This window comes from Seriola aureovittata, chromosome 14 (genome assembly GCF_021018895.1).
Source record: "Seriola aureovittata isolate HTS-2021-v1 ecotype China chromosome 14, ASM2101889v1, whole genome shotgun sequence".
Classification (NCBI taxonomy): Eukaryota; Metazoa; Chordata; class Actinopteri; order Carangiformes; family Carangidae; genus Seriola; species Seriola aureovittata.
Window position 1 is genome coordinate 2630355 of NC_079377.1, and position 64256 is coordinate 2694610.

General features: G+C 41.7%; 4 protein-coding genes and 1 long non-coding RNA gene across 9 annotated transcripts in view; 3 read left to right on the plus strand and 2 right to left on the minus strand.

The window, feature by feature from the left end:
* The first annotated feature begins 4381 nt into the window (after positions 1 to 4381).
* On the plus strand, positions 4382 to 6062 carry sdhaf4 (succinate dehydrogenase complex assembly factor 4). The gene is made up of 3 exons (XM_056395667.1): positions 4382 to 4562; positions 4721 to 4834; positions 5522 to 6062. Exons 1-3 carry the CDS (start codon positions 4481 to 4483, stop codon positions 5629 to 5631), a joined length of 306 nt encoding a protein of 101 aa, XP_056251642.1. The 5' UTR covers positions 4382 to 4480; the 3' UTR covers positions 5632 to 6062.
* An 855-nt stretch (positions 6063 to 6917) lies between these two features.
* cep68 (centrosomal protein 68) lies at positions 6918 to 20643 on the plus strand. 4 transcript variants are annotated; one of them, XM_056396208.1, is made up of 10 exons: positions 6918 to 7184; positions 9326 to 9526; positions 10973 to 11052; positions 11226 to 11521; positions 13135 to 14181; positions 15655 to 15850; positions 15998 to 16185; positions 16302 to 16424; positions 18029 to 18125; positions 18240 to 20643. In XM_056396208.1, exons 4-10 carry the CDS (start codon positions 11258 to 11260, stop codon positions 18422 to 18424), a joined length of 2100 nt encoding a protein of 699 aa, XP_056252183.1. In that variant the 5' UTR covers positions 6918 to 7184; positions 9326 to 9526; positions 10973 to 11052; positions 11226 to 11257; the 3' UTR covers positions 18425 to 20643. The 4 variants fall into 4 exon arrangements, with proteins under 4 accessions (XP_056252183.1, XP_056252182.1, XP_056252185.1 ...); XM_056396207.1 differs by lacking the exon at positions 9326 to 9526; XM_056396210.1 differs by lacking the exon at positions 9326 to 9526 and having other exon boundaries at positions 16001 to 16185.
* Positions 20644 to 24482: 3839 nt separating this feature from the next.
* Positions 24483 to 34854, minus strand: LOC130181599 (ras-related protein ORAB-1-like). Its single transcript, XM_056395917.1, has 6 exons — positions 34454 to 34854; positions 30668 to 30740; positions 30189 to 30284; positions 29447 to 29542; positions 27993 to 28124; positions 24483 to 25703 (listed from the first exon to the last, which is right to left on the minus strand). The coding sequence occupies exons 1-6, from the start codon at positions 34465 to 34467 to the stop codon at positions 25503 to 25505; spliced, it is 612 nt and encodes a 203-aa protein (XP_056251892.1). The 5' UTR covers positions 34468 to 34854; the 3' UTR covers positions 24483 to 25502.
* Positions 34855 to 38445: 3591 nt separating this feature from the next.
* Positions 38446 to 41627, minus strand: LOC130181573 (uncharacterized). Of its 2 annotated transcripts, XR_008829599.1 has the most exons (6): positions 41568 to 41627; positions 40742 to 40871; positions 40505 to 40618; positions 40090 to 40403; positions 39890 to 39982; positions 38446 to 39779 (listed from the first exon to the last, which is right to left on the minus strand). It is a non-coding gene; the product is annotated as an uncharacterized LOC130181573 (long non-coding RNA). The 2 variants fall into 2 exon arrangements; XR_008829600.1 differs by lacking the exon at positions 41568 to 41627 and having other exon boundaries at positions 40486 to 40618; positions 40742 to 41185.
* Positions 41628 to 57785: 16158 nt separating this feature from the next.
* hells (helicase, lymphoid specific) overlaps positions 57786 to 64256 on the plus strand; it is an 11803-nt gene continuing 5332 nt past the window's right edge. The window contains exons 1-14 of the mRNA XM_056396363.1: positions 57786 to 58216; positions 58719 to 58816; positions 59034 to 59152; positions 60050 to 60172; positions 60283 to 60324; positions 60409 to 60442; positions 60533 to 60591; positions 60680 to 60721; positions 60836 to 61063; positions 61685 to 61867; positions 62058 to 62201; positions 62976 to 63172; positions 63913 to 64006; positions 64222 to 64256. The exon at positions 64222 to 64256 is cut by the window's right edge and continues 127 nt beyond it. Of these exons, the coding sequence (XP_056252338.1) occupies positions 58209 to 58216; positions 58719 to 58816; positions 59034 to 59152; positions 60050 to 60172; positions 60283 to 60324; positions 60409 to 60442; positions 60533 to 60591; positions 60680 to 60721; positions 60836 to 61063; positions 61685 to 61867; positions 62058 to 62201; positions 62976 to 63172; positions 63913 to 64006; positions 64222 to 64256 (1406 nt within the window). The 5' untranslated portion in view covers positions 57786 to 58208. The remainder of the gene's footprint in view (positions 58217 to 58718; positions 58817 to 59033; positions 59153 to 60049; positions 60173 to 60282; positions 60325 to 60408; positions 60443 to 60532; positions 60592 to 60679; positions 60722 to 60835; positions 61064 to 61684; positions 61868 to 62057; positions 62202 to 62975; positions 63173 to 63912; positions 64007 to 64221) is intronic.

Here is a 64256-nt window from a genome sequence, read left to right on the forward strand (position 1 = left end):
AGCTGATAATTCCCGTTAGGGAGAGTCCTTTCACATTCGTATTAGATAAAACTGATCAGACGGGATCAGTACTGATTCCAGCTGCTTTAGCCTGATCCTGAGAGTTTTGTTTTTTTCACTATTTTTATTATTTGAGCTGATTTTGGGAACACTCAGAAAATGTTCCTAAATGAAATAGTGATCAGCACATGGACCTAATAGGTAAAGAAGAGGTGACAGGTTTTAATGGAGGCACAGCAGCTAGTTTTTCATGGTTAAAACTACAAAGTTAAATGTGATAAACATAAAAAAAAAAGGAACTAAATCACAGTCATCAAAAGTCAAAGTCAAAAATGAATGAAACACAAATTGAATCAATTAATTTAACAAAGGAAAAACAAGACAATACATGAAATAAAATATTAGTGAGAAAAAAATAGACAATGAATTATAAGAAGAGATCTTTTGGGGATAATATGTTAAAAGTAAAGATGGAGAAATCCACCAGCATGTTATTTACTCCTCCCACTGTTTGGCCTTTTGCGTGGGTGTAGAAAGGTGGTGTCATGAGGGGCTGAACATGATGCTGGATGTTTGGGCTCATTTGTACAAAATGCTCCTGCAGTCCGTGTGTGTATGTTGTGTATCCACATCACAGGCCGTTTACTCACATTTTTGTTTCAACTGATCATCCCGTTTATCAGCTCTCTCAGTATATTCCCAGATATGGGTCTAGGCTACATGAAGAGATTTTTTAAATCAAGATATTAGTTTTGAATGTATTTTTGCATTTTTTTTATCCAAGAATTTTTGGGTGTGTATTGGAGTTGGCAGTGCATGCTGAGCCAGCTGTTTGGTAGTGTGTGTGTGTGTGTGTGTGTGTGTGTGTGTGTGCGTGTGTGTGTGTGTGTGTGTGTGTGTGTGTGTGTGTGTGTGTGTGTGTGTGTGTGTGTGTGTGCGTGCGTGTGTGTGCGTGTGTGTGTGTGTGTGTGTGTGTGTGTGTGTGTGTGTGTGTGTGTGTGTGTGTGATGTGATATTCTCCAGGACTGCTTTCTAAAAGCTTGAAGAGGAATGTAAAGGAGAATTTCATCATCCACTCAGAAATATCAGCACTGAGCCGCTGGAGCTGAGCTGCAATGAAACCTCCTGGAATTCCTCCCACACACACACACACACACACACACACACATACACACACACACACACACCATTTTACCCTGGGGAGGAAGCATGGTCACTGGAGCTGATAAAGGTAAAGCAAGTTGAGAAACACACTCACCAGCACAGAGTTTTTCTCTTCTTCTTAGTAGTTCAATCAGACCAGTGAACCATAAATATTGTCCTCTGTCCACATACTTTTGTCTACATTTTCTTGATCTTTTCTTGGCACTTTCAGTTGAATAAAGAGAAATGTTAGTGCGTCTCCGGTACCAATGTTGTGTCAGCAGTTTGTGCACAAAGCAGCTCCATAAAGAAATGCTTCTCTCACTTTGGTTTGGAAGAACTGGACTGGTCCTCACAGATCCCGGACCTCAACCCATCAGGGTTGGACCTCACTGATGCTCTGCTGTCTGAATGGGAGCAAATCCCTGCAGCAGGTTCAACATGGAGGCCGTGGAGTAACCCAGCGCATCAATTACTTATATTTAACACATATTACTGTCTGTGTCCACGTGACCATTTATCATACAGTACATGCACATACTGTCACATATGACACCAGATCCCTCTGGCTGCTGTGGAGTGTTAAAGTTCATTCTTGACCTTGGTCAACTTACCAGATATTTCCAGAGCTTTCGACCACATCTTGTGCTTTTCATCCGTTGCTCATTTAACAGATACACTGAAAAATCAGAGATACAAAGAGTAATTTCAGATCTCAGTTTGTGACACTCAGTTTGGCATTTCTGCTTTATTTCTACAGCGACAGTAGAGACGGACAGGAAAGTCAGGGGGGAGAGAGAAAGGGAATGACACGCAGCAAAGGGTTCAGGCCGGACCCGAACCCTGGCCGCTGCAGCAAGGACCCAGCCAGTACATGGCACCAGCTCCAGATCAACCACCAGGCTTGCCCTTGTGTTTGTCTTTCTGAGGCACCGTGCCTCTCTTCTTGTTGTACTGAAAGTGTCACCTCAGAGCCAAGAGCTGTTCAGGGCCCTGGTGTGTATGTACACTGAGAAACCAAAAGAATGATGGTGTTTACTGTCAGACAAAATAATCTGAACTCAAAGCTGCATTGACCAGACATTTTTAGGCTTTCATCTGCGTATTCCTCATTTTCAGTGCTCACTTTGTCATGGAAGAGCTAAAGTCAGCTGCAGCTCTGAACTCTCTAAGTGCTCCACTCATCTCTTCTTCATTTACACAGGAGCAAAGCAAAACCACGTTACTGAAGCAGCTCGGTCTTTAATTTTCAATAAATCAACATGCACTGCCTCAACATGCTCCATAAAATAAATTCCCTGTTAATTAGGACTGGTGTCTGTAGCATAGTAGCAGAGTTAATGTGATGTGCTCTCTGGGGCTACGAGAAGCTCCACACTGTGGAGGATTCATTCCAGCACAGGTTTGTAGGAGGTGATGCTGCCAAACTGATGCAGCTGAAAATGCACCAGTGGAGTTCATGTACAGTCAGAGCTGTAGCTGCCACTGAAGGACAGACAGGTCGTGGACTTGGCTTTAAATTTAGGTGGATAAAAGAGGGACAACATTTCTGTCTGTGTACAGTTATAAATGATGATATACAATACATTATTGTACCCAATGCACACAATACAATATTTCCAAACCTTGGAAACCTTCCAAAGTCAGACTAGCTGTTGCCTCTGCTTCCAGTATTAATGCTAAGCTAGGCTAACCACATCCTGACCATAGACTGTAAATAAAAATGGGTGTAACCTCTGTGACATCACTCATAGGTTTCTGAAGAGCAGTTTTGAAGTTCAGAGTGAGCTGTTCCACCGTCGACATCTTGCCAGTGTCTGACTCCGCCCCTAACTCTCAGCTAATCCAAAAATGGGCAAAGAGGTGGGGCCTCTTTCTCTCAGAGAGGCCACGCCCTACATTGTACATAACTTTACACTTTAATAAAATGTAAACATGTGAGTTATATAAACAGTTGTCATTAAGAAGGAAAGTAGCTACAGAGACCATAACTGTTTTTGTACCAGGCTGTAAACATGTTTGTTTCTGCTGTAAAGTTGGACATTTTAACATGGGAGTCTACGGGGATTGACTCACTGTTGGAGCTAGTGGTCATTAGTGGAACTGCAGTTTATGGAAGTTCCATTGTTGCTTAATTTTTCAGCCAATGGAGTTGGACGCTTAGCCATGACTTTAACTCTATACCTACACACCCAGACATGACATGATATCATCTGAACTATATCAATAAGATTTTCAGTCACTGTTAAGGAGAGGTGTGATAAATCATGCTAAAGATAAAGTAGTAAGTTTTTGTAACCAAACCAGACCAACAATAAACACCTCATTATTTTTAAGTTTCAGTGCAAAGAAGGTTGTTCTTTATAAAGTGAAGTCATTGCAGTTGCTGCAGCAAAACTGTCAAACTCCTCTACACTCACCCCCTGTACACCTGCTTATTCATGCAATTATCCAATCAGCCAATCATGTGGCAGCAGTTCAGTGCATCAAATCCTGCAGATACAGGTGAGGAGCTTCAGTTCATGTTCATTTTAACATTCCTGGATTTTCTCTAGAGTTTTTACTCAGAATGAAGCCAAAACAAAAAGCACCCGGTGAGCAGCAGCTCTGTGTTGAGAGGTCATGGAAGAATGGACGGACTGGTTGGAGCTGACAGAAAGCCTGAGTCTGAGTGACCGTAAGAACACCTTTGGGATGTGGTAGAACAGGAGATTGGCAGCGTGAATGTGAAGCTGACAAATCTGCAGAAATGATGTGATGCATCACGTCAACATAGAGCAGAGTCTCAGAGGAAAGTTTCTATCATTTGGTGGATCCATGGCACGAAGAACTGAGGCTGTTTGAGAGCAGAAGTAGGAACTAACCCTTTTATATCAGTTCTACATCATTATTTACATAACAAATAGTTAACAGTAGAAGTAGATGACCAGAACATGTCGAGCTTCTACACATGAGTATATATAGTTATGAAGAAAGTACATGAACATAACAATAATGAACATAATAATAATGATAATAGTAATAATAAAATATAATAAAAAATATATATTTTTAGATTAAATAAAAATGTATTATTCTTATTCTTATTATTCTTATTATTCTTATTATTATTCTTATTATTATTGTAGTGGTGGTACAGAGCAAAGCTGATTTGCAGTACTGTGTCTCCCTCTAGTGGCGTGTAATAGACATTGCACTAGCGCGTTACGCTATATTTTCCGTCGCAGGGTGATGACGCAAACTGCGTAAATGAAGCTCGACAAACAACAACAGCATCCTTGTGTAAGTGTCCGAGCAGTGCAGACTTAAAGTGTTCGTGTGTGTTTGAGCTGCAGACATGTCTGTTCTGCGGAGCATCTGTGCTTCAGCCAGAAGACACGTCGTCTCTCCGGGTCTAACGCTGGACCGAGTCTTCACAGGTTAGCTAACCGAATCTCGGCCACTGCTCCTGGGCTTCATGTCTTCATGTCTAAAGCCTAATGCTGTTGCTCTTGTTTTTTTCTACTCATGTTTAAGACCGTAGCTTGTGTTAAATGAGGCTGGAGGTCTCTCATGTCCCTCTGTCTGTCTTCCTCAGGGTCTTCACGAGCAGCTAGCGGAGCGGCGAAGGACAAGCAGCCGCTGAAGAAAGCTAAAACCCCGCAGGGTCGGTTTGACAACCCCGAGGAGAAGAGCAGAGATGTTCTTGAAAGTGAGCATGTTGCAGCAGGAGACTGTGTCTTTGTTTGTTTGGTCTGGTTGTGGCTGTAGAACTTATATAGACAAAATACAATTAATTATTATATATAATTAATTATATTTTGTTAAAACTTAACGTCAGACTAAGACCTCCCAAGGTCTACTTATTAGTATTTACCATAACCTTCAACCACATCTCACAGTTTTTCATTTTCTCAGTTATGTGACAGCATTGAACTTCAAGTTGCTATCAGCGTAGGAAGGCTTTGCCAATGTGGTTGAAATCTCAGGAAGAAGCTAGCAAGTGGACATTGAGTACAGAAATGATTGTGAAGGCTTAGTGTTAGAGTTGAATGCATTAGTTTCAGCTTGGAGCTAATAAACTGGACACTGTGTGTTTTAAAGCCATGGTTCTCAAAGTGGGGTCTGGGGACACCCAGGGGTCCTTGAGGGGTCCAAGAAAAAAGGGGAATGATTTATTTTCACCATATTTCAGAATGTATTTTGGTCCTGGGTTTAAAAAACTTTTTGTAATAAAACAAAAGAGGAAGAAAAGCAAAAATCATATCAGATGAAGGTCTGTGGTCTAATTGGTGTCAGTTGAGAGTCCTTTATGGGGTAAAAGTTTGAGAACCACTGGTTTAAAGAAGGTAAGCCATCTGAACTGAAGCACCATTTTTCAAATTTAATATTTTCCCAGAGTTCCCTGATGACGTGAACCCTGTAACCAAGGAGAAGGGGGGCCCTCGTGGACCGGAACCCACCCGCTATGGAGACTGGGAGAGAAAGGGCCGCTGTGTCGACTTCTAGCTCATTACACGTAAATCTGTTTTGTCACACCTGCATTCTGTAGAGGAAGATGGGTGTTTCTGACTGTGAATGTATCAATATAAACATACATGTTGGACAAAGAAACTAGTTTTACTTGTACATGTCCTGGCTGTTAATATTTTGCATTTTGCTAAACAAAAGCAAACAGAATATCATCAAAAATCTGATGTGAGGTAACTTGATGCCCAAATGGTTAGGGCACACACCACATGGGCTTAAATGCCCTGAGCAAGGAGTCCACAGTTTGACTCCTGGCTGGCTGGACCATTCCTCTTACTCTCTCCCTGCATTTCCTGTCTGTCTCCATTGTCACAAAAAAATAACTTAAAAAATCTGATGTGTGAAGCTCTAAGATATGTTTTGCACATTAATGTTGTTGTGAAAGATCAATAAAAAGAAAAGTGATTCAATGCACAAGTCCTCTATGTTGATTTGTTTATTTTGATCATGTATCAGATAAATCCGTCAGACAGAAAACTGTAGCTCAAAACATCTGTCCATGCAGGCTCACCAAATTCATTGATGAAGTAAAGAAATAAGTTGGGATGAGTAATTTTTGAACAGCAGAATAATGTGAGCCTGTTTTCCCTTTGTGGTAATGGTCAACCTGGAAAACCTTAACAGAAGTCAGGTGAATCCAGTAAGGTGCTTTCAGTTGTACCAACCAGGATGGGTGTTAGCAGCCTGGTGAAGATTACCTATGGTTTGTAATGGATCATATGTGCTTCCTGTTTGTGTTTCCAAAGACAAACAAGCTAAACTGCTATTGAGAGGTTCCACTCCTCAGTAGATTGGTTGTAACAGTTTTTTTTTTGTTTTTTTTTACTGAATTAAATTACTCTGTTATCATCGTCATCATCAACATCATTGAAGTAGCAGGGGCAGCGCTGCTAGTGTCTGATCAATGATAGAAATGGATGTAGTTATTAGTTTTGCCGCTAAAGGGGAGTAAAGCGCCACATCAGATCGCTCCTCCTGCTGAACACTCAATTCAATTGATGGCTGTGTTGCCTTCAAAGCCGTCAGCAAATATAGGAATTGTGACTCTTTCCACTCTAAGAAAGTAAAAATAGAACTGTGAATGTTTGTGTGAATAATCACTTTTGTGTCTTTTAAATGCAGTTACGTCACAAACACACAGTGCATGTCACACACACAGTATATAGAAACAGTAGGTATGTGTTCATATGATCGGAGCAGAACGTCCGGATCTGAGGAGCAGCAAGTGAAGGCAGCACGGTTAGAGGAAGGAGGCTGAGGCGACACGAAGCTGCTACAACAACGGGACTCTATGAGCACAGCTCCGGCTCTGTGTCTGGTCAAGACCCACATATCTGTCCTTTGTCTGGTTGTTTCTGAGGCGGGCTTGTAACGGCTGCCTCAGCTGGTGGACAAACACTCAGAGTGGGCGCTGGGAGAGTCAGTGACCCGGAATGTGAGGTTTTAGGAGAAGGAAGCGGTGGATCATACTGATGCGGAATTTACGAGAAGATCTCGAAGAGGAGAGTCAGGCCTACGTCGTCTTCTATTAGGTTTGTACACATTTAACTAAGAGATGTTTTAAACGAGTTTAATACGTGTTACACAATTTCCATAGTAAAATCACAAAACCAGGGTCATACTACTGCTTCAACTTTCACTTTTGTCTAGGTTTCAGGCTTTGCTGAGTCTCTGACCTGTTTGAGTAGATGTTTTTATTGTGTAGTTTGTAACATCAAAGTAAAATTAGCTTTAACACGCTGTGGTGGGGACTGACCTTACATGGACAGCTCTGTACACCACACACTCTCTCTCCGTGTAGGTCACCTGTGTTTGTTGCCATGGCGACTTCCACTGTCCCGGTGCTTCAGGGTTGGACAAACTGCGTTTGAGCATCAGCTCTGGCTATTGACTGGATTTAAACAACTGTAAATGTACTATGACTAACGCACATGTAGTTTACATATGCAACAGCAGACTGGGAGTGCAAAAAATTCTGGCGGGGATTGGCAAAGACATTTTCCAGTCTGACAACAAGTCAGTTTGTTTCTGCTGGTATTTTCTGGTTACGTGTCAGGGGTGTAAGATTCTCCAAATCCATGGTCTGGTTTATTTTTTGTTTGTTTGTTTTGTTGTCTTGAATGTAAACTGGGGGTTTTCATCTCGGCGTTATTATCCATCTTGAGCTAATTAAATATCAAACTAGCCTAACTTTTCTAACTTTTACCCGTGGATACTACAGCCGTGAATAGTCGCCTGATCATGATTGGACCAAAATAGTCACATGAGACACGCAGTAGGCGCCAACAAAATAGTAATGTGTAATACTTACAAAGTATACAGCTTGGCCTACCTTTAATTAGATTTACATGTGTTATAGTGTTGATTGTGTTATGAAAGAATTGTTTTGTTACATTAGCAACATAATGAGAGCTCAACAGGAGCATCAGGGCAGATTTTTCTGTTTTGTTTTTTGGCGTTATCCTCTTCCGGTAGGGCTGTCTTCTTCTTTGTCTTCTGACTTGTTGCTGCTGTTTGTGGAGTCTGTGTGTGTTGACTAAAGTGGAAATAACCAGTTAGTGTATTTCTCTGGAGATGTTGAAGTGAAGAGCTTAACATATTTAATGGTGACTGCTGTGATCACTGCAGCCATTACTGTGGCTAATGTTTACGATCTGCTGCTGAACCACATGATCGATCAGTCAGTGCAGGCTTGAAAGAGTGGGGTGTTCTGCAGTGGATCATATTCATCATCAGAGAGTCAATCAGTTAATCAATTAGTTCAGTTAATCTCGGGCTCTTTGTTCTGTTGTAGCCTTTTTGATTGACAATTACCTCTTGAGTCTAGCACCACCCTCTCTAGGCCATCACCAAGGAAACGAGGCACACCATCACAATGGAGGATAGTCTGAGAGCTCCTCCAAAACCTGAAAATAATGCGATATGTGGTGATCCTGTGTTTACTGGGACATTATTGTGATGTTCTGCAGTACACAATGTTCATCCCTGTATAAATGAACTCATGTAAGGCTACTTCATTTGTTAAGTCACAATCACTGTAAAGTTGCATCTGACAAGAGAAATTAGATATTTGACTGTTTAACCTTCAGTATCTTGTCAGTTTGGTGACATCACACACTCCAAATGCATCAGTTTCCTCTTGTTGCAGTGTGCTGTGGGTGGTGTGTTGAGGTGCCTAATAGAGATGTAAAGCAGAGTGAAGGGGAAGCAGAACAAAGCACACTGCAGCCTGCTTTGTTACACACTGAAGACAGCAGTGTCAGTCCATACTGAAGGCAGAGCTCAGGGTGTTCAAACCTTTCGGTCTGTTTTGACACACACTCAGCTGTGTGACATGTCGTCAACCTCCTCTAAAGTCAGAGTGTTTCTGACTGACCGCCAAAAGTCTAAAAACATCTTCTCAGTTGAGTATAGTCACGATCACTTTGATAAGTTGGTAATAATGACATTCACACTGGTTGTTAAAATTTCTAAAGTTGTTTTTCAGTGAAACTCCATAATTAAAATGGTATGTTTATAACTGTTTATATAGAATACAGAGTTCAAGTACTGTGTGGAGAGATCTGTACCAGGAGAGAAAATGTATCAAATAGGAAAATGTATCAATACTGAAACTCCAGTATCTATGTATTATATATATATATATTGTGTCAAATTATTTTATTTCACACAGTTTGACCGCCATGTTTGCACTCTGTTGGACAGCCTGAGCCAGCTGCTTCTCTACAAGCAGTGACAGTGCACAGTGGTGCGTGAGCAGTCCACATGATGTGTCCAGGGCTCTGAGCTGACCCACCGGACAGACGCTGTTCTGTCTCGTTGGTGCGGTGAACACAGGCAGGTCTGAGCATGCAGTCTTAATGAGATCAGTCAGGTGAGGAGCATCGTATCATTACACTGCCTGGACCCACCTGCATGCTTATCAGGCCCGCTGCTTAGTGATCCCACAACACAAGGAGAGACCTTCCCCTTCACTATGCAACTGAAGATGCGTATGTGCCACTTAGATATGTGTGAAGAAGAGATTGCATCATTGATTTAATTTTTCAGTATTTCTGTGTGTCACTTGAATTCCTAGTAATTAAAGTGCTAATTGTAGCTTTAAACATTTTGTCTGTTTGTGCTACACTCGTTCATATTGTTTTAACAGTCGATGAAATGATATGTTTAGTGTTGCTCGTGGGGATGAATCCACAGAGAATCACCATCAACTCTTCTACATAGTTTTACAGTACAGCCTGACTGAAACTGAAAGACAACACTGATATCTATATTTTTTTGTTTCTTTATGCAAACACTGATACAGGTACTTACTACGCAGCATGTTTTACAGTGGAAAACGCCACTGCTCTCTGGTGGATGAACTCTGTAACACTCTTTCTCATATCTCTATTGACATTTACTGTTACTGATCGGCCACATTGTACACTGATACCATAACATGAAGTTGTTTTTACATCACATTTACTGTTTGGTTCAGCAAACAACAGTGGAGCAGTGTTGAAGCTAAAGTGACAGATATTTCCCTCAGGAGCTGGTAGAGACCAAAAACAGAGCTAAAAGAGAGGAGGTACTGAGCTTAGATTCATCAGGTGGACACAAACTCTTCTCCAACTGAATCATCATGTTGCTCTGTGCTGAAGAGGTCAAAGGATCAGGCTTCAGGTCATTTTCTTGAGTTAAGTTTCTGGCATGGGCCCGGTTCAGGGTTTGATTATATTTAAAGCTTTCTCTTCATTATTTAATATGAATCTTTCAGGTTTTTTTTACTAATTATTTAGCCTATAAAATGCTAGATATTTGCAAAAAAAAATCCTAGAGCTGTTTTAAAAATCATTTAAACATGAAATCATTTATTTGAATTGTTGGAATTAAATCATTGAGTCCTGGGTCAGGTTTGGGTCTCCAATTCACAGTTTTTGTCGTTGAGTCAGGTTGCTCTTAAAGACATGGGTATGGGTTTTAGACCTGTGAAGAATTCTGTTGAGAACTGTTTGCTGTAAGAAACAGGAAACCTTATACAATGAAAATATGTCAGATGTTGTGTTTTCAGCTGATTCTGCTGCCCCCAAGTGGCCAAAAAATGAATTAATGCAGCTTTAAGGTTACTTTATGTAGAATTTCTTAATTAAAATTTAACATATAATTGTTGCGATAAGAACTTTTTGATTTTAGAAATAAGACAATCACTATGAAAATGTTTTCGGTGTCTGTTGCTTTAGGTCAGAAATGTTCACAGTGTTCTTTTCCTCCTCAGAGTGTCTGTCATTGTGTTACTGTATGTCTTCATGTACTGTCCGTCTTTCCTGTGTCATTACAGGGCTCCTGTGATCCTAAACCCATCAACATGGAGTTTGTAGTTAAGAAGATACTGGGCAGAAAACTCACAGCTCCTCCAAGGTACATGAATTAAGCCAGAAGAATCAAATAATCCGCAGCATGTTTTACAGTGTAAAACTCAGCTCGTCACTGCTGAATCATGAAGATTTCATGATTCAAAACAGGACATCTTAACCTTTTATTAGAAAACAAAGTCTCAATGTATAACACTGAAAGTTGTTGTATTCCTTTAGTTGACAGGCCCCTCCTACATTTCCTCTGTCCAATGGAAGCCAAAGGATGCAGCCAGAGATGGAAGATGCACCTCCCAGAGTTTAAGCACAGCAGAAGATGCTCAAGTCTGACGTCAAAAGACAGTGAAAGAGGCAAAACAGAAACAGAGAGAGACAGAGGACGGTCACACAAAAGTGTTTCTCTGGCGTCCACCTCCAGGTTTATGACAGACAGACAGTATGTGATGAGGAAGCCTTTGTTCTCTGCAGAACAGCATACATCCATCTTAAAGAAGACACAGGAGCACACACAGAAGGTGAGCAGGACAGAGGATATTTATTAGAATTCTAGAGGAAATCATGCTGCAAGTTTCAAATTCTAGTAACTACAGATCACATTTTACACATGTGCTTAATTATGTCAATGTAAATGTGATTTTACTTGTTGGTCTCGCGTATGATTCCCAGTCCCAGACAATCTGACAAACTGGGACCTAATAATGTTTCTATAACCCTTCCAACACTGGTCTGAACTCAGTGTCGTTGCATTAATTAATTAAGACTGAAATATCTAATGTACACTTTTATAATTTCTATTTATATAAAAGAGGAAAACTGTTACAATAACCACCTGTGGCAGAATATAAGAACCGCTGACAGAAACATCGGAATGAGAATGAAATGAAATGAAATGAAGCTCAGCGCTAACCTCAGGTTAAGGCTCCAGTCTGCTGCTACACTCTCATGACGTACTCTACGTACTGCAACACATGTCCAACACAAGCGTTTAATCATGGTGCTGTAGCCGTCAGTGTCATGATACTGTGAGAAAAGTCATGAGATAATGGGAAGAAGTAATAAAACAGGCAGTGAGATTCTCTAATAATTTATGATGCTGATGAGAAAATGTTTTAGTGGATTCACTGTGAGAAGAGTCATCCTCACACTCTCCATGGTCACTAATTAATTCATTTCGAAAGCAAAGTCAGTTTTAAAGTCCATCAGTGATGCCGCCTGAAAGAGAAGTGAGGACACTCTTTCATCCTCAGCAGTGACTGCTCTCCCTCTGTGGAGTTGTAACGAGGGCTGGGTATCCAACCTCAGTACTTTTATGGACCGACTGAATTAGTTTGATGCTATCAAGGATTAAAAAGTGTCCTAGTAAAGGAGTAAATCTCATCAGCATCAGTGAGCCAATCAGCATGCAGCATGCTTGGACCAAGATCTAAGATCTGGTGATTGGCTGTTTATCTACACCAGGGGTTTCCAACTAAATTTTTCCAAGAAACCAGAAATATGTTGCCATGGATACAGTGAGTTAAACTGTGGCTTCATGTGTATTTACATGTTGGAAAATGAAGTGAATGATGTATTTTAACTTCCCGTTTAACTTTCTGTTTCCTGTCACTGATCACTGACTGAGGAGTTTCTTCTTCTCTGGTTTCTCAGCAGATTCATGAAGGTTTATTTGCAGTGGTGTTGTCATGTCTGTGTGTTCAGTTCTGACTGAATCATGACTCAGATTTTTGTCTGATGTTTCAGATGTTTTTGGATATTGATATTTAAGGACTTGTTAAATGATCTTATTGATCTGGTTTGGTTTGGAGTGTTTTGATATGATATGTGAATAAATGTAATATCTATGTAAGTTTCTGTCAGAGTAAAAAAGGTTGCAGACCCCTGATTTACATGAATACGTTTGAGTGTGTAAAGAGATTTGTACTGTAATGTGTATTGTAATTTTCTTTTTAAGACTCAGTATCAAAGTGAAGGTATCAGTATCAGGACTGATATCGAAAGTGTTGGAGTGATACCCAGCTCTATCTGTAACCCTTCTGTTACAGCACCTGACACCTTTACTTTATCAGACAGATAAATCCAGCACTGTTACAGTGTCAGTGTTTAATTCTGTCAGTATTCTGCCTTGTAGGAGGAACTCTCAGGTGTTAACAGAAGAGAACAAACTGATATGAACTTCTCGACCAGACCAGGAGAAGAGCTGACCCCAGAGAGCTTCAGCCGTTCTCTCAGAGATGTCTCACCTCCCTCAGCCTCCAGCGAAGACCTCGGCTCACCCTTGGGTGTCTCAGACCTCAGGCTTTACCACAAAATATCCACTTCTGGATCACCTTTCTCTGCCAGCAGATCAGCTCAGCGGAGCCTCTTCAGCTCCATCCTGGAAGTCCAGAGACTAAACCCTCCTCAGAGACCACGACTGACCTCCACTGTCCTGAATCCTACCTACAGCCCTCGCTCAGGGTACTCGAGGCCAGGCCAGATGGAGGGGAGAGGTAGGGGAGAGACCAGACAATGGTCTTCTGGAGGACACTCAAAAGGAGACTCCATGTCTCCCTATCAGGCAGACTACTGGGCCTGTGCCATCCCTAAAACCTTGCCTCCATCTCCAGACAGGCATTCTGCAGGCTGGGACCCTAACAGGGAGTACCAGGCCTTGCTGGACTACACCTACCCCCTAAGACCAGGACAGGTGGTCAGTGAGTGGGACAGCTCTGAGCTCCAGGGAGACTCTGAGCTCCAGGGAGACTCTCTCCTGCAAACAGACCTGCAGGACTCAGGGATTGAACTGGACCAGCTTTGTAGCTCTACCAGCCTGTCAGGTTTGGACTTTTCTGTGAACGGTACAGGGCAGACCAGAGACAGAAGTCCTCTCTGTGCTGGTGATAGGTCACCTGACCCGCCAGGGTTCACCAGATCCTCAGATGGTCTGCCCTCCAGTACCCCGCTCTCTCTACCAGACCCTGTGGGTTTGTCCTTGAACAGTTTGGATTGCAGTCCGGACAGAGGTGGACTGGATCCTCACATGAGTGGTGATGATCACCGTCATCAGCACCGTGCACCATCCTCCTCCACCTCCACCTGTCTCTTTCCTCGGCCCAGGCGTGTGTGTGGGGAGGTGGACGAAGAGTTCAGGCCTCTTCCAGAGCAGCTGGAGGAGCTGCAGCTGCTGTCCAGACAGGTCAGTGCACCGGACACTCATAGACCACACTGGTGCTTTTGCATTCTGAAACCTATTCACTACAAATCACTCACAATATTGTATGAAACCCAATTACTACTAATCACTCATATGTATTATTACTGATCATTTTCCAATGAGAATGTTTTTAGATTGAATTAGGGCTGAATAATGAATCGAAATATAATTGAAATCATGATATGGTTAAGTGCAATATCCAAATCACAGGAACTGCAATTTTTTGGTAAAGATGAAATGTGTCACAACTTATAAATGAAGCGTTGTGGTGGCACAGAGATGCCCCGGCCTACAAATCATATTGTCCAGACATTAAGGAACATGATTGTTTGGTACAAGCGCCAACAAAATTCACATCATTGTCATTTTTATATTTATTTTTCAGTGAAAATGATATGCAAAAATTTGTGTTCCCATGATAACACCATTGTGGTAATATGATTTTTGTTGCGTATTGTTCAACCCTAGATTGAATTCATTTCACCTGCTGAGAAATTGGTGAAAGCAGCCATTTCTGCACAGTGAACAGTTCATTGCCTTCAATTACATCCTGTTATTGCAGTAACGAGAAGGCACTGCAGGCAAATAGTGCATATTATGTGTAAACGTTCATGTGAATTAAACTTAGGGCCAAAATGTATTATCTTGATACAGTCCAGCTAAAATGTTGCGATATTCAATATTATCTAAGAGGGGTTTATGACATAATTATATTATTGTATTTTATGTTTCAGATATAAGCAATGCTGCCACTAAACAGCAGTTCAAAGTTTTATTTGTCACATGCCAAGGTTCAATGTAGAGTAAACAAAGCAGTGCAAATTGCAAAAAAAAATTATAATGCTAAATATTGCATATGGTGGGAAATAAAAAAAACCTTTGACCACAAAATTTTAATCAGTTCATCTTTGAGTCCAAGTGAAGGTTTGTGCCAAATCTAAACAAATTCCCTAAAGGTGGTCCTGAGATATTTCACATTCAAGAGGCCAAAACACACGGTGACCTTGACCTTTGACCCAGTTCGTCCTTGAGTCCAAGTGAATGTAGGTATTAAAACTAGCCTCACATCCCACAACAAGGAAACTGCGTCATCATCATCATCATCATCATCATCATTACATAGAATAAAACACATAACCGTTTCCAACATTTCCAAACCTGTTGAGGATTACATCTAAGAGAGTAACAGGAAAGACTCTGAAACCTTCATGGTGTCAGTTAAAGATTTCAAAACTCACTGTTTCAAAGATCTGGGTCATGTTTGGATTAAAGAAACAGCGTCTGCAGAGGAAACATTCAGCAGGAGCAGCACAGATCAACAGACAGCTCTTAAACAGAAGACCACTGCACCAAGGTCAAAGATGATGGAGGGACACACAGACAAATGGATCAGTGTTTTTCAGCTTCTTTGTTCTCTACAGCTAAATACTGAAAGTATGTGGTCCCTCTGTGTAGGTGAGGGAGGTGACAGCCAAGCTGAGGCGGCCCGTCACAGCCAGCTGGGAGTCTCTGGAGCCCAGAGCCACCTCCATCCTCTCCTCCATCACCCTGCCTGAGAAACAGGAGGCCGAAGACGAGGAGGGAAGCAGTCAAGACGCAGCTGAGGGAAAAGATGAGATGGACAGAGAGGAGAGGAGCACTGTTCGAACAGGTATCTAGTTTTTATTTATTTTTTATTTTTTATTTTTTTATTTGTCCGGCTTCTGAGATATCTGTCTGTGAAACTTTTGTCTTTACAGAATAAAATTTAGTTGTGGTGCGCACTGAAAAATTACATCTCAAAACTTCCATCCATCAGCAGCTGGTCATAGGGGCTCTGAGGCAGTGAGGAGGACCTCTGGAGCCTTGGTGGAGCCTGTTGGAGGGGGACTGAGTCGGTCCAGTCTCAGGGAGGCGGAGGCTTTGGTGGAGCAGCTGCGTGGCCTCACCCTGCCTGGCAGCCAGGAAGACAGACAGCAAAGTGACTCTCTGATGAAGCACATCCAGGTAGAGACCTGATCTGTGCAGTGGGACGCTGTCGTCATAGTGACACACAGTGTTCTGCTGGGTTTTAATTTGAATGCACGTTGTGATGTGACCACTAGATGTTGTGGATGTTTCAGGTCTTCTGTTCACATCTGGAGCAGCTGATCCAGCAGCTGTACACAGTGTCAGAGAAGATGGAGGTGCTGGCTGCACCCACTGCAGACATCGAGAGTGTGAAGTCGTCTCTGGCTGAGTATCAGGTAAGAACTGAGCCTCAACGCCCTCTTATCCTCCAGACTGATACAGACTGATACAGACTGATACAGACTGATGCAGAATAATCCAGACTGATGCAGAATAATCCAGACTGATGCAGAATAATCCAGACTGATGCAGAATAATCCAGACTGATGCAGACTGATACAGAATAATCCAGAATAATCCAGACTGATACAAAAATAAAAATGAAATGTTGGAACTCGAACGACTTGCTTGAACTTCACATTTTATTGTCTCTAATCTCATCAAAGTAGTTCACCTGGTGGCCCAGGGTTAGGGTTACAGTAAACTAAGCTAATCAATAACAATGGAGGGTTAGGGCAGTGGGCCGTGCTGATCAGATAATCAGGACACTGAAGCCTCTGAGAATCAGTGTGTGGAAGTGCTCTTGGTTCTACACTGTAGATGGTAAAAGTTGAGGATGTTTGTGGCCTGACTCCACAACCACAACTAATCTGAGGTGTCACCTGCTGCTGCAGTACAGGTGAGTTCAGTTAATACGAGTTCTTGTTTATTAGATATGAAGATTAAAATATATGAAAATATTCAAACAATTCTCCCTTTTGATGCCTAAACAAAAAAAACAGAAAAACTAAGTCTGTTATCCAGACTGAATGAAATCAATGAATGAACAGATTCACTGTGGTGCAGTGATGTGGGTCAACAGCCTTAATCCGCCCTGAAACAAAACCAGGTGTTGTTTTTGAAATTCAGTGACAGGTAATCAATCACACAAATAATCTCCTTTCCTAACCACTTCTCCTCGACCTCGATGGAAAACGTTGAGGTCAGATGATGTGAAGGAGAATTCAAAAGACAAGGGAATCTGACTGCACTTACACTAGGCTTTTTTCTTTCTTTTTTCCAAACCAACTTTTTTTACAAAACACAAAAACAAAGAAAAATAGGGTTGAAATGTTGAAATAAGATAACATGAAAGAGAAAGTTGAGCAAAATAATACTTAAGTACGTGTTACTTAATACAAGTTTTTATACATAATGAAGGGGAGTGAAACAACATTTATAGTATAAAGTTAACTTTATAATTTACTAGAGATTCAAATGCTTTTTCCTCATGATGACTCCTGACTGGATTTGAAAGAAAAGAAATCAATATTTATGGATTTGGAGCTCAGCCAAAGAATTGTGGGACAGCATTTCTCCTTTCCTTTCCTAAAGGAAGGTCCAGTGTTTCCTCTGCTAAAGGAGATAAAATAGGAAGCACTGAAGCTCCTTTACTCCTCATGTAGAGAAGTGGAGCAGCTGTGATCATGGTGCTGCTCAGAGACTTCAGCTCATTTATCTCAGTTTCAACCTTCATAAGAAAAAAAAGACTTTTCAACCACAGCCCAAGAGTCTCACATGTCTGGCTGTAGACTCGGAGCATCAGCACTAATGATGACGCACTATCAAGAAGGGAAAACGGAGAAAACACTAGTGGAGATGGTGTAACTAGAGAAAGAAAATCTTACTGTGTGTGACAGATCAGCATACCCAGCCCCACTTTATAACTTCATACACTCAGTGGTTACTCACTTGATGCACGCTGTGTGACGCTGACATCATGTGACGGTCTTGTTGTCAGAGTTTTCAGAGAGCGGTGAGCAGCCATCAGCCCCTGACCTCCTGTGTCCTGCACAGCGGACATCTTCTGCTCAGCTGCATCAACACCACGTCTCCACGTCAGTCCGACACATCAGCACAACATCATCACCCACAACTCAAATCAAAAGCAGCACGTTCATCTCATCATTCTTCCTCTGAAGTCTGTTTGTTTTCTCTCTCCTGGTGTCTAGTTTTAAGAGACACCCTGCAGCTGATCGAGAGGCAGTCTGGAGCTCTGCACACCTACACCGAACACCTGTTCTCCTCCATCCTGTCGGCCATGGACAGCCTGACCCAGCCCAGTCTGCCCAGTCCGGTCCAGCAGAGCAGAGGGGAGGAGCCGCGCCCTGTTGGGCTGCAGGGGTCCACTTTGTGAACAGACTTCAGGACACGTCTGTGATTTATTTCACTTATTTTTGGCCTTTGATTGCTTACTTATTAAAACCAATTCTGGTCTTTGATACAACAATCTTATTTAGGGATTCTCAAAAAGCACAAGTGACTTTTTTTCTACACGTTAGCATGTTGGCTATGAACGATAACATGCTGCGGAGCAAGATGTCCAAAGATGTTCATGAAGGAAACAGGGGTGTGATGTCTAAAGTGAACTGATCACATTGACTAATACAGGAAGAACTGTCTGAAGAATTACATGTTTTTATCATAATATTGCACTATTTTTTCTACTCATACTCACTGTCACTGTTGTATTTTACAAGACTTAACCCTCCTCTGATCACTTGAAGTGCCTCTGTAGCCACAATACTAGAAACACGACAGACACAATGAAGGATGGTCAGAGTACTACACTGTGTCTGCTGTTACTGCTGCACAGGAAGAACAAACAGCAGCTAAACCCTCTCTAAGTCTGACTGTGAGCAATTCAGTCAATGTACCAGCAATTTAAAAACGCTTTTCTAAATGGACTCACTGAATTTGAATTTAAAAAACTCAGTAATAATACAAAGGTCATTGAACCTTAAGGAGAAGAGTTAAAGGTGTTTTGTAGAACTCTTTTTATTTCAAGGAAATGTGAACTTGGACTCGGAACAGTTAGTGTGTTGGTCCAGCCCAGTTCTGCAGATCATACAGAGAGAGATGATGCAGCTTTTTACATGATGCAATAATCCCTCATTTCTCCTTTTAAAGACAGAGCTCTGACATACAGCCACCAGCTGAGGCTGTGATGGTGGTGGAGATGGTTGTTGCTCCAGCTCCAGCTGCTGCTGTGGTTCAATCCGATGCCGATTTGAACCTGTGGTGCTTCTATCAGATATGACAGATGACAGATGTTACCACCATGAGTTGAAGAATACAGTAGCTTCAATATGATGGTCATCCAGCACAGCCACACCAATCCCTTAAACTACCTGTACACATAAAATACAGTGGCAAGCAAGAAACACACAACACAGCATCAGTCAGTGTTGCCCACAGTGTGTCATACAAGCAGTGGTATCGCAAAATTCAACCAGAAATTCAGTGTCCCAGTCAACCCAACACCAGAGTCAGTCTCTCAGCCAGAGTCAAGTTTCCTGCTCAGTCAGAGGTTTCTTGGTCTCTGTGAAGTGTGTCAGAGAAACTCTCTCTCAATGTTAAACTAAGAAACTATAAACTAATGTGTCACAGCCAGAATCGTAACAGAGCATCACTCCATGACTGTAGTCATAATCACAGCTACAGTCTGTCAGACATCTGATACCTGTTACTATATATAGCCTTTCTCTGTGGATCGGGGGGGGGGGGGTGCAAAAGATATTGAGAGGTAACATAAAATATTAACACAAACACAGACGTGACCTTCCGGGGCTCTGTAGGAAGTAGGAAGTTATCTCAAGGCATTTTCCAAATAGAACAGGTCTAGACCTTCACTTTATAATATTATTTACAGACCCAACAATTCCCACCAAGAGCTGCACCAGGCGACAGTGGCAAGGAAAGACTTCCTTTTAAGAGGCAGAAACCTCGAGCAGAACTGGACTCAGGGTGGGCGGAGCCATCTGCCTCCACCGGTTGGGTTCATAAATGATGCATCATTTATGAATAAAGTGAACCAATATCTAATAGCTGTTTTGAAGAAGGTCAATTACTGGCACAATAGTGAGATAGTTGCATCGTGAACCGCTCTGTGTCCGGCCTTCACTCCATTCTGACCTGTGATCAGCTGGTGGACAGTCAGACACCATGTACTGTACTGTGGGACATTGCTACTTGCACTATGATCTGAGTTTCTTACAGGGTCTCACGGCTTTAACAGGACAGCTGGGTCCAACCTACACACACAGCCTTAAAACATTTTTGATGTCACTCACTGTTGTGTGTTAACGAGTATGGTAAAGGGTCAGTTCACCCAAATTACACAAGAAGACATTTTCTCTGTTCTCTCCAGTCAGATAGTTGTAGTTTTGTGTGTCTCCTTCCACAATCTGTGAATTACTTCTGTCGCTAGCTTTCATTGGACCTTCTTTCTTCCTCAGATACACTATCATCCTCAGAGACACAGACATGGTCATTTTGTCATTTGGGTGAACTTATCCTCTTAAAAAGCTCAAACCTTTCACTATACTGTCACTCAATTAAAGTCACTGAATAAACCTGGATGTGGTTTTAGTCTCTGTGTTAACATCATTCAATCAGGTCCGACTCGTCTATGATTCAAAGGCTCCGGCATAGACTTTATTTTGGGCTAATGAGGGAAATAGCTGCTGCCTGATGCCGGTGGTGTTGGGGATGGAGGATACTGTCATGGAGCGGAGGCAGATACAGGACCAGTTCCTGGGAGTGTGGAAAGTGCACAAGGTTGATTCCTGCATTCATGTACCAAGAAGAGAGGGATGCATGGAGCTAACCAGGAAGTTCTGAATGACACTCAACCCACATGTACACCATCCTGCAGACACAAGAGCTCAGAGCTACAAACGGAGTATTTCCTCGGCTAAAATTCAGACTTCTTCTCATAGCTTTGTTCTGCATTTCATTTCTGAGCTGCTCGCTGACTCCAGTTCAGTCCGAGCTCTCAGGCCATCAGGTGGTGGTTTTCTGTCTTTGTTTAACCCCCCCCCCACATCTTTTCTAGCTCCTCCTTCAGCCCTTGGCATTTTATAGCTTCTCGTGTTCCTTCTTCCTGATGTTGCTGTCGCTAGGGATTGCTACATCTTTCACCACTGGCTTCTTCTGCTGTTTGTCGATCAACACCATGTGCGGTTGGTTATCCGTCACCAGTTTGTAGGTCTGGATCTGGAAGTCCCACAGGATCTTAGCTCGGTCATTCTCAACCACCTTAGGAGGTGTCTTCCTGATGTGTTCCTGGTTCTTAGTTGTTTTGTCCTGGACAGTGGCTCAGACACTCACCATATGTATATATATGTATGTATGTATGCATATGTGTGTGTGTGTGTGTGTGTGTGTGTGTGTGTGTATGTGTGTGTGTGTGTGTGTGTGTGTGTGTGTGTGTATGCATATGTGTGTGTGTGTGTGTGTATGTGTGTGTAGCTGCAGCCACTCTGGAGTTGATGTTGTTTAAACATGTCTGTGTTGTCTTGTTCACTGTTTATATATTGTCAGTCATTTTGTTCACTGTCTGAGTTTGTGCTCTTGTGTCTGGTTCATTCTGGCAGAGCTGCAGTGACGGAGGATGGACCGGCTCTGTGGAGCTGGATCTTAGATCCTCAGCACTGAGCTTCACTCTCCGTTGCTGCTGTTGCAGTTTGTGCTGGTTGCCAACAGAGGTTGATAAAGGTCACTCTGACCACATTCTGTAAAACAGGAAAACTGTTGTTTCTCCATGTACAATGTAAACACTCCTGTCTTTCTTTTTCTCTCCCATTTTCACCTTTTCCCTCATTAGATTTTCATTTCTACCATTTTTTGTTTTGTGATTGTGATTTATGCAACATGGATGCCTCCACTGTCATTTCCCTTTAAATATTGTGTTGTAAAGTATCTAGCTTCTCATAACACACCCACTCTCCATCCATCCATCCATCCATTTTATGGCACTTATCTGGTCATTTATCTGGACACTTATCTATGGCAGCAGGCTGAGCGAGTTAGTCCAGATGTCCCACTCCCCAGCAACATTTCCCAGAACCTCCAAGGGGATCCTGCAGTGTGTGTGTGTACTGCCAGAGTATGGCCCCTGGTACACTGCTGCAGTAACCCCTAAAAGACTGCCAGAGGGACACAGTCATAAACCTTCTCCAAGTCCACAAAACACATGTAGACTGAATTGGCAAACTCCCATGATGCCTTTAGAACCCTGCAATGTTAAAGAACAGTGTTATACGATCAGGGCAGAATCTGCGTTGCTCCTCCTGGATCTGAGGTTCAACACGCAGTCAGAGCCTCCTTTCCAGCAGCTTTCACAGGGATCAATCAGCAATCAGTGTAACACCACACTAATTGCAGCACACCCCCTGACCCCCCATGTTTAAAATACAAACCACCAGCCTGGTCTGCCAGTCCACAGGCACTATCCCTGACCTCCACGCAACACTGAAGAGGCCCAACAATGTCCAGAGACCTTCAGCATCTCAGGTCAAATCTGCCCCTTCATAGAGGACACATTAATCAGGACCAGGAGCTTCTCTTAAGTTCTCTTTCCACCACACAACAATAAACCCAGTCCAGGTCAACAGTTCTCTTCTCTCCTGAACACAGCTTGGGCCGAGCCCTGCTTTCCCTTCCTGTGTCGTCTGATGGTTGGCCAGAACTTCCTTGAGGCCAACAGAAAGTCCTCCACAGCCTCCCTGAACTCCTCCCACAACTGAGGTTTTGTTTCTGCAACCACCGCAGCCTCAGCCCTGCTGGACCTCTGGTGCACATCTGCGGCTTCAGGAGACCCCTGGATGAACAAGAAATTCTTCCAGAAGTGGGATTGAAGAGCCTCAGCCAGACATATGGCCAGAGATCTGGGATCGATATGACAAAGATATTTCAGACTGGTTTGTAGTGTTGGTCCAGTCTTCCATTTTGCTCACAGAGCACAGATCATGCCGAAGACCAATGCTACCATGGTAACAATCAGTGACACCTGCGATGAGCAGTAGCACTCAACAACAAAATACAGGAAAACATTGCTCACAATGTGTGGTTTGCTAACATTGTTATGGAGAGAGCAGTGAGAAGGGAAAGAGTTCATTTCATTGTTTCACTCTTCACTGAATTTCCAAGGTGAAATGTTGTAACTGTTGAATTCTTCCAAAAGAGAAACATTTCCTGCTGGGGTAAACAGAGCTCAGCTGTTGGATGTTATTTCTTAGTCAGCCATTTTTATTATATTGAAAAAAAATCTTAATTTATTATAATATAATTGAATCCAGTGTACCACAGTGTGGTTTAAGATAGTCAAGAACTAAACTGCTTTGTGCAACAGAGGAATTTAGACTCAGTTTCTCTGACTGTTTGTTCTATCAAGCCACAGTCTGTCATCAGTGTTCTGTGTTCTGGTACCAAGTGCACTTATGAATCACCATGGTGTTTGTTATGGCCAATCCACAGCTACCACATACGTCCAATAACAACGCAGCACTCAGGTGCAGATCACGCAGTGCTGTTCTTCCCAATCAACCCCCTCCAGGTTTCTCTTCCTTTGCCCATGTGAGTGTTGAAGTCCCCCCAGTAGACCCACAGAGTCCCTAGGTGGTTTCCTGTCACCCACCAATTACCCACCCTCCAGAAAAGGCTGGATACCTGAGCTGCTGTTTGGTGTGTAGGCACAAACAACAGTTTGAACCTGCTATGTGTGGAAGTGAATCAGAGTTTATCTACTGGTACTGGTTGGTCCTGCTCCACCTGCGCTCACTTGCCCTGGTTCCTTCCTTCCAGAGAGGTGACATTCCACGTCCCTTGAACCAGTCTGTGATGCTGAACATCAGCACACCTAGGTCCTTTGTCTGACACAGGGGTAAGCCACACTTGTTTTACAGGTTTCTGGAGGGTCAGTGCATTCCTGTTTGGTGACGTGTCCCATGCAACATTTTTTTTTAAAGTAATTTTTAGGGCATTTTTGCCTTTATTCCGATAGGACGTTGAGAGATAGACGGGAAGGTCTGCAGCTAGGACCAAGCCTACGTGGTACACACTCTACCAGGTGAACCACCGGGGCGCCCGTCCCATGCAACATTTAACACATCATGTTTTAGAGAACCGCTGGCTCAGACACTTCCTCTCTCCTGACGATAAGTGACGCAGAGTGATTCAGGCTGTTCCTCTGGTCAGCTGCTGAACTCTGTGGGATTTCCTGTGAAATCTGCTGACTCGTGTTGGAGCAGAAACTAGGCCAGACTCCAGCATTTTTACAACTAAGGTTAACTGGCTAATGAGTATGTCCAACTACACACATGTATGGCCATTGTGTTGTGTGACCTGACCTTCGTACGCAACCACACAATGGAGCACTGTTCTTATCCATACAGCAAACACTGGTCCCAGAGTTCCTTTAAAACTGAATTCAGTTGCCTTTATTAAGAAAACAAGAGAACATTGTATTTTATATATGCAATTCTGTACTGAGATCACACAGCAATTTGCAAACAGACCCCATGTAACTGGCAGTAGATATGCCAAATGAATGCAGAATAAATAATTCAAACAGGTAATCTACACAGACAGCGCCTCCCATTTCATACAGTCTGGTAGTACAATATTTATTTTAAGTTGAAGTGTTACATGTTGAGCAACAAACTTACAGTTGTCTTCAGCCACAGATTTAATGCAGAGAAAAAGAGTCAAGACTATCCCAATAATGTATTGAACACTACAGAACTAGCAAATCAGATCTTACATATATATATATACATATTGTTTATGTACATATACTGTTGCACTAGACTTTAGATGCTGGACAGTGAGACACTGCTGTGCAGAGGTTGATGAGAAAAATAAAAAAACACCTTCAAATGAGAGACAGACAGACAGACTGACTGACACATGGTGATATAAACAGCAACATAATCACAGAGGGAAAAGAGAAACAGAAAAGATCTATACAAACAGAAACCTTAATGAAACCGATTCATTTACCAACCCAGCTGTAGGAATGCAGAGAAACACACACACACTCTCTCTCTCTCGCTCTCTCTCTCACACACTCCTCTCATGAACCTGCATTCAGAGGGCCAAATAAAAGTAGTCTCTGAGAGGTCTGAGATGGGGTGGGGTGGGGTGGGGTGGGGTGGGGTGGGGGGGTCAAGGCTGGGTCATCAATAACAGGACAGTATGACAAGAAGGATGCTTTATTTGTTTTTGGTAGTGCGGCTACAGTATGTACAGTACAAATACAGGCAACTTCATCTTGTTCTCACATACACATTGTGAATCATGTCTTCCCTGTCCTGTCTGGTTGTTGGAGGGTGGGTGGGGTGGGGGGGTTTTACTGGGACACAGTGGAGTTTAGAGGAGGATGGCGGCCGGGTTGGGGTGTAGGGGTGTTCAAAGTGGAAGTGGTTTTTCTCTCAGCAGCATCCTCCTGATGAAGGCTTGACAGTAGTGCCGGGGGTCAGCTTCACGTTGGGCTTTTCCCCTCCTCCGGCTGTCGCCCCAGGGCCCATCCTCTTCTTGATCTCAGCAGCCATCGTCATGAAGGCCTGCTCCACATTGGTGGCATTCTTGGCGCTGGTTTCCAAAAAGGGGATGCCCAGAGAGTCTGCAAACTCCTGGATAAATACGAGGGACAGAGGACACAGGTTTACACATCTCTTTATTTTATTAGTGCAAAGTAACTGCAGCAAAAGTGGATGAGAAAGAGCTGGTACACACAAAAAAGATGTCATGTTGGTCATGTGGGTTACAGGATGTAATGAGGCTCAATGTGAACACTGTGGGATGATGTAGAGGTTAACCCTGAGGTTAGCTACGACCTCAGCCTGTGGCTGTAAGTCTCATCTGAGCAGGTTGTTTCAGACACAGCAGTCTGCTACACAAGTTTGTGAAAATAATGTCACTCTGTTCACTAAAACATCCTGCTGGTGGAATAGGGTTATTATTAAGATCTTAATATTTTAAATATTTTTTTTAACTGTTGCATATTCTAATTTGATTTTCATACTTTAGCAAATAAAAGTAAGAACGTTTAACTACTGGACGTTAAATATTACTATCATAATCCATGATTTTCTACTTATTTTCAGTAAAAAGAGTTAATAAGAGTTCCTCTGTGAAGACACAAGAGAATCTTGTGCATCAGGTTTATGTAATAAAGTGTGATTTATTAATCATTACTGAGGTAACTGTGAAAAATATTTGTTATTGATTCTAGGTGATACTGCTGATGTGCAGTATGTAACTGACACACTGTGATGTGGAAAGTTGAAGCCTGAGAATGAACTGTTGAGTGACGTAGGAGACATCATGTGTCCAAGATCAACTACTTGCATATTTATAGATACTGAATCTAAGAGAGAGGGAGATGACACAGAACTGCACCGTCTCCATTTATAGACAGTTTGGCTGACTGTGGACTGATGAATATCTAAACTCTGACTTTACACTTCCAACTTCATGCAAATCAGCAATTCTTGACCTTAAATCTTATGAGTTTTCTTTTTTGTAAGTCAGTCCAACTTTACATAATGACTGGGTCAGGTGTGTGGAGGGGAGAGTAGAGGAGGTTTCAGCTTCTTTCTCAAGCTCTTTTTCATTCTTGACAAAACTACTTCTGTCACTGTTCATTGGTTAACTTAACACTTTCTACACTAAATTAGCACATATGAGCAGGTTTTTTTAAACACAGGTAAACACACTCAAAAAGGTAATTGACTTCCTTTCACTGTCAAGAGTTTGTCTTTCTGTTCAGACTGAGAGGACACAGGCACACAACTGCAGGGAGCAACATCATCACATGCAGTTACAGAACACACACACACACACACACACACACACACACACACACACACACACACACACACACACACACACACACACACACACACACACACACACACACACACACACACACACACACACACACACACACACACACACACACACACACACACACACACACACACACACACACACACACACACACACACACACACACACACACACGGGGGAGAATGAGTGAGCTGCTAGCTGCCTGCAGACAAGTAAAATGGATCAGTCACGTCTCATCCCCGGAGCATCTGTGTGAGACGCTTCCATCTGTGATTGTGTTTTTAAAAACTTATTTTGGGGCTGCAGCTCACACTTTCATCTGCGAGTGCAGTGTAGCTGTGGTGTATCTGGTGTAACAGCACTATGCTGGACAGGTGACGGGTGTGTTTACAGTGTCTGTGCTCTGAGAAACGTTACAGCAGGAAAAGGGGCGAAAATTAGGGAATTCACCCGAGTCTAATGTTTACGTCACTGCCAATTAGAGCCGGGGCCAATAAATACCCCGCGACTACTGCAGAGTCATTTGACCTGGGTGTTTTTTCTGTCCAATGTAAAAGGGGCTTTAGTGCAACATCACAAGTGTCTGGATGGATGACAACACCCTGCTTTCCACTGAGGCCATTCAGAACAAGAACAAGTAGAAGTACTTCATTTGTTGCATGCTGAAGCCTTGAGGTGAATACTAAGTGAAAAGAATTTGTTTGTACTGCTAAAAGACATTTGAAAAACTCACCAGTTATCTCTTAAAATTGTTTCTACTCCATTTTGCTACTATATATCTACTGTGATGTAGATACAAACTGGCTCATAGCTAGACCTGTTCCTGGCTTTCCCTCCAGGCCCTCAGCTGGGACCAGCCTTGTCCGAGTCTGTTTCGGTTTCTCATTCTAAAAGGATTTCAAGTGTTAAGGGTAAGCCATCTACAGCCATCTTAACTAACACACCTTTCAGTAATTTCCTTAACGACACAGCACAGAAAATAAGATCTATTTTAAATACAGAAGCCACTGTAGCATGAAAAAGATGACATGCAACAGCTTGTGTGTGAGTGAAACACCCAGGTGCCTTACCTTTGCTGTTGTGTAGTCCACCACCTTCTTTGTCGTCAGGTCACACTTGTTCCCGACCAAAAGCTTGTTGACATTTTCACTGGCATAGCGGTCAATCTCCTGTAGCCACTGTTTGACATTGTTGAAGGACTCCTGAGGCAGGTAACAGATTATCATTAGCACTGAGCTAAAATCTGATACTACAGGACCTCAGCAGCCTTGACAGAGGCAAAATTAAGCCTTAATGCAATATGAATGTGTTATTAAGACCAGTGTGCGCTGCTCTTAAAAACACTGTGCTGACAGGAAGTCAGTTTGAAACATTGCACGGCTAGAACACGATATAAGAGCAAATCAAAAGGCACGGTGGAGTGATGTTTATGGATCCATTCACAGGTCACATGCTTCAATACGGAGGACTTCAGTTTTGCATTTAATGAGGCCAAGTGGGTTTAGTTCCTCATGTGGCTGCAGCATGGACTCTGTTCACAGCTGCTCACAACTGTTCCTAACTAATGTAATCTACATAAGGCACTGTCCATGTTACGTACAGTGCATCTAATGTATGTTTGCCCTCTGGTTAGGACAACGTCCACAGCAGATGATTACATGCAGAAAACCAGTTACTAACAGACTTAAATGGGTACACCATGTTATATGTGTCTGGGAGAAACACAGGTGGTCAGGTTATAGACACTTCAATCCTTTATATCTAAATGTTATTTTGGGTCTTTCATTTTAATTTAGAGCACATGTGCTATCAAACACCTGCTGAGCAAAAGAAAGCCTCATTCCTGTGAAAACATAGAGCCCAGAGGGCAACCTTAACACAGATGTATTCCTGGCCAAATATAGACCTGACATCAGGTCACATTATTTCTAGTGCAGCAACAACACACCCTGATAGCACACAACATTTCAGTGGTCCACGACATCAACAGTAAACATCAGTTTGTTTCTCTGACTCAAGTAGTTCTTGTGCAACACTTCCACTTTGACCAGCAATCAAAGATCATACAGTGTGAAATCCACTGAGTAAGAGGAAGATGGACTCATTTCCCCTCATCACAGGCCAGAGAACAAGGATTCAGTAAGGTGAACACTGGTTTCTCACTCAAATAGAAAGAATTTCCTTGGTCTTTTACACTTCTATATCTGCACACGACACCAGACATCCAACCAACAGACATCCAGCTCTGACTGAAAGCAACAAACAGGCTCCTCTTTGCTGGGGGGTCTAGAGGATCTAATACCGTGATCTAAGAGGGGTCCAGAGAGACCTCAGCAACATGAGGAATGGTTCTTTCTCTGCATTGCGGTGTATGAGAAACAAGCCAATCCAACTATGTCTTGTCACGGTGCGAATTTCAACCATTAATAAACAGATAAACGTGTCTTCCTGAGGTACAATCTCATCTGTTAGTGTATCAATGAATACGTTGTGGTAGGTATGAAAGGTGTGATGTTATACTGACCTGGTCTGTGACATCGTACACTACAATGATACCATGAGCACCTCTGTAGTAGCTGGATGTGATTGTACGAAACCTCTCCTGGCCCGCTGTATCCCACTGTCAAAGGAAAAACACGAATACAACCTTTTAAACAAAGGATTAAATACAAATAAAAAAACAACAAATTATTGATTAATTGCTAAATTTATTTTTTTAAGAAAAATTGAGAAACAAGTCCAACAAAGGGTTTCCTGCTGTTCTTTGTCATATATAAAATTGTAAACGAAACATTTTATGGCTATTTGGACGTATGCTCAAACCAAACATTTGAAGATGTCACATTTGGCTCTGCAAAGCTCAGACTTATCTGAGCACTTGAAAATAAAAAATGGCAGATCAATTGATAATGAAAATAATCGTTAATTGCAGCACTACTATTTGTATCTAAAAAAGCTGCTGATATTCTATATTATTATTCTCGTCAAAAAATCCCAAGAGCAGACTAAAACCAACACTGAATGTCTCCTACACACAAGAACTGTGTGTGTATCAAAACCTGATATATCTCATTCCTCAGTGCTATAGAGCTCCATTAATGCCCAAACACTAAACGCATGAGTGAGCCACACTGTTGCACTGGGTGACATGTCCCTTCATCACCATGAACACACACACACAAACACTGTAGTTTATTTTGATTGGGTCCAACATACACCTTCCTGCTGCCCCAAATACTCACTACAGCACCAAGTGAATTACTTACAATCTGAAGTTTAATGGTCTTTCCATCCAGCTCTATGGTTCGTATTTTGAAATCCACACCAATAGTGCTAATGTAACTTTCCGTGTATGTGTCATCCTGCAGAGAGAAACAGAGTCAGTTAGATCGTTCACACAACCTGTTCACTTCCTGCTTCACTACACATAGACAGTACCATCAGTCATTACTAGCACAGGGTGTTGGTAAGTGTAACTTTTTCAGTAGTAAACAAATTGGAGCATATTACACTGTGAATGAAATGAGTTACAGACACATTTACACATCATATCCTGTTAACAGTAAGTTTCTAATTGAGTTCATAAGGAACCCAGTTAAGATTGCTAAGATACATTGTTGTCCAACTTCAGTTTGCATGAAATCACTGCATAATAAACCTTGAAATACTCTTCAACTGACTCCTGCTCAAGCAGAAAATTGAGTTAACATAAAGACAGTGTATCTGCTACTTTGGGGAAACTTACTGCGAATCGGAGAAGAAGGCAAGACTTTCCAACACCAGAGTCACCAATCAGGAGCAGCTTGAATAAATAGTCACTGTGAGGGAAGAATGAAAACACACTAGTTAGAGGACATTCAGAAATGGTTAACCAAGTAAGTGTGTTACAGATGACCCATTTAAATAAATAAATGGCTATGATAGTGATGGCCTGGACACATTCAAGTCTGACTCAAGATCTCAGGTTGATTCTTTAGAACAGTCAAGGGGCATTTACCTCAAAACATCAGTTTGAGTTACATGCAAATATGCTGATCAGAATATGATGATCTTAGTGTCATTACATCATTTGGCAGAGTTACTGGAAGGTCTGCAATTTACAAGAAAAGGAAACACTGAGGACAATGAACCCTGCTGAGCTCAGCTACATTTTCTGAAGGAAGCTGGTTGATCATGTGATTGGACATATAACGCCAACTGAAAGCAGAGCAGAGGAGTACTCTTTTCTTAGTATGTTGTACCTCTCTACCCCAGTTCTGAGGTTAGTCTAATTCATGCTTACTACAAATGCAAAACAATCACAAAGAGACTTGAAATAACCACAAAACTACAAAGATGCTTGAAATGACCACAAAGAGATACAGATCAACCACAAAGAGACACGGAACAACCGCATAGAGACACAAAACTACTCTAAAAAGACACAACACTACTACAAAGAAACACACAATAAAACAGAGATTCGGCACAATAAAACAGAGATTTGAAACACAAAGAGATGCAAAACTACTACAAAGAGACTTGATACGACCACATAGACAAAAAACAACCACAAAGAGACACAAACTTACTAAAAAGAGACACAAAACTACGACAAAGAGACACAAAAAAGCAAAAAGAGACACAAAACTACGACAAAGAGACACAAAAAAGCAAAAAGAGACTCAAAACAACCACAAAGGGAAACTACTTTAAGACAATTGCTGTAGTCTTATTTTGTCTCTCATTCAGTCAGGGTGTCTTATATAGTAGAAGTGAATGACCTTTCACCTGCTAAGGGGACCATTATATCATAATCTGTCCATGGCTGATAAAAAAGCTCAGTTGTGCCTACTACTGAGTAGGAACTTCATCTGGATTTTAACCATAGAAACCTAGTTCTACTTTTGGTTCCTGGGCCAGACCTCCTGCCCCCCTCTGCAAAAGTCCCTGCTCTGAAGGTGGTACTTTCCTATGACCCAGACACAACTGTATCAGGGTGGAGTTAGTAGAACTGAAGACCACACTGAACACCACAGGACAGCAGAAGCACCAGTTACTGTTAGCATTAACAGGATTTAGGATGACACTTCTGTACATTATTGCTGTTGAAATGGAAACTACTGAGCTGACTTCCTTACTAGTTCTTAAAAAAAAAAGCATTGAGTCATCTAGAAAAGAAAAAAATAATCAAACTAAAACTTGCTTTGCTCATTGTTTCACAGTGGCTCCTCGCAAAACCTTCTGACATTGATGTAAATATCTGGCGCACAAATGTGTGGGCTCTTATTTTCTACCAAGCTGCTACTATGCTTCTCAGTTCTTTATATTGAGAGTGAAGGAACTTTTAGTCCCAGGGATCATGTAGTCTGTTTTGGTAGTGTGCTCTGGTATGTGCTTTACAGATACTCACTTTTCACTCTCAAAGAGTATTGTCGGGGGCCAATTACATACTATGGGGTGGGCTTTCAGCTATTACATTAATCCTGCCCAACAATCCACTTTAACTCTATGATTCAACACGGCAAGTCTAGGCAGCCTGCAGCCAACATACAGGTCTAAACTACATCCTGCACCACTTACAATTACACTCGTATAAAATTAGGCAATATAATGATTATCCTTCACCTCCCCATAAAACATGTACACACACAGACCAATACCAATGCATGCAGATATACAAACTTCAGACAAACCACTTTGTCTGTCTTATATTTATTTTGTCTGAGACCTGCTAGTGTTAAACCTTTTTTCTGTGTCTTAGATTTCCTGCTGACCCTTTGCAGCACCCCACTCCTAATAAGGCTGAGAAAGAAGGCTAAGCAGAAATCCAGTGGCATGGCAAAATAACAAACAGTACACTTTTCTTTCAATTTCAAGGACTTTTCCTGCGTGTTATGGTCCCGAGGTGTGAAACCCCTGAGCAAGGACACAGACTTCTTGATTGGTTGTATATGATTATGTGCTTCCCTCTGGTTTCAGTACAATGCTGGTGCCATGGTTAAAAATACATCCCACTTGTCTTATTAACACACAGCCTAAAATGTAACCTGTCTGATAGTGGTAAAAACCCCAAACTAGCAAAGTATAGTAATATAAACCCACTGATATTCCATCAGTAGCATCAGTAGAGGGAAAGCGGTGTCTCACACATCAGCTGAGCCTGGTAGTATCCTGCCTCCCAGGACCGTCTCAGTTTCTCCTTCTCATTGTAATAAAATCCAGTCATTCCCTTTTCATTAAGCCTGTGACTGTGGACAATGGCTGTCCTTATGCGAGGTTGACCACTCACTGCTCAACACAACTCTGACAATAACACAAAAGTTGAGTAACAAGGGTATGAAAAAAGTCTATGATTCAAACTAGGTAAAGGTTGTTACCTTACTTAACACAACATGTTTATCTGACATTAAACCTGCAAAGTCCAAAAACCATCATTGGTCTTTTCACCATGGTTCAACAGAAAAATCCAAATATACCATTGATAAGTGTCAAAATGTGCAATTTATAAATTCCTACTGTCATTTTAACTAAAAGTGTGGTATTCAGCAGACTAAATTAAAAGGTACACCATAATGTGGGGTAAAGATGCCTCCCTTTCATTCTGACACTGACTCTGTGAGTGTCTTGGACCTTGCCTCTGAGTATCTGTTCCATGCCAAGGAGGTGAATCATTAATACAGGATTAAGCAGTGTACAGAGAGGAACGTGAATTAAATTTCACCATTTTGCATAATGATAACGTTAAAAAATATGTCAAATAAATAAATGGCTGCAGTCCAGAAATTCTGCCATCCACCCATGAGAACATTTCTGAATGGGAAAACCAAAGCCAGAGAAAGAAAGCTGAAGTAAGTGATTGCTCAACACTGCTGTGGTGAAACCAGGGGCTTGTCCTGTGGCATGTGACCTACACATGACTGCTTCTGCGCTACTAGACCATCTGACTGAAAACTGAGTCATGGTCAACACCAGGTAAAGCGTACAACCAGTTACCTGGGCGTAAACAACAGATGACGGTTGCTACATTGTCTGAGTGCGATCAATATGTGGGATATCACGATGACACACACAGACAACCTGATAGTTATAATCATCAGCTGTCTACAAATATAATAAATGGATTATGATTATTATGATTTTAACGAGCTAACTCTCGGTGTCTGATAGCTACATAACACTTGCTGTTGACCATCTAAGTTACAGGGAGCAGTCACAGCTCTGTCCTGTATTTACATCAAAGAACTGAGACCAGAATCACTGAAGCTGCTGCAGCTGGAAACAACACCTGGACTATGAGGACATAACCAACATTTTTGTGTTTATTTTGTAAATATATAAATCTATCTAAATATATATGGAATAATCACCGTACCTGATGCAGGCACAGGTGGATATTAACGTCAGCTGATGATAGCTGCTAACTTAGCTCAACTGCTCATATGAAGTTATTTCCCAACGCTAACCTACGTGTTAGCACAGAGCTAACCGTTAGCTAACCTTAGCTCTGAGGTCCAAAATGTAATACAATGTTTTTCAGCAAGATACTTACTATTCTGGATTCATTGTTGACTCGATGTATGACCTGTCTCCTCTCGTGAAATGTCTCTTTTTATCAAATAAACAGCGCTGTTTGGTTGATGAAAATGCGTTAGCTTACTCTGCTCCCCAAACCGCGGCCGGCTACTTGTTTCTCAGTAAAAACCCAAAATGGCTGCAGCTCCGACCAGGAAACAGCTAACATTAGCCAGACGGTTTAGCCGAGTCAGGAGTAACGGAGGGACGGTGTCTAAAAACAGACGGTGGACCGTCTCTACAACCGTAGACCTAATGGGAATAAACAGAGTAGATGTGTCTAACCGGGCCGGTTGTCTCTGAGTGTGTCGGTGTGTCGTTAACGTTACTGCAGCAGCGACCTGTCAGCCCTCACAGAGATTACGTCATTTAGTGAAACGTGGCACACAGGACTCACACACTGCCCCGTGTACACAAGTACACATTATACACAAGTTCCGGTCTAGTACTTCAACATAAACCTCGCCCTCTTGGACTTTGTATTATGTGCATATGCCGTACAGCGAGGCTTTTATTTACAAAGACATGATTACTATTTCCGGTCATATCCCAGTTACATCTGACAAGTTTAACACACTAATTTATCTTCCGGTAACACTGGTCATTGCTGCTGGAGTATATTTCTCTCACAGTATTTATCAGTGTAAATACTAAATAACATTAGAAATGACCAGTATACTGTAATAGTATCATACACGTCTCCTGTTAATCCAGAAACTTCTGTCCTGATGTCAGGAGTGTGTCATGTTGTGTCATTACTTAAGAAACAGGTGTGACCTGGTAGCTCATGTCAGCACCTGCACACAGGTACGCTACAAATAGCATGATTCATCCGACAAAAGGCTGCTGCATATTTTCCACTCACTCATGTAAAGAATCAATGTGTCATGGTTTGTTTTTTGCAAATAAAATTTTTTCATTCCTCATTTGGCAAGAACAGCTGGACAGACAGGAAAAAGTGACGTGCAAAAAAGTCAAAATAAAAGCTAAGAGGACATTAAAGTGTAATATCAAGCATGCACAAGATCCATACCAGTTAGAAGGAATATAATAATATCAATGAATGCATACAGAGGCTACATAATTCAAGTTTCTTTAATTTTTCATTTTAATTTAAATGTTGGTAATCTGAAATATTCATATGCATTATATTTCCATCCCTCACACAAAGTAATTTCATCATTTTGTTGTCGTTTGTTACATTATGCAGTTACTTCAGTTAGCCTAGCTAACAATCGCTAGCATGCAGTTACTGTACCTTACATGTTATGATTGCTATTGATAATGGTAGTGTGACATGAGTGTGTTTTATGTGCTGCAGTGTCACAGTGTGTTGTTCAGTACACATTCACATTAATTGTTTACTTGTTTGGGTTTGTTTACAGTACCTACCCTTTTACTGTAAATATTAACTAGCTACTTAGCTAATAATCAAAGTACCTCCAAGTAATAATGGCATGTATTAGCCCATCTGAAGCCTATAGGTTAGATGGCAGCTGTTAATGGTTGTAGATATATCATGTTTTCTCTCTATCTGAATGTATAAAAACATGTTATCAGTGTAGTTTACTTAACTAACAGTGTTATGTTACTGTACTCATAAGTACGCACTTGTAAGCATGACCATGTCTGCAATACATTGTTGTAACTAATGTTATTGTTTTTACTTCCATGTTGTATTTAAGTGATCACTAAAGAACAAGTAGGCCATGGGGGATAGATAGTTTTTAGGTTTTTTTTGTCCTTCTGGAGGAGACAATTTATACTGTCACCAAGCTGACTTGTGTAAGTGTTGTGCCAAATTTGATTCTAGAATTCGACTCCCTCTTGCGTTTAGTGGGGCAAGGGTGCTGCATAGGTGCATAACCAGGTTTTTGCGGTCGACCAGCTCAAATCTGAAAAGTGATGGGTCAAAGGGGGAATCATATGTGGTAACTGTAAGTCTTAGGACCTTGTGGTCCTTTTCTTATGCTCTGCTGTTTTCCCCTCCATGTATTTGTTTGTCCCCAGTTTGTTCTCTGTGTCTGTATTTGTGTATGTCAGCTGGGTATAGCTTCCTGGTTCTTGCTTCCTCCAGTCTCCATACTCACCTGCTTCTCATCATGCGGTCAACTCCACAACCTGCTGCAGTACAAAGGACCTGTTCAACTCACCATTCTTTGCCAGATCGTTCTGTCACGTCAAGTGGTATAAACGCTACGGCCAAAGACTGTTGCAAACTTGTTGCTCTGTGTCTGCGTTTTGGACTTTTATGCAATCCTGTTTGTTTCCCTGTGCTCCAGATCCTTACATCTACAACCCTGCCGCCTGCTACGCTCAGCTCAGCCTTGTCTCACCTGCTTAGATTTCTGTCCTGCTCACTGGATTCTTGTCTGCTTTCCTCACCTGTCTGTCCAGCTCTAGTGGATTCCTGGCCGTGAGCCCAACCTCTGCCATCATCTGCCATACTATCTACGGTCTTTCGCCGCCATCACCAGCCCTATTCCCCACAATCTACATCATTTATATTAAAAGACTAATAAAAGACCAAACTAAAACCTCACAGAAGCAGTTTCACTGCCTTGTGCAGTAGTTTGAACAGGGGAATAATGTATCATGCACTGTACAACTGTACTGTGCTAATAGTGTAACACTGACTTCTTGGTCGGTAGTGTTCTCCAGTCTCTCTGGACTGTGGGTGACAAACAGACTACAGTTTTCTTTTAGCTGTCTTCTATAATCACCAGCTCACCTGCTCTCTCATCAGAACATGTACATCCCAAAGACTGTCACACCTGTCCCCCTGCAAACAATGGCAGGTGGGAACCAAAAGTGCTTCACACTAAAGCGGGTTGTAAATAATCAACTTAAATATTACACCTACAAAATTATATATAAAATAATAAAGTGCTGCAACTGATATGACATCATATAACAGAATCAATGCAGTAATGCATTAATTAATATTATAATAAACTCAAATAAATGTACAATAACTAAGGTTACAGTAGCTTCACTTAATGCCAGATTGAATTATTGTTTTGTCATAAACGTTGCTGGGTTGTGTGTGCAGGCATTTTCTGTCATTCATGGAGGAGTAAAGAAACCAGAAAATATTCATATGTAAAAAGCGAGAATTAGAGAATTCATTTTTTTTACCTTAAAAATTAATCAAACCCATTATTCTGTTATCTAATTTCCAGCTGAGGTCCTCAACTTCCATAGCTGGCCATTAGTGGTATGAAACCAAAGATAGATTTTTTTTTAAATTATTAAGTTATTACAAGGCTGTGTGTCTTATATGGCACACCAAAAGTTACTGAGAAATGTCCCCATCACACAGCTGGCAGTTCAAGGGGCACAAACCAGTAAATACAAAAAATGAAATTCTTTAAATGCTCGCTGGTGCTGCCCCCATGGTATCAATAAAAGCCTTTCCTGTTTGATTAAAAGCCTTTCACCACTGATATGCAAAGAAACAATGTTAATAGTTGCCCAATCTGTCTGGCAGTGCAGGCGGGTAACAAGCATTATCATCAACACAGGCAACTGATGAATAAAACCTAATTCAGTAAGTAGTACAGTTTCATGCTGTGTTTTTAAAATAAATAAGAGAGAATTTGTTATTGAATTTTTGAATTTTGATTAACAAAATTAACACTTCTCTCTCTCCACCCACCTCAACTGTCTCTTTCTCTTGAAAGAAACACAACTACTGGAAAGATGGGGAGAGGGACTCTTATTTTAAATGGCGCAACCCTGTATGTGGACTTCATGGAACAGGAAGCAGATGTGCCCACCATGACTGAAAAAGACAACTGGTACGGGTTAGGGTTAGTATCAGTACCCCGAGCTGGTGTAGAACAGCAAATGTCCCTCACAGACTACCAAGCTCTATGACTATTTATAACTGACTTACTTCCCATTGTTTATAAATGACTGAATCCCAGGGTTCTGGATGTCCTTTGCATGACTACTCTTGTCTCTTGGAAACCAAATATCAATCAAATTTTGTTCTATTATCTTTAATGTAGGACTGATTTTTTGGAAACAAAGCACAAGAAAAATTGTAGCCGTTACAGAGAGCTCGTACAACAAGCTACAGAGGAAGCGGGGAAGGACCAGGTCATAAGCATTGCATTTTTCATAAATAAACAAACCTCTCAAACAGATTTGAGATACAGATGATGAAACCTAAAACGTGTTTTTAAAAGGTAAATTTGTCTTGATTTAAAATTATTGATTGTAAAAGATGTAAACCATGTAAATACCTCACAATTAGGATACCATAAACTTGTACGTTCAAACTTCAAGCCAGTAGCTGCTTGACTATTGTGTGTGCAGGCATTAAAGACATGAACCACCCAAATATTTAAATGTACCAGTGACTATATTGTCTGTATATTATTACTGTGCTTTTTTGCAGCGTACAATGCATCTGACAAGTCACCTTAGAAAATGTTTAGTATCATTTCAATGTTATAACCCCAAGTTCTGCTTCCAGCTGAGTCCAAATCACCATATGAAAGTTGAAACAATACTAGTTTAACATCTACTTCTACCATGTATGATGTATGAAACTCTGTACTGCAACTGGTAATGAGTTTTGGTGATCTGTTTTGGGGTGGGGGGCACTACAAGTGTTTTGTTGTATTATAAATATATATAAATAACACACTGTATATAAATCAGATGCACTGCTGGGTTTTTAAGGCTTATTAAAACAGCTGCTGCAGTGTTTTCAAAGAGCTAAGTATTATTATTAAGTCAAACCCTTCCACTGGTGACTGATGGCACCACTTTCACTACAGTTATCAAAGAATGTGTTTACAGCTGCCACGTCGCAAATTTCTCCTCGATGCAATCCTCCTGATCTGTCTTGCTGTGGTGATTCATCAGTGTTTTATACTCCAGAGAGAGGGCAAAGGAGTGTGGGGCAACAACCAGCACGGGAACCTGTGAAGTCACTGGAGCTTGCATCACCAGCTGAGGGCCAGAGAGCGGAGCAGGGAACTGTCCCGTAGGTCGGAATGTGCTGCCTGATTTTTCCTGTAGTCCTCCAAGATGAGATCCAATCTGAGCACTGTGCCAGTCCCCCTCTTTGTGGGACTGTGGTGGATGGCACAAAGCCTGACAAAGATGGGCAATCAGGTGGCAGCAATCTGGCCATTGGGCAAGAGGTTAAGTGGTGGAGAGTGTGAAAACACTCCCTGGAGTGAACTCCTGCTGCTTCTAAGGAGACCTGTGTTCAGCCTCCTCTGGTGTATGGCAGCAAACACCACCCTCTACCTGTCATAGTCCAGCAGGTTTTGTAACAGAGCAACCTGAGCAGAGAGAGAACACAACAACACATGAGAAGACAAACACATGTGCAAGTGTGAAAATGTATGACAGGGCACAGAGGGAAAGTAGCAGGACAACTAAAGTTCCTAACCTGCTGGTTGGTGACACGGCTGCTCCCTCAGCTCAGATACCCTGCCAAGCTGTCAACTTTGTCCACGCCTGGGACGCCAGAGTCATCCAAAGTCTGAAAAAAGAAACAGCGATGAAGAACAAAATTTGAGGACAGTGAAGTGGGACAAAATGCGGAAGAAGTGATTTTATTTCTTTATACAGAATTATCAAGGTACAAACCCAAGTCTCATCAGGAGATCCTGAATCAAGTGCAGAGGAGACACTGGGTTGTGGCATGGTGGCAGCAGCCTCCCAATAACCAACCTTCAGGCTGTTGTTGTTCACAGTGAGCCATATCCCCGGAGTAGATGAGGAGAAACGACAGCTCACTGATCACTGCTGCGGGGCCCCTGATCCTGGTTCCACCTGCTAAGGCCTTCCAGGAGGTGCAATTGGAAATTTAGTGTGTTTGTACTGGTTTATGTTCATCTCATCAACAACCAGAATGAAGCTGTAGCTCCAGCAGTGGCTGACTGAATTCCTCCAGACTCATCCTGTAGAAGACAACAACAGATAAGCATTACTTCATTGCATAAATAAAGGCACCACTAGAGATGACTTAAAACAGAGACACACCAATGAATAAACACTTTACTTCTGCCAGATTGGTGTTCAGAGCAGGGCTCAGGTTCCTCACAGAGGACGGAGGTGGAGAAGAGCTGGGGGTCAATGAGGTAGACTGTGACCCAACAAAGTGTGATGTAGTGAACTGAAAGGAGAAACAGAGCTAATCGCACCATAGGCCAACTCTGAGGCCACGCACTGTGGGGCTTTAGCAGCAAACTGAGTAACAGGTTGTAATAAGTAACAGGAACATATTTATCTACTTTACCTTCTGATAGAGGTCAGGCCACTTCTGCTGCCTTGGGGCTGGTCTGTTGTCTCCTCCAGAAAGTCAAACCTTATAGCAGGTAAAAACTCAGCTGCACCATCACCTTTCCATCCCCCATGGCCTCATAGCACTTTAGTTTACATAAACATAATATAACATGGATGTAATAACAATAAAATTTGTCACAATAACAATAGTTACACCAATGTATTGAAGACATGGTCATACTTACATGTGCATACTTATGAGTACAGTAACATAACACTGTTAGTTGAGTAAACTTCACTGATAACATGTTTTTTAACATTCAGGTACAGTGATGACATGGATATATCTACAGCTAGGTAATATTTACAGTAATGCAGTAGGTACTGTACAAAAAAAAACCTAAACAAGTACACACACTACATGTGAACATATATTGAACAACAAACTGTGACACTGCAGCACATAAACACACTCATGTCACACTACCATTATTAATAACAATCATAACATGTAAGGTACAATAGCTGTATGCTAACGATTGCTTACTGTTTGACTGATGTTATTTAAAGTAAAACGGTGGCTACAGTGAGCGAACTCACAACAGCTCTTGTCATCAAGTAAACAGTACATATGAACATGCATTGAACAACACACTGTGACAATGCAACACATAAACACACTCATGTAAGGTACAGTAACTGCATGCTAGCTATTGCTAGCTAGGCTAAGGTAGGTTAGCTCGACAATAAAATGACGAAAAGATTTTGTATGTGGGATGGAAATATAATGTATATGACAATTTAAGAAAAAAAAATACTAACATTTAACGGTTACTCACTACTAACGCTGTTCTCCTGAAGCTGTGGAACAGCAGTCTGTTCTGGGGGCGACCTCTGCCGGTCACTTTAGATAACACTGTGTGAAAGACCACACAGGACCATACGGAAATGCCTAAAGCTAAAATATTTATAGTATTATATATATAAGTATTTTTGATTCTGATTCTGATACCAGCGACGTTTTTTCCGTTTTGTTTTTAAAAAAAAATAAATAAAAAATAACCCAAGTAATGATTAAAACAATCATTTACTTTTCTTTTTTGGGTTATTGGAAATGAATAACAAATGAATTAGCCTACTAATTAACCGACCCAGACCTGGCCCCATTTCATTAGTTTGAGATAGTCCTTTTTATTTTTTATTCCCACAGTGGTGAAGTTTACAAAACATAAGAGTTGTTAAAAGTTATTAAGTTGTTACCTTTCTGGGTATATTAGATATCTATCACCATAATCACTTGCACTTGATAAAACACTCTTTGAATGTCAGTTGTTGTCAAAGAGTGAGACTTAATTTTTAAAGGTTTTGCTGTACTCTTTGCTCACAGGCAGCATGAGGCATAAAATATGCCAATATGACCAAATTAATTAATTAAATAAAAATTTCATATGAATAAACTTTTGTTTTTCACAAACTTAAAATGTAAAGTTAGCTATTTGAAATGAATAAAGGATGTAAAATGTTCCGGCAGGACCATCTTGTTCCTGCTCTGTTATCATGGCAATAGCTTCTGTTGCACTGCACTCAGCACGTTTATTTGCAGGTGTGGCTGCAGAAAATGTTTAACCAAGCTTTGTTTGGTTCAGTTCAGCATTTCCTGTGTTTTGTAAATCAATAAATATTGCACCTACTGATTCTCTTCTTGATTGATTAATCAGCTAAGTAATGGGAGTGCATAAAAATGCAGAATCTCTTTTAATCAAACTGTATCAATCTCACAGACAAATGTAGCTCCAAAGCTCTTGAAATTAGTTATCATTCATTTATTATTAATTCCATGATGTCCTTTTCACTGCCTTCAGTCAAAGAGAAGATAGAGAATCTGTTGGTTTACACAATTACAGCGTCTCTTGATTCAAATATTGTTACCGGGTCTTCATCTGATGGAAGCTGCGTTTACTTTTGCATCTTGTCTTGCTTCATTGTTCATTCTCAGTTCAAGATACCAAGGACCCCTCTTTTTCCATCCAGTCAGGGTATTACAGTAATATGTTTCCAAAGTAAATGACTGTTAATTAAAAAAAAAAACAGCTTTGGACTTTTTGTGTTCATTTACAATTTTATTGTATTATTTTATTTTTTATTATTAGAGAAAACACTCATATCAGTATTGAGACCTGACTTTAGAGCATAATCCCTTTGTCCCATAAGGTCCCAAATCTGCTCAGTTAACCATGGAAGGTTGGCTTTTACTACACCTTGATATATTAATTCTTTATATTATATACTTTGTTTTACAGTAGACCTTTCATTTATTGATACTGGTAGGTAAGTAGGTAGTTAGGTAGCTAGCCTATAGATAGATAGATAGATAGATAGATAGTTAGATAGATAGGAAATTTAAGTGTCCATCAACTCAATATTAAAAATAAAGTTAAAATTAAATAATTCAATAGTAGTAATAGTCATAGTAAATAGTTAATAATAAACAATAGTTCAATAGTGCAGGTCTTGAAACACTGCCTTTGGCTGAGGTGTTATTCAGCCTGGCAGTGGTGAAAAAGGAGAAGGACTGTATAGAGAGGGTGGTGATGGTGCTATTATAATAACTGATTTTATTAATATTTCATATTTCATTTCATTTAGATTCAATGGGAAATACATGTGTGTGTGTGTGTGTGTGTGTGTGTGTGTGTGTGTGTGTGTGTGTGTGTGTGTGTTTAAATTCTCTATCAGAATTCTGTGACATCACAACACTAGCTGTGACATCAGAATTCTGTGGCCTTTTATGTTACTAACACATTAGAATGTATCCATCCAGAGACTGCAGAAACAGCTGCCAGAGACACAGTGGACCTGATTGGACTGGTGGCACGTCCAAAAGCCAAAGAAAAATTGTACCATGGTTTGGAATCCCAGGTGAGATTGGCTCAGATCATGGGTCCCTTTTTTATAATGCGAAAACGAGTAAATTAAACCAGATTTTAGGGAAATAGCTAAAATAAGTAGGGAAACTAGGATGGATGGGCTAACTAATGTAATTTCTTGAAAGGATGATAATCTTAATTAGTTATGAGAAGGACCTTAAGGTCTTAGCATCTAGTATCAGGGATAACACCATTAATTGACATGAGATGTTCTATATAACATGTTATTTGCTTAGATATGTGTTAAGTTCAAAGAACTTGCAACAACAGCATATTCTGCAGTAATTAACGCTGATTATTAGTGTTGCTTATGTTTCTTGCTAACTACAACTCAATCCTTATGTGGGAATTATTTGGTTAAACTTTGGGGGGTTGCTCATAGTTAATAACATCTCATGTACATGCATGGTGCGCTTCTCATTGTTCACCCTAGACCGGCCTCAGAAAATGGCTCCTCACGTGCATCGTAAGTGCTAGTAACCTCTCCACGTGAGGTGGTTCTCTACAGTGTGTAAAGCACATGAACCAAGAAGATCATAGTTAATAACATCTCATATATGTGCCTGGTCCGTCGTTCATTGTTCACCCTAGACCATCCTTAGAAGTACGAACCTCACGTGCCTCGTAAGTGCTAGTAACCTCTCCACGTGAGGTGGTTCTCTACTGTGTGTAAAGCACATGAACTAAGAAGAAGCAAACTGGGATTATCAATCTTTGTGTGGGAATTATTTGGTTAAACTAGATGGATTTACTTTTATGTAACCAATTCTCAAATATGTGCCTGGTCCATCGCTCATTGTTCACACGAGACTGGCGTCACAAGACGGCTCCTAACGTGCATCGTAAGTGCTAGTAACCTCTCCACGTGAGGCGGTTCTCTACTGTGTGTAAAGCACATGAACCAAGAAGCAGGAACTACTCAATCTTTGTGTGGGAACTATTTGGATAACACCGGGGCAGTTACTTTTAAGTAACCAATTTTCATATACATGCGTCTCCATCGCTCATTGTTCACACTAGACCAGCGTCAGAAGACGGTTCCTCACGTGCATCATAAGTGCTAGTAACCTCTCCACGTGAGGCGGTTCTCTACTGTGTGTAAAACACATGAACCAAGAAGAAGCAAACAGGAACTACTCAATCCTTGTGTGGGAACTATTTGGATAACACATGGGAAGTTACCTTTGAGTAGCCAATTTTCATATGTGTGCCTGCTCCATCGCTCATTGTTCACCCTAGACTGGCCTCAGAAGACAGCTCCTCACGTGCATCGTGAGTGCTAGTAACCTCTCCACGTGAGGCGGTTCTCTACTGTGTGTAAAACACATGAACCAAGAAGAAGCAAACTGGGATTATCAATCTTTGTGTGGGAACTATTTGGTTAAGCTAGGTGGTGTCCCTTTTACATAACCAATGCTCATATATGTGCATGGTCCATTGCTAATTTTTCAACCTAGACCAGCCTGAGAAGTAGGATCCTCACGTGCATCGTAAGTGCTAGTAACCTCTCCATGTGAGGCGGTTCTCTACTGTGTGTAAAGCACATGAACTAAGAAGAAGCAAACTGGGATTATCAATCTTTGTGTGGGAACTATTTGGATAACACCGGGGCAGTTACTTTTAAGTAACAAATTTGCATATATGTGCCTGCTACATCACTCATGGTTCACCCTGGACTGGCCTCAGAAGACGGCTCCTCACGTGCATCGTAAGTGCTAGTAACTTCTCCACGTGAGGCGGTTCTCTACTGTGTGTAAAGCACATGAACCAAGAAGAAGCAAACTGGGATTATCAATCTTTATGTGGGAACTATTTGGATAACACCGGTGCAGTTACTTTTAAGTAACAAATTTTCATATATGTGCGTGCTACATCACCCATGGTTAAGCCTGGACTGGCCTCAGAAGACGGCTCCTCACGTGCATCGTAAGTGCTAGTAACTTCTCCACGTGAGGCGGTTCTCTACTGTGTGTAAAGCACATGAACCAAGAAGAAGCAAACTGGGATTATCATTCTTTGTGTGGGAATTATTTGGACAAACTACATGGATTTACTTTTACGTAACCATTTCTCCAATACGTGCCAGGTCCATCGCTCATTGGTCACCCGAGACTGGCATCACAAGACGGCTCCTCACGTGCCTCGTAAGTGCTAGTAACTTCTCCACGTGAGGCGGTTCTCTACTGTGTGTAAAGCACATGAACCAAGAAGCAGGAACTACTCAATCTTTGTGTGGGAACTATTTGGCTAACACAGGGGCAGTTACCTTTAAGTAACCAATTTTCATATATGTGCATGCTCCATTGCTCATTGTTCACACTAGACCGGCGTCAGAAGACGGTTCTTCACGTGCATCGTGAGTGCTAGTAACCTCTCCACGTGAGGCGGTTCTCTACTGTGTGTAAAACACACGAACCAAGAAGAAGCAAACTGGGATTATCAATCTTTGTGTGGGAATTATTTGGTTGAACTACATGGATTTACTTTTACGTAACCAATTCTCAAACATGTGTCTGGTCCATCGCTCATTGGTCACCCGAGACTAGCGTCACAAGATGGCTCCTCACGTGCCTCGTAAGTGCTAGTAACCTCTCCACGTGAGGCGGTTCTCTGCTGTGTGTAAAACACATGAACCAAGAAGAAGCAAACTGGGATTATCAATCTTTGTGTGGGAACTATTTGGATAACACCGGGGCAGTTACTTTTAAGTAACAAATTTTCATATATGTGCGTGCTACATCACCCATGGTTAAGCCTGGACTGGCCTCAGAAGACGGCTCCTCACGTGCATCGTAAGTGCTAGTAACCTCTCCACGTGAGGCGGTTCTCTACTGTGTGTAAAGCACATGAACCAAGAAGCAGGAACTACTCAATCTTTGTGTGGGAACTATTTGGATAACACAGGGGCAGTTACCTTTAAGTAACAAATTTTCATATATGTGCCTGCTACATCACCCATGGTTCACCCTGCATGGCCTCAGAAGAAGGCTCCTCACGTGCATCGTAAGTGCTAGTAACCTCTCCACGTGAGGCGGTTCTCTGCTGTGTGTAAAACACATGAACCAAGAAGAAGCAAACTGGGATTATCAATCTTTGTGTGGGAATTATTTGGTTGAACTACATGGATTTACTTTTACGTAACCAATTCTCAAATATGTGCCTGGTCCATCGCTCATTGTTCACCCTAGACTGGCGTCGCAACACGGCTCCTCACGTGCATCGTAAGTGCTAGTAACCTCTCCACGTGAGGCGGTTCTCTACTGTGTGTAAAACACATGAACCAAGACGAAGCAAAAAGGAACTACTCAATCCTTGTGTGGGAACAATTTGGATAACACATGGGCAGTTACCTTTGAGTAGCCAATTTTCATATGTGTGCCTGCTACATCATTCATTTTTCACCCTGCATGGCCTCAGAATACGGCTCCTCACGTGCATCGTGAGTGCTAGTAACTTCTCCACGTAAGGCGGTTCTCTACTGTGTGTAAAACACACGAACCAAGAAGAAGCAAACTGGGATTATCAATCTTTGTGTGGGAATTATTTGGTTGAACTTCATGGATTTACTTTTACGTAACCAATTCTCAAACATGTGTCTGGTCCATCGCTCATTGGTCACCCGAGACTAGCGTCACAAGATGGCTCCTCACGTGCCTCGTAAGTGCTAGTAACCTCTCCACGTGAGGCGGTTCTCTACTGTGTGTAAAGCACATGAACCAAGAAGCAGGAACTACTCAATCTTTGTGTGGGAACTATTTGGATAACACAGGGGCAGTTACCTTTAAGTAACCAATTTTCATATATGTGCCTGGTCCATCGTTCATTGTTCACCCTAGACCGGCGTCAGAAGATGGCTCCTCACGTGCATCGTAAGTGCTAGTAACCTCTCCACGTGAGGCGGTTCTCTACTGTGTGTAAAGCACATGAACCAAGAAGAAGCAAACTGGGATGACCAATCTTTGTGTGGGAACTATTTGGATAACACAGGGGCAGTTACCTTTAAGTAACCAATTTTCATATATGTGCCTGGTCCATCGCTCATTGTTCACCCTAGACTGGCGTCGCAAGACGGCTCCTCACGTGCATCGTAAGTGCTAGTAACCTCTCCACGTGAGGCGGTTCTCTACTGTGTGTAAAACACATGAACCAAGAAGAAGCAAACTGGGATTATCAATCTTTGTGTGGGAACTATTTGGATAACACCGGGGCAGTTACTTTTAAGTAACCAATTTTCATATATGTGCATGCTCCATCGCTCATTGTTCACACTAGACCGGCGTCAGAAGACGGTTCCTCACGTGCCTCGTAAGTGCTAGTAACCTCTCCACGTGAGGCGGGTCTCTACTGTGTGTAAAGCACATGAACCAAGAAGAAGCAAACTGGGATTATCAATATTTGTGTGGGAATTATTTGGTTGAACTACATGGATTTACTTTTACGTAACCAATTCTCAAATATGTGCCTGGTCCATCGCTCATTGTTCACCCTAGACCGGCGTCAGAAGACGGTTCCTCACGTGCATCGTAAGTGCTAGTAACCTCTCCACGTGAGGCGGTTCTCTACTGTGTGTAAAGCACATGAACCAAGAAGCAGGAACTACTCAATCTTTGTGTGGGAACTATTTGGATAACACAGGGGCAGTTACCTTTAAGTAACAAATTTTCATATATGTGCCTGCTACATCACCCATGGTTCACCCTGCACTGGCCTCAGAAGAAGGCTCCTCACGTGCATCGTAAGTGCTAGTAACCTCTCCACGTGAGGCGGTTCTCTACTGTGTGTAAAACACATGAACCAAGAAGAAGCAAACTGGGATGTTCATTCTTTGTGTGGGAATTATTTGGATAAACTAGATGGATTTACTTTTACGTAACCAATTCTCCAATATGTGCCTGGTCCATCGCTCATTGTTCACCCTAGACTGGCGTCGCAAGACGGCTCCTCACGTGCATCGTAAGTGCTAGTAACCTCTCCACGTGAGGCGGTTCTCTACTGTGTGTAAAACACATGAACCAAGAAGAAGCAAACTGGGATTATCAATATTTGTGTGGGAATTATTTGGTTGAACTACATGGATTTACTTTTACGTAACCAATTCTCAAACATGTGCCTGGTCCATCGCTCATTGGTCACCCGAGACTAGCGTCACAAGATGGCTCCTCACGTGCATCGTGAGTGCTAGTAACTTCTCCATGTGAGGCGGTTCTCTACTGTGTGTAAAGCACATGAACCAAGAAGAAGCAAACTGGGATTATCAATCTTTGTGTGGGAACTATTTGGATAACACCGGGGCAGTTACTTTTAAGTAACCAATTTTCATATATGTGCATGCTCCATTGCTCATTGTTCACACTAGACCGGCGTCAGAAGACGGTTCCTCACGTGCATCGTGAGTGCTAGTAACCTCTCCACGTGAGGCGGTTCTCTACTGTGTGTAAAACACATGAACCAAGACGAAGCAAAAAGGAACTACTCAATCCTTGTGTGGGAACTATTTGGATAACACATGGGCAGTTACCTTTGAGTAGCCAATTTTCATATGTGTGCCTGCTACATCACTCATTTTTCACTCTAGACTGGCCTCAGAAGACAGCTCCTCACGTGCATCGTGAGTGCTAGTAACTTCTCCATGTGAGGCGGTTCTCTACTGTGTGTAAAGCACATGAACCAAGAAGCAGGAACTACTCAATCTTTGTGTGGGAACTATTTGGATAACACAGGGGCAGTTACCTTTAAGTAACAAATTTTCATATATGTGCCTGCTACATCACCCATGGTTCACCCTGCACTGGCCTCAGAAGAAGGCTCCTCACGTGCATCGTAAGTGCTAGTAACCTCTCCACGTGAGGCGGTTCTCTACTGTGTGTAAAACACATGAACCAAGAAGAAGCAAACTGGGATTATCAATCTTTGTGTGGGAACTATTTGGTTAAGCTAGGTGGTGTCCCTTTTACATAACCAATGCTCATATATGTGCATGGTCCATTGCTCATTTTTCAACCTAGACCGGCCTCAGAAGTAGGATCCTCACGTGCATCGTAAGTGCTCATAACCTCTCCACGTGAGGCGGTTCTCTACTGTGTGTAAAACACACGAACCAAGAAGAAGCAAACTGGGATTATCAATCTTTGTGTGGGAATTATTTGGTTGAACTTCATGGATTTACTTTTACGTAACCAATTCTCAAACATGTGTCTGGTCCATCGCTCATTGGTCACCCAAGACTAGCGTCACAAGATGGCTCCTCACGTGCCTCGTAAGTGCTAGTAACCTCTCCACGTGAGGCGGTTCTCTACTGTGTGTAAAGCACATGAACCAAGAAGCAGGAACTACTCAATCTTTGTGTGGGAACTATTTGGACAACACAGGGGCAGTTACCTTTAAGTAACAAATTTGCATATATGTGCCTGCTACATCACTCATGGTTCACCCTGGACTGGCCTCAGAAGACGGCTCTTCACGTGCATCGTAAGTGCTAGTAACCTCTCCACGTGAGGCGGTTCTCCACTGTGTGTAAAGCACATGAACCAAGAAGAAGCAAACTGGGATGCTCATTCTTTGTGTCGTAATTATTTGGATAAACTAGATGGATTTACTTTTACGTAACCAATTCTCCAATATGTGCCTGGTCCATCGCTCATTGTTCACCCTAGACTGGCGTCGCAAGACGGCTCCTCACGTGCATCGTAAGTGCTAGTAACTTCTCCACGTGAGGCGGTTCTCTACTGTGTGTAAAACACATGAACCAAGAAGAAGCAAACTGGGATTATCAATCTTTGTGTGGGAACTATTTGGTTAAGCTAGGTGGTGTCCCTTTTACATAACCAATGCTCATATATGTGCATGGTCCATTGCTCATTTTTCAACCTAGACCGGCCTCAGAAGTAGGATCCTCACGTGCATCGTAAGTGCTATTAACCTCTCCACGTGAGGCGGTTCTCTACTGTGTGTAAAGCACATGAACCAAGAAGCAGGAACTACTCAATCTTTGTGTGGGAACTATTTGGATAACACAGGGGCAGTTACCTTTAAGTAACAAATTTGCATATATGTGCCTGCTACATCACTCATGGTTCACCCTGGACTGGCCTCAGAAGACGGCTCCTCACGTGCATCGTAAGTGCTAGTAACCTCTCCACGTGAGGCGGTTCTCTACTGTGTGTAAAGCACATGAACTAAGAAGAAGCAAACTGGGATTATCAATCTTTGTGTGGGAACTATTTGGATAACACCGGGGCAGTTACTTTTAAGTAACCAATTTTCATATATGTGCCTGGTCCATCGTTCATTGTTCACCCTAGACCGGCGTCAGAAGACGGTTCCTCACGTGCCTCGTAAGTGCTAGTAACCTCTCCACGTGAGGCGGTTCTCTACTGTGTGTAAAGCACATGAACCAAGAAGAAGCAAACTGGGATGTTCATTCTTTGTGTGGGAATTATTTGGATAAACTAGATGGATTTACTTTTACGTAACCAATTCTCCAATATGTGCCAGGTCCATCGCTCATTGGTCACCCGAGACTAGCGTCACAAGATGGCTCCTCACGTGCCTCGTAAGTGCTAGTAACCTCTCCATGTGAGGCGGTTCTTCACTGTGTGTAAAGCACATGAACCAAGAAGCAGGAACTACTCAATCTTTGTGTGGGAACTATTTGGCTAACACAGGGGCAGTTACCTTCAAGTAACCAATTTTCATATATGTGCCTGGTCCATAACTCATTGTTCACCATAGACTGGCCTCAGAATACGGCTCCTCATGTGCATCGTAAGTGCTAGTAACCTCTCCACATGAGGTGGTTCTCTACTGTGTGTAAAGCACATGAACCAAAAGTAAATGACAAGGAGCAACTCAATATTTATGCGTGAATTATTTGGTTATGCAAACGGATGTTCCTCATATGTGTTCAGCCCTCATTTATCTGCATGCTCCGTAGTTGATTGGTCACCTTAGACCAGCCCCTGAAGACACTCCTCACGTGCATCGTAAGTGCTAGTAACCTCTCCACGTGAGGTGGTTCTCTACTGTGTGCAAAGCACATGAACTAAGAAGAACCTAACAGAGGCTGCTCAGTCTTTATGTTGGAATTATTTGTTTAAGCAACAATATTAATATTAATATTGCTATCACTGTAGGTTGTTGTTTTTTCCTCTTTGCTTTCTTTTGCTCTCTCTCTCTCGCTCTCAATTCAACCCAACCCAACCGGTCGAGGCAGATGCTGCCCACCCTGAGTCTGGTTTTGCTCAAGGTTACTGCCTTTTAAAAGGAAGTCCTTCCTTGCCACTGTCGCCTAGTGTTTACTATTGGTGGGAATTGTTGGGTCTATGTAAGTAATATTATAAAGATATGGTCTAGACCTGCTCTATTTGGAAACTGCCTTCAGATAATGTATGTTGTGAATTGGCACTATACAAATAAAAATTTACTTAACTATGTGTGCATGGTCGTTCCCTCTTTTTTCTCCCTAGACCAGCATCTGAAAACAGCTCCTCACGTGCATTATGAGTGCAAGTAACCTCTCAGCATTTTTCTACTGTGTGCAAAGCAAATGAACCAAGAAGAAGCGAACAGAGGCTGCTCAATCTTTATATGGGAATTATTTGTTTAAGCAAACAAATGTTCCTCATAGGTTCTCACGCCTCATGTATGTCCATGCTCCTTAGTTGATCTGTCACCCTAGACCAGCCTCTGAAAACAGGTCGTCACGTGCATCGTAAGTGCTGCGCAAAGCACATGAACCAAGAACAGGCAAACGGGCTGCTAATTCTTTATGTGTGAATTGTTTTTTTTAAAGGAGGGATCCTAATCACACCTCATGTATGTGCATGGTCCTTAGTTGATTATTCACCCTAGACCAGGACTTGAAAACAGCTCCTGATGTGCATATAAGTAGCCCCTTGTTGTACACAACAAGGGGCTACTTAATCTTTATGTGGGAATTATTTGGTTAAGGAAAAGCAGGTTCCTCATTGGTAATCACGCCTCATGTATGTGCATGTGTCAAGAAATGGACTTAAAAGCACTGTATCATGTCCAGCCATCTAAAAGCCTGAACCAGCCCTAATGTTTGTTTTTTTCCCACAGTTTGCAGTGCACTTGAATGCACCCTGAAGAGGTGCAGCTGAAAAACATTAGTAATTAGTGTGGACCATGAGTGTGTGTGCTTTAAGCTGTATTGCAGTCATTGATGGGCAAGCTGGGCACGAGGCAAGACACTGCAGAAGAGGACGAAGGCTCTCCCCACCTGGAAACCCTCTCAAAAGGAGCCAAAGATACTAGCCAGGAGATAAAGTAAGCTGCTCTCTATTTGTGCTCTCCTTCACCCTACTCACCTCCAATTCTTTAATTGATCAGCAGGTTATGGAAGGACAAACCTGCTCCTAATCGGACTGACATGTCACTGGAAGAGCTTCATGATTAGCCCCCCGAGGATCACAAAGGCCTGGACCACCTGAAGCATGGAGAATCAACGAACCCCATGGTGACTGAAGGTTTTGCTTTCGCCCCCTGAGCTCCAGCCCGGAGTACTTATCACCATTTTTAAAATAAATTGTACCCTGCCCTTTTTATCTGCCTCTGTGTCTGGTTTTTGGCCTAATTTGGTTCCCGACTGGTCCAGTTTTAAGAACTTTTAAATATTTAATTGGTGTGTTGTGACACATGCTCCTTAGTTGATTGTTCACGCTCTACCAGCCTCTGAAAAATGGCTCCTCGCATGCATTGAAAGTGCTAGTAACTTCTCCATTTGAGGTGGTTCTCTAATGTGTGTAAAGCACATGAACCAAGAGTACATGACAAGGGGCTACTCAATCTTCATGTGGGAATTATTTGGTTAACATAAGGGTGTTACTTTTACATAACAAATTCTCATATGTGCCTGTTCCTCATAGGTAATCATGCCTCATGTATGTGCATGCTCTTTAATTGATTGTTCACTCTCGTCCAGCCTCTGAAAAAGGCTCTTTACGTGCATTGTAAGTGCTAGTAACCTCTCCACATGAGCTGGTTCTCTGTGTGTAAAGCATATGAACCAAGCAGTAGCGAACAGGGGCTGCTCAATCTTTGTGTAAATTGTTTGGTTAGCTAAACGGATGTTCCTCATAGGTAATCACACTTCATTTATGTACTTATGTACTTTCCCTTATTAATCACCCTAGAGTAGCTTCCGATGACAGCTTCTAACCTGCATCTTAAGTGCTAGTAACCTCTCCACATGAAGTGGTTCTGGGGGGGGGGGGATTCATTTGGGGAAAAATGCATTGGTTGTAGATATAAATGGTTTCTGTTTCATAATTATACATGTAGTCTGATGTTCATTGTATTCTGTATCAATGGCAACTTTATAACCTCATTCTATATGCGTCATATCGTAGACATTTTTAGATGACTCCAACCAGCCTAGCTGAGGAAAGGGCCTGTGAGTGTGTAAGACATAAAAAAACCTTTGGGGGAAACAGGAAACTACGTAGAAACCCAACTATACTGGGAGAGACAGTTAATCTGAGTTCTTAGATCACAGCTGGACATTGGCAGGCAATGTGCATCCGGACACTCTCACACTCTGATATCCTTAGTTTGCTGGTATGGAGATAGGAATATGATAACAACCATAATACTAACTCATATATATTCTGTATAGAAAAAAAAGAAAAAGCACTTGTGCATGTGTAAGTTCCAAAATGATAACTAGTTGCCAGTTGATAACTAAGCATATGTGACATATGGGGGTTTCATATCCTGCAGAGGGCGGGCAGGTCTTCTGGTGATGACTGAACAATGTGCCTACCAACAGTCATTTTAAGTTGGTTTGAATTTGTTAACACTTAGTTATATAATAAACAAGAATTTCTACTGAGATACCTTAAGTGCACCACATGAGTGACATTTTGAGAAATATACTACGACGCCAAACCTCTCAGTTTAGTAACAACAACACCTTGGCTGGGTCATCACGACCTGGTAAGGCTCTAGAAGGGAGTGGAGGACAGATCAGAGTTTGTTTGTATCCATGCCATGTTGCAAATAAACTTGCATTGGGTGAAATTCTCAGAATCTCCATGTGCTAAAGGAGTCCTTGTCTATGGTTTATTTTAATTCACCTATTTCGAGGGTTTCTGTAATACCTCAAACAGTCATATTAGGACCTGTATAGTTTGAGTTGTAAGAGGTGCAGCTTTAAAACCCCAAGTTTGCTGAGTTCCAGGAAAACCACAAGCTGCATTTTTTGCGTTTCTCCACCTTAGTGAACTTTTTCTTCCTTTTTCATCCCAACACATGGAAGAATTTCCATTGTTTGAAGGAATACGCTTTTTTTTTGTTGTTTTGTTTTGTTGTTATTTTTGTTATGACAATCATGTACTAACTGTCATGATAAAGCTTTTATTAATTGATTTTAGTCTTGCAGATCAGATTGGTTAATTCCTGCAGCAGGTAGACACAAAACTTCTGTGACACAGTCAAGTGTCATCTTGTCGGATCAATCAAAATATTTCTTCCAAGCGTAAAAAACCCAACAAACCAGGCGAGACAAGAAGAACACGGAAGGTAACAAAAGGTAAATGAAAATACTGTGATGCTGCTTAATTTTGACCTGCTCTGGAAAGTAGGTTTTGCTGGACTTTTCTGAAATCCTGTATGTAACTTCTAAAGGGTAAGGACCAATGTGCTGAAGAAGAGATTTCATTTGGACCATTAGTGTTGTGTTACAGGGCTATATGGCTGACTGCAATGTGAAGGGACGGTATGTGTGTCATTAGCTCGCTTTTAAGAACTCTACATTTAATCTGCTTTTAGAACTGGTTTTTATATTGGCTGTGACACATGCAGGAGTTGTGTGTGCAGTGAGTTGACAAAGTTGCGCTGGCTGATGGTTATAGTGGAACTACTCTGAACAGCTGTGGTGTGTCTGTAACATACAGTATTTAATGTTAGTTTTCAATATCTGGACTCAGGAGCTGACACAGAAGCTCAGCGCCAGAGTTAAAGGTGTTTTAAAAGTGAATTTGGTAGTGGGGAGATAAATGGAGAGGATTGGGCTGAGGCAGGAGAAGGCAGACTAAAGAGGTAGGGGCTGAGGCAGAGGCATGTAGGCACTGACTCCAGGCCCACTGCCCTTGCTGTTTTGGCCTGGGAGGGCCTCACAACTGCTCCCTAAACTGGCCTCTGGATCTCAACCCCATGCAATGGTTCCAGGTTGTCAGCCCTGTCTGTTTGTGACTGGGAGGGCCTCACACCTGATCCCTCAATTGGACTCTGGTTCTGAACCCGACACTGAATCGAGGCACACAGGAGACAATTTTGACACAAAGTGAGCAAAAATAAGAGAAAAAAAAAAACAAAAGAAAGAGAAGGGAAAGAAGAACCATCTAATGATGTCATAATAATACATCAGTCAGAGCGACCAAACCGGTACTTTTACTTTACTTTCACTACATTTTGCTGCCAGTACTCAACCTACTTAAGTTTGATTTTTCATGCAGAAGTTTTTACTTGTAATGGAGGTATTTTTACGTTGCTGTATAGATACATTTATACTGAATACTGAAATGAATGATTGATTGATTTTATTTCTTGCAGATAAACTACCTGTGCTCACTCAGCGGATCAACTCTTAATACTGTAATAAGAAAAATGCTCAACCGAGTAGGCACATGTGACCTTTGGGCCGGATTCAGCCTCAGGTGGAGGGTTGGAAAGCTCCCCTTCCATAAATTAAGGCTACATGGAGCAATGATAGGTAGGCTTTCTGAAGAGAGACTAACTATACTTTATGTCAGTCTTTGATTTTCTATAGGACAGCGGCAGAGGTGGAGGACACCATTGGTATGGACCTAAAATTCACACCCCACAGGCGGCTGAAGTGGTGAGTCATTACAGCCCATGATTTGGGGGCTCTGTAGTAAAAGGATGTTTTCAATAAAGAACTTATTGATAACTCTTAAAGTTGTTATATCACTGGGCAATTCACTCTCTTCTCTATATTAGAGATGGTGCCAAGGAGCCAACAGGAGCCAGCAGATTGCTCAAGTGCAAGTTTAAGTTTTAAAATAAATTTATTTATTCATTCGTTCGTTTGTTTGTCTGTTTGTTTATTTGTATGTAAAGTTAAATCTAATTATAGTAATCCCATGTCCTGTCAATAAGTGAAGGTGGAGAATGTCTATGAATATTTTGAGGGTAAAAAATACAGAGTTTGATATGTGTTCCATTAATTGTACATTGAATTGTATATTGTTGTGGCGGCTGTATCGGCAGCAGGTGGTCTTTCCCACTGTTAACAAAAGACAAGACAGGAAGAACAGCACCTCAGTGAATTGGCTGATCCCCCAGATGGAGAAAGTTGCAAGGACAGCATTACCACCATGAGATGGACAAGACCGCACGGAGAAATCTTCAGACAACATTACTGTCTGTTGAGAAAAGAAGCTTCAGATTGTGCAGACTTTATAAATCCTAACAACTACCATAGGTGCATGTGTTTACTTGTTGATTCGTTTATTCAATCAGGCATAACATTGGCTTTAAAAGGGGCCATTACAGATTTTTTTTTTTTTTTTGTCTGTAAAATTAACATGCAGGCCATTCCAACAAAGTATTTATCAGTAAACTTGTTGTTTGCAGCTCTTTTCTAACTCATGGAAAAAAGGACAAACATGTAAAAAACAAGATAGGAATTTATATTGACTTTATCATCCCTCTGTATTTATTAACCCTCTATATACAAACATAGATAAACCATTTCCTGCTGCTTAGATTCGCGGGAAATATCAGATTGGGTGTAGTATTTAGGTGCTTTCAGAGGGGTGGCTGTGGTTTTAAATTGTTAAGTATGTACAAGAAATGGTCTGTAGTATGTAAATAAGCCTTTGACTTCATTTTTAATGAATAAATAGTTGTTATGTTAATTCTGATGTTCGTATTTACCTCTAAATTACTGCAGTATTTTACCTCTTAAATCAAAAACACCCGTATTTACGAGCAGTGGTGTCGTCTGAACTGGCGCGAAATTGAGTAGCCACGCCCACGATAAAATTCCCAGCTGTGTCATGCCAGACGAGTTTATGTTGAAAATGGCGGAAAGAAAACTGACACTGATTTCAAAATAAGACATACGAACGACCTCTCCAAGCAGCTCTCGAGCGTAACGTCGGACTGAGCAGTTTTATTTTGAAAGACGTTGGTCCGGACGTACACTTGTTGTTAGTCGAAGCTTCCCTCAGCTGAAGACTGGGACCCACTGCGGAACTCAAACGGCGAGTTCAGATCAGTCTGACTTTACATAACTGCATAGTTATAGATAAAGTGCTATATTTGAAAGCATATTGGGATAACTACGGTCCTGCACGTGCAGAAACTATCTTTATATCATCGTGTGTTTGCTCGCCGGCTTGGACACAGATTGCTTCGCAAATTTAGCTTTGTAACTGCTTGAATAACTCGCCGGTGTAACTCGCAATAAGTCGTTATTGTGTTGAGTAAGAATAACTTTTCTTTTTGTAACATCTAAACCTTCAATTAACTACATTAGCACTATCATCTGGTTCTCTGATAGAAACAATGAGCAGGTGAGTGAAATAATCGTGTTTGTAAATTGCATGTTATACAACATCACAACATGTTTGTCAATGTAACAACGTGCGAGAACTCGTGTTAAAGAATGAACCACTATATGTAGGAAGGATTCATGTCTTTATTTACATTGTTCATGTTTTATTTACACACTGTTCATTTAATTTCATGAAAATGAAAAAAAACATGAAATTATGAATGCTGAAAGCCTTCTTTGCTTTGTTAGAAAGTCTGGCGCGTAAATACTGAAATCATTTATTTACCTATTTATATATTTCACACTACATGTTAAAATATACACTATAATGTCTATATATACTGCACACTCCGTGTGTGTTGTAAATGCAAGTGTAACTCCTCCACTGTTCCTTTTAGAGCTGGAATGCTTTGCAGATTTAAAAGATGTCAAACATGTGAGTGCACGTTCTCCTGCCCATGTCAAACCAGCAGGAAATATTCACCTTCTGGATTTCATTGTGTTCCTCCTCATGCTGACAGTGTGAAGGAAGGACGTCGCAGTGCCTCCCCTCACTGCCCCAAACCAGATGAACCAGAGGAGCCTCTGGGCACCGCCATGGAGACTGAAGCTGCCAAAGGTCAGTGACAAAGGACTCCTAACCTGTGACCCCAAGAGGAGCTCACTGGCCAATTCGCTTCAGCTAATTTAAGTTTGATTCATGAAGAGTTGCTGTTGTGTTTTTAATCTGCATTAATTTTCTGAAAGTTGATCAAGTTTGAAAAGAAGTGAAACTGTTTCTACGTGGGGGTGTGGGACCAGCCACCATCTTGACTATCACTGTTGTTTCTTTGAAGATGTCAGTGTGAAATCTGAGAATGTGACTTCTGAGGTGGTTATCACAAAAGAAATGGAGGAAGAAGAGAAGCAGCTGATGATGGAAGGCAAGAGGAAAGAGAAGGAGATGATGGAACAGGTCTGTTTCTGTTTCTTTTTTTTTTTTTTCATGTCTAGGCCTGGGACCACCCCACTCCTCCCACCCCTCCCTCTCCCTGCTACATTAAGCTATGCCCAGCCACTCACCTACATCCTCATCTTCTTCACTGTCTCAGCTAATGCAGCAATCAGGGAGTGGTTTCACAAATCACCTTAAGTTAAGATTTTCCTTAAAGTCTGACTTAAGGTTTCCTTAAAATGTTCACTTAAGTATTTAACGTTTTCTCCTTATCTTAGTCTTATAAATAAGGAATCACTTAAAGTCAGTTAAACTGTCACACAAAAGCAACCAAAGGTACCTCTCTATCTTAACTGCAGCATGACCAAGTATATGGCAATAGATGAAGAAAATCAACCTTTTTAAGAGTTTCTGTTCAACACCCTTAAGGTTTAATCTCTCTTTAGCTGAGGGAGTTACTTAAGTGTCATACTTAAGTAGAAAACTTAAGGTGTGCTGTGCAACCGGACCCAGGAGCTTAGCCATAGCGACGTGTTCCAACAGCTAATACTCGCTTGAAGCCTCGGTGCGTGAGGAGTGGTAGACCAGAAGCTCATCTACTGATTGACAGCAGTGAGGTCTCGCCTCTGACTTTGGCCTACTCTGATTGGTTACAAGAGCGAGGCTCACTCAAAAACTTCACAAGGGAATATGTCTGCACTGTTGCCAGGCTGTTCAATGAGTCTGGGCCACTGCAGCCTTTTACAGAACATCAGCACATGAAGAAATGTTGAAATGTGAGCAAATTTCAACTAAAAAATATCAGAAAAAAGTTGCATATTGTAGGTTTAAGTATTGAAAAAATGTGAGATTTTGTTATAGGGGCAAAAAGCGATGTTGTCTAACCCTGTGGTCTGTCTGAAACGTGTTCACGTTAAGGCCCAAGAATCGTGGCAGAGGGATTCTCACGACATGCGCTTTAAGAGGCTGCAGCATCTGCTCCAGAAGAGCAACATCTACTCCAAATTCCTGCTGACTAAAATGGAGCAACAACAGAATGAGGTAGTGTGAGAGCGTGTGTGTTTCTGTTTGTGTGAACGCCACATGTCAAAATGTGTTTGTACTTGCTGCCTGCAAATGCTCACACTCTGTTTTCTGTTCAAACATTTCAGGAAAAACTCAGGAAGCAGAGACTGGTGAAGAAGCCCAAGAAGGTGAGGAGCGTTTTACTGAACAAACACCTGAGCTAAGCATTAGCATAACTTTAAGTCATTGATAGAAAGCTGTTTGTCTTTCAGACGCAGGGCACCAAAACTGCAGAACCTGAAAAAGGTGAGTACATCCTGACATTTGATCTTTTATTAAACACAGAATGACGTATTTTCAGTGTGTGATGTAATTGACTGTTTCCTGTTGAACTAGATAAAAAGAAGAGGAAGAGGGATGATGACTACAAAATATCAGATGTCATGTCAAAAGAAGTAAGATCTGATTTGACTTTTTGTCCATTCTCTACATTTGCCGTTTCCTAGTGGGCTCATACTGGTTCTGCTTGATTTTGTCTTCCAGGATATCATGTTGCAAGCTAAGAAAGCAAAAGTGGAGGAAGGGGTAAGGCATTATTTTTTTCTGGGTACATGAGATGTCAATACATTTTAGTAATCCAGAAAGGGGGGGGGGGGGTGAGTTCAAACATACATCTAAATATCAACCATCTGATATTAGGACGAGGGGCCGGCCCAGAAAAAACTAGAAGCTGACGATATCGAGAAGATGAGCGATTCCAACCAAGACATCAAGAACCGTCTGTCGCAGACGGTGCGAGACAACGCCAAGCAGCTGCTGGATCCTCAGAGGAAGGTGAACGGCGAGCCGGTCCCCATCCATCAGCCACAGCTCGTCACTGGAGGGGTCATGAGGTGGTACCAGATTGAAGGCATCGAGTGGCTGAGGGTGAGTCGGGCTTGACCAACAAGGGATCGTGGAACCTGATTATTTATTCATTCATTTGTTCGTTTTCCAGTTAGTTGACTTTACAGATTTACAGATGAAATGTGAAATCTAGTTTCAGAGTTCATTCTTGACCTTGGAAACTGCACTCGACAAAACTGACTCACCTTAAAATCCATTTAGTAGATCATGTAACATAATCTTTCCTCAGAAGTTGTAGATGTTATTTCCTGAGCACATTAAGGACACCCACGTTGCCTTAAAGGAATAGTTCAGGTTATTTGATGTGGGGTTGAGTGAGGTAGTCATGCATAGTCAGTGTGTTACCTGCAGTAGATTCAGATCAGTGCGCTGCCGGTTTAGAGAAGCAGCCAGGGGCACCAGTACACTAGCAGAGCTATGTGCTGCTGTGGGCGGGGCCTGCTGAAAAAATGTTTGAGACACAGAAAAAAAACGCCCACCAAAACAATCCAATATCTGTTTAAATGTACAGAATATTTTCAGCGGTAAAATATAATAATATAATTAAAAAAAAAAAAAAAAACTCAAATGTAAAACAATATAATTATATTATAAGCCCTCCTCCCAACAACCAACCCGTGTTCTTCCCTGATGTTCTTCCAGATGTTGTGGGAGAACGGCATCAACGGGATCCTGGCTGATGAGATGGGACTGGGAAAGACCATCCAGTGCATCGCTCACATCGCCATGATGATAGAAAAGAAAGTGATGGGGCCCTTCCTGGTGGTCGCCCCTCTCTCCACCCTGTCCAACTGGATTCACGAATTCCAGCGCTTCACACCCGAGGTGAGAGGACGAGTTACTGAGATCAGGTCTGACCGGTCCCTGAAACACAGACACTTCAGCAGCGAAGACCAGAGTCATTAAACCGTTAAATCCTAGATTTGACTCTACATCTTATTGTTGAGTAAACTAACGTCACACCGCATCCAAGTGATTTTTCAGTGGTCTTAACAGACTTGTGTGTTTGTCCCAGGTGTCTGTACTGCTTTACCACGGCCCCCAGCCAGAGAGGGCCAAACTGCTGAAGCAGAGCCGCAGGCTTCAGGGGCCCCTCAGCATGTATCCCGTGGTCGTCACCTCCTTTGAGATCGCTATGATTGACAGAAAATTCCTCCAGGTAGGATTCCTGCTCCTCCTTTATCAAACCAGTGAACAGTTATTGTAGCAGCGCAAATGTGACTGATGCAGGTTTCACAGGGAACAAATATATGTCAGATAATTGTAGTTTTGTATCAACGAGAGGTTGTGAAAATGTAAATCATCATACATTATTTTAACTCTTTGTGCCACTCTCAGTAAAATCTGAAAGCGTGTGACTTTGGGTGATATGATATATGATGAGGATGATATAATGGTGCTGTGGAAATGTACATTTACACAGAATTTATCAAGACAGCAGGTGAAAGTGGAGGACGTTTTCAGTTGGCGTTGATCAGGAAACAGTTCAGTTTCTGTTTCAGATTCGAGCTCTGAGGCCGAGGTGAACACAGAAATCATCATACTTACAATTAACCCATTAAGCTCTACAGTGCCCTCTAAAAAAATGTTCTGGTACCTAAGCATTGCTTGAACACAAGCTCCTAAAACCTGAAGCAGATAGAAACATGGAATAAAAACCATTTGAGAGTTTAGACCTTTGACTTTTGTTGTACATTATTGGCTTTGCCTTTTGAAACTGGATATGGCTGGAAAAAAAAGCAAAGCAAAAAGTGCATTTCTCAACATTTTCAGTTCTTTTAACATTTATTGATTTTTAAAATGTTTTTATGGTAAAGCCAATGATTTACAACAAAAGTCAGATGTTTGTTCTCTCAAAATTTTTAGTTCATCTTTTCGGGTGTGTATTTGTTGTCATGAGTGTATAAGAAGCTGCGTCTGTTGTCTGCTGCAGAATTTCCACTGGAAGTATCTGATCGTGGACGAAGGTCACCGCATCAAAAACCTCAACTGTCGCCTGGTGCGGGAGCTGAAGATGCTTCCCACCGACAACAAGCTGCTGCTGACGGGCACACCACTGCAGAACAACCTGGCTGAGCTCTGGTCCCTCCTCAACTTCCTCCTGCCAGAGGTCTTTGATGACCTCAAGAGGTGATTTGTGATCAGTTCTGCTGCAGCTGCTCAGCTTACAGACAGACTGCAGACTTTAGAACTCTCAGAAAAGTTTCATTTAAACAACTCATCATCATCTCATCCATATTTAGTTTTTTATTGATTATTGGATCAAGTTAATGGACAGACTACACAAACAGGAAAACCAGGAAATAAGACTGATGGACAGATATAGAAAATCTGTACACAACATTAAATGCCAGGACTTCTCGCTATGTCTAGTTATAGGCAAATGTTTGATTTACACTCATTTAAGGAGTTTAAAATGAGTGGTGACCACAGACAGAGAGGCCGCTGCATCAGAGCTAAAGAAGAAAAGTTTCAAAAATTGATACATTCTATCTGCAATCGGATTAAAAAAGAATAATGATTCAGATAATCGTAAAAATGTTGAATATCAGAGGCGCGAATCAGTTGACCCCCACTATTTACATGGTAGTGCCACAGTACTATCAATCAGATGTTCATCTCACAGTCTGTTGGACAAAGACAAAACCCATCCGTCACAGTCTGACACGTCATTCAGACGGCTGATAACAGCTACAGCTAATCAAACGTGCAAATGCAGCTCTCTCTTCTTCTCGTGTAAATCAGTGTCAGTAAAGCCACAAACCTACTGTAGACCTGTAATTAGATGTGACACTTCTGTTTCCTTTATCTTGTTAATTGTTCAGGTTTCAGTCATGACTCAGGTGTAACCTCTCTTTGTTTCTGTGCAGCTTTGAGTCGTGGTTTGACATCGACACCCTCGGGGAGGCTGAGAGTGTGGTGGCAACCGAGCGCGAGCAGAACATTCTGAGCATGTTGCACCAGGTCAGTCCTCCAAATCACCGCCATGATATAATGCATGAATTATAATGCACGTGTTTAATATGATGTCTCACTGTTTGACTCTGACTCTGTCAGTAGCTCGTTTGGTGTTAGACCATACAATTGTTTTTCCCTGTATATCATTTACACTCCCAGAGACTTTTTTTCATTAAGTCGTGAACAAACCTGCCTGTCCTAAAAGTTTAATGTTGTTTCAGATTCTGACTCCGTTCTTGCTGAGAAGGCTGAAATC

Bases quoted from the DNA above. Each gene is read 5' to 3' on its own strand.
- LOC130181599 (XM_056395917.1), bottom strand. The intron at 29,543-30,188 runs GTAAGTAATTCA...TTCCTTTGACAG, and splicing joins AGACCATTAAACTTCAGATT to TGGGATACAGCGGGCCAGGA. The intron at 28,125-29,446 runs GTCAGTATAACA...TACCTGCCTCAG, and splicing joins TGTACGATGTCACAGACCAG to GAGTCCTTCAACAATGTCAA.
- cep68 (XM_056396208.1), top strand. From the start codon at position 11,258: ATGGAAGCCAAAGGATGCAGCCAGAGATGGAAGATGCACCTCCCAGAG. The intron at 15,851-15,997 runs GTATCTAGTTTT...TCCATCCATCAG, and splicing joins GAGGAGCACTGTTCGAACAG to CAGCTGGTCATAGGGGCTCT. The intron at 16,186-16,301 runs GTAGAGACCTGA...TGGATGTTTCAG, and splicing joins CTCTGATGAAGCACATCCAG to GTCTTCTGTTCACATCTGGA.
- sdhaf4 (XM_056395667.1), top strand. From the start codon at position 4,481: ATGTCTGTTCTGCGGAGCATCTGTGCTTCAGCCAGAAGACACGTCGTC. The intron at 4,563-4,720 runs GTTAGCTAACCG...TGTCTTCCTCAG, and splicing joins GCTGGACCGAGTCTTCACAG to GGTCTTCACGAGCAGCTAGC. The intron at 4,835-5,521 runs GTGAGCATGTTG...ATATTTTCCCAG, and splicing joins GAGCAGAGATGTTCTTGAAA to AGTTCCCTGATGACGTGAAC.